Source organism: Mauremys reevesii, linkage group 13, assembly GCF_016161935.1.
Source record: "Mauremys reevesii isolate NIE-2019 linkage group 13, ASM1616193v1, whole genome shotgun sequence".
Lineage (NCBI taxonomy): Eukaryota > Metazoa > Chordata > Testudines > Geoemydidae > Mauremys > Mauremys reevesii.
In genome coordinates this window covers 12030928-12102291 of record NC_052635.1, presented here as the reverse complement: position 1 = coordinate 12102291, position 71364 = coordinate 12030928, and the positions used below count along the sequence as shown (strand labels likewise).

General features: G+C 43.6%; 6 protein-coding genes across 6 annotated transcripts; 1 reads left to right on the top strand and 5 right to left on the bottom strand.

Annotated features, from left to right (window-relative positions):
- Positions 1 to 3533: 3533 nt before the first annotated feature.
- Positions 3534 to 4490, bottom strand: LOC120380225 (olfactory receptor 14A16-like). The gene has a single exon (XM_039497748.1). The coding sequence runs from the start codon at positions 4488 to 4490 to the stop codon at positions 3534 to 3536; it is 957 nt and encodes a 318-aa protein (XP_039353682.1).
- Positions 4491 to 17732: 13242 nt separating this feature from the next.
- Positions 17733 to 18680, bottom strand: LOC120380030 (olfactory receptor 12-like). The gene has a single exon (XM_039497535.1). It carries the CDS (start codon positions 18678 to 18680, stop codon positions 17733 to 17735), a length of 948 nt encoding a protein of 315 aa, XP_039353469.1.
- Positions 18681 to 27317: 8637 nt separating this feature from the next.
- Positions 27318 to 31943, top strand: LOC120380029 (olfactory receptor 5V1-like). The gene is made up of 2 exons (XM_039497534.1): positions 27318 to 28205; positions 31863 to 31943. The coding sequence occupies exons 1-2, from the start codon at positions 27318 to 27320 to the stop codon at positions 31941 to 31943; spliced, it is 969 nt and encodes a 322-aa protein (XP_039353468.1).
- A 5470-nt stretch (positions 31944 to 37413) lies between these two features.
- LOC120380028 (olfactory receptor 12D2-like) lies at positions 37414 to 43895 on the bottom strand. The gene is given in 3 exon segments (XM_039497533.1): positions 37414 to 37910; positions 37913 to 38153; positions 43833 to 43895. Coding segments are annotated over 3 exon segments (801 nt in total).
- A 934-nt stretch (positions 43896 to 44829) lies between these two features.
- LOC120380027 (olfactory receptor 11A1-like) lies at positions 44830 to 45801 on the bottom strand. The gene has a single exon (XM_039497532.1). The coding sequence runs from the start codon at positions 45799 to 45801 to the stop codon at positions 44830 to 44832; it is 972 nt and encodes a 323-aa protein (XP_039353466.1).
- A 6588-nt stretch (positions 45802 to 52389) lies between these two features.
- LOC120380026 (vomeronasal type-2 receptor 26-like) lies at positions 52390 to 67883 on the bottom strand. The gene is made up of 7 exons (XM_039497531.1): positions 67657 to 67883; positions 63546 to 63837; positions 59610 to 60467; positions 57341 to 57568; positions 56817 to 56943; positions 54592 to 55453; positions 52390 to 52543 (listed from the first exon to the last, which is right to left on the bottom strand). The coding sequence occupies exons 1-7, from the start codon at positions 67881 to 67883 to the stop codon at positions 52390 to 52392; spliced, it is 2748 nt and encodes a 915-aa protein (XP_039353465.1).
- Between the last annotated feature and the right edge of the window lie 3481 nt (positions 67884 to 71364).

The following is a 71364-nucleotide window of genomic DNA, read 5'->3' as shown; positions in this document are numbered from 1 at the left end:
TTTTTTTGTTTGTTTTTTTACTACACCTCTCCGCATTTTCTCTATTTTTACATTCTTCCCTTTTTCTAAGGAAAAATGAAATATGGGAGGAGAAATAGTGGAAGAAATGAAAAACCCAAAGAGTAAATTTATTCAATTTTCTACTTCTTATTTTTATCCCTCCAAAACTCTGGAAAATGTCTGATAAAATTTTCACTTTATTTTCTAATTTCAATAAAAAGCCACATTAATTTGTACATCATAACAAAGATTGAGCATCTCTGTTTACAAACACACTTTTACATCAGGATTTGAAAAAATAACAGCCAGAGAGCATTGAAGTTTTACCTCTGAAGATAGAAATAGAAAAACATTGTATAAAAGAACGAACTCCAATTCTCTTTGAAAAGAAACCTTAATGAGCCAAAATTGGTATGCCGGATATTAAGCCTAACTGGAGGAGAAAATAATGAGGGGATGGACTATTTGTCATGGAGTCATCCATCTGAAGCCAGTCAGGACTCTGGGGGAGCCTCCTCTCTGAGCATACAATCTCCAGGGCAAGAAGCTTACACAGCTTCGAACTTCCTGGGTCTGACCTCAGAGCATTCACACCACACACTTTCGCAGTGAGTCCGCCCAGGCGGGTACCTGGCGAAGCCAGAGGGCCCTGCACCCCAACTCCACAGTCAGATATTACTCTCAGCCAGCTGGTAAAACAGAAGATTTATCAATTGACAGGAACACAGCATTGGACAAAACTTGTTATCAGAGAAATCAGTGACTTTCAGCCAAAGCCATCTTGGGGGGAGGGGAGCACAGAGCCAGGACTCTGGTCCTCCCCCTGCACCCCAAGCCAGCTGACACTGACTTGCTTCCAGCTGCCTGGCCCCTGACCTACCCATTGCTCCTCCTCCAGGCTTTGTCTCACTCTCTGAGCCAAGAGTCACCTAGTTGCATCCCTGAACTGGGTATCAGGTTATGAAGGGGCGGCCATAGCATCCCTGAAGGCAGCTGGAGCAGTCCCCCCAAAAAGTAACACACCCTTATTCTCACCACCTAGACATTGGTGCAATACACAGGGAAACTGAGGCATGCACAGAATTCATGCAAAACAGTAAGACTCACACACAACATAACAAGGGAAAATCCCCACTACCTCACACTATTCGACCCATCACTCCCTTTCTGGGTCTTAAAGGAAATAAATAAATTTTGTGAGGAAAGTACAGAAAGAACAAAAAGAAGAACAGATGGAGGCTTCCGGAATGAGCTTCACCATCCTGGCTGCCACTCCTACTGTCTCCTGGGACCCCAGGCCTTTGTCATCCTGACCCTGGGCAAGAGAGAAGGACCCAGATGATATAGCCATCCCTACCGGCTACAGATGAATCCCAACCACCACCTGGAACCACAGTTATTTCCATCTTTGATACCATTGAAGAGATTGACAAACAAGGTGGACAGTAAAAACAACAGCAACAATGACAGCTCCAGCCAAACTCAACTAACTTCTTCTCTTCTCTCCAAAAGGATGGTTATTACCATCTCTGATACCTCTAAGAGACTGCCAAACAGCTGGGGTTTTCCTTCTAAAAACTGCCTCCAGCTAAAGGGAAAGAGAACAGGGGGTGTGGCTAAAATGAAAGCCTGACTTAATACTTTACATTTCAAATACTGTAACTGGTTTCCCTTCCTGTCTGGATCGTTAATAAAAGATTAACAGAATTTTTAATGGTATGTTTGCCATGATGTGCAGCAGGCTGTGGTCTCTGGACACCAAGCTCCGGAACTTGTTTAACACTGTTTAGCATTGGACAGTGACTGGGTTATGTTAACACCTTCAGCCCATTTATTCCATCTAAAGGAATACATTAGAGTGTGGCTGGAGTTTTATTTTAGGTTTAAAATAATCAAAAGGCTCGAGGTCCCCAACACGTCATTACTAATTCAATACAATCCCAGCACCATCCAAATAATCCTTTCAGCAGGAACTCGGCCACCCAGAAAGCTGCAGATGCTCCTTGCCAACCCTTGGTTATTGTGGAAAGCAAACCTTCAGCTCACTCAGAAAAAAAAGAAACATCAAAGAGTTCACACATTGACCTCCCAAAGACAAGACCAAATATTTACACCTTCATGTAACAATCATTTCCCTCCCCCCAGCCCCCAAAAATAAAAGAACTAAACCAAACTGACCAACTGATCAAATAAAACAACACAAAAGGCAGCTAAGCCAGGTGCTGGAACGTGGCCCTTTATCCAGCTGTCCAGTCACCTGTCTCTTGCAAGAGCACCCAATCAATGAGAAACACGTACTTCCAAGGTAACTGCATCTAGGTAGAGTCTTTTTATTTTTTTCGCTCTGGGGCTCTAGGAAACACTCTGATTCCCTTACATTGGCTGTGGGAGGCCATTGTCCAGCTTCCTTAGAGCTCAAAACCAGTGTCTGAGTTCTCCCAAGCCCCCAGTCACTCACACACACTCCACCAGAGCTTCACCGAGCCTGTGGTCGCTTTTGGCTTCTAGCTGAACCTCTTTAAGAAGAACAGGGCAGGAGGGCAAGGAACAAGGGCATAGCAAAGGGAAACTTTATGCCATAAGCCCTCGACTGACAGATCTTTAAAACAAGACAGTTCTGAGACACCCCCTCCCCGAGTCTGAATCTGAAATCACTGATTCTGTGAGTCTAGGGTTCATCCGTGTTTCAAGTTGGAGAGATTCCCCTTCTGCCAGCTTGCTCCTGAAAGTCTTTATTACACATGGTCATGGACAGCACCATGCAGCCACAACAGGGGCATCGCACTGTTAAGTAGGCCCCAATGTCTGGGCCATGGGCTCAAACTCTGAAGTTTCATCTCCGACGTCCATGCCTGTGGGCCCCCTGTATAGAAAAATCATTTTCTCTGGGGGTGGGCAAGTAGCGGAGACACAATAAAAATCAATGGCCCCAGACTCTAGTCTTAATGGGCTCTCAATGATGGTCCTTCAATGAGGTGTCAAAGACCTCTCCCAGGCAGGGCAGCTGATTAGAATGCAGCACAATAGCTGCCATTGAGCCAGGTCAGACTTGACCTGTCACCATGACAATATTTCCACATATACTACAACCTAGTTCACAACATGACACCATCATACCACACTCTGTCACAAGCAAATAATTAACCAAAAGCCATGATATAGAAGCAGCATTTATACCCGCAAAAGGAAAAGGGTCAGAGACCTCATCAAGTCCATTGGGAACTTGATTATGGATATTCATTTTAGATGGAAGATGCTCAGATAGTGTGATGGTGGGTGGCAGTACAGAAAAGATGGATAGATAGATAGATAGATAGATAGATAGATAGATAGATAGATAGACAGATAGATAGATAGATTCTGATCTTATTTATACAGATGTAAATGGTACAGTTAATCCATTGTCTTGACTCTGCATTTTTACTGGTGTAAATGCCCCTTTATGCACAAGCAGATTTCAAATCATGATCTCAAGGAGACGATCGTGCTTTCACTTGGTTATATTTGAAAAGAAACACCAAAAGAAATCATGATCAAAGATGAAAGATGGATATTTTGGTTTTGGTGAATAACCTCCCCACTATCAGTTTCTTCAGTGCAGCTTTGATCTCCTTGTTCCTCATGCTGTAGATGATCGGATTCATCATTGGAGGCACCACAGAATAGAGAACAGCCATCATGAGATCCAGACCTGATGTTGAGCTGTAGATGGGTTTCAGGTAGGCAAAGGCTACAGTGAAAAAGAACAATGAGACCACAATGAGGTGAGGGAGGCAGGTGGATAGAGCTTTATGCCGGCCCTGCTCAGAGGGGATTTTCATTACCCTGGTGAAGATCTGAACATATGACACAACTATAAAAACAAAGAAACTTAAGCCTAAGCACACACTAAAGGCAATAGCCCCAGCTTCACTGAGGTATGAGTCAGAGCAGGCGAGCTTGAGGAGCTGGGGGATTTCACAGAAAAACTGATCCACTGTGTTGCCTCCACAGAAGGATATTGCAAATGTGTTCCCAGTGTGCAGTACAGAGTAGACAAAAATACTCCTCCAGGCACTGGCTGCCATCTGGATGCAAGGTCTCCTGTTCTTCACTCTCTCATAGTGCAAAGGTTGGCAGATGGCGACATATCGGTCGTATGCCATGATGGTGAGTAAGGCAAAACCTGTTGAAGTAAAGAATGTAAAGAAAAAGACTTGTGCGACACATCCAGAATAGGAAATTGACCTGGTGTTCATGAGGGAGTTGGCCAAAGATTTGGTGACTGGGACAGAAATGGAGCCAAAGTCTAGAATGGACAGATTCATCAGGAAGAAGTACATGGGGGTGTGAAGGTGATGGTCAAAGGCTACAGCTGTGATGAGGAGAAGATTCCCCACCAGGGCTGCCAGGTAAAGCACCAGAAACACCACAAAGTGCAAAATCTGCAGCTCCCGAACGTCAGAGAATCCCAGGAGAAGAAACTCGGTCACAGTAGTTTGGTTGGACATTTCCCTCTCCAAAAACTGTGTCCTGCCTGTGGATGGAAGGACAAGGGCAATTGTCAAAATTAGAGTCACAGAGAAAATGAATGTGTTCTCTCTCCATAATATCTCATGATGGGAATGGCAAAGGTGCACAGTTCTTGTCACTTCCTAGGACTAGGAGTTGACAATGCTCCTTACCCCTGTGAGTCAGAGCACTAATGAGATGCATTATCACATCAGTGAATACTGGATTATCGCCTCTAAAGCTGAGGGAGGCGGGCAAGTTTACACCATCTGAGGATCTGGCCAATGTGGTATGAAAGCTGGAAAAAAATACAATTCAAATCCAACATTTCTAGCCTATATGGTACCCTATTATGAGAAACAGAAGGCTCTAAATTTGGGCATGAAATATAAATACTAACATGGCTAATACTGATAGCAATGCTGAAATAGTGATTCCCACTTTCCAGAGAAATTTAACATTGACTCACCTTGCCCCTTACGTGGCAGCTTATCTGTAATGATTCTACCCCAACACCACATAAATGGCCAGGTACCTATTTACACATTGATTTGTGGCAAGAGAAGTGTAAAAATAGAATTAGGCAGGGCAGAAAAGAATTGAAAAGCAACTAATAAAAGACACAAAAACGATGCGATTTTTCTTAAGTATTTTGGAAACAGGAAGTTTGCCAAACAATGAGTGAGGTCGCTGGATAGTCAAGATGCAAAAGGAGCTCTCAGGGAAGACAAGGCCGTTGGAGAGACACTAAATGAATTATTTGCATTGGTCTTCACTGCAGAGGATGTGAGGGAGATTCCCACACAAGAGCGATTATTTTTCAGTGACAAATTTGAGGAACTGTCCCAGACTGAGGTGTCAATAGAGGAGGTTTTGGAACAAACAGGAATGAGTCTCCAGGTCCAGATTGTAGTCACCCAAGAATCTGAAGGAACTCAAATATGAAATTGCGAAAAACTACTAAATGTGGTAAACAAACCAACACTTCAATCAGCCTCTGGAACAGATGACTGCAGGGTAGCTACTGTAACATGATCCAAAGTCCCAAACTTACAGCTCTTAAGCAAAGTAAGTAGTCATGGGATAAGAGGGAAGGTTCTCTCATGGATTAGTAACTTGCTAAAAGATAGGGAACAAAGGGTAGCAATAAATATTCAGAGAGAGGTAAATAGCTGGGCTCTTCAAGAATCTGCACTTCAGACGTGTGCTATTAAACAAATTCATAAATGAGGTGGCAAAATTTGCAGACAATACAAAATTACCCAGGATTGTTAAGTCCGAAGCTGACAGAGAAGAGTCAAAAAGAGATCTCAAAAAACTGGGTGAATGGGCAACCAAATGACAGATGGAATTCAATATTGATAAATGCATAGTAATGCATATTGGAAAACATAATCCTAATTATACAGATAAAATGATGGGGTCTAATTTAGTTAGTACTACTCAAGCAAGATGTTGGAGTCATTGTGGTTCGTTCTTTGAAAACATCTGCTTGTTGTTTAGTGGCAGCGAAAAAAGCTAACAAGATGTTAGGGAACCATTAGGAAAGGGATAGACAATAAAGCTGAAAATATAATGCCAGTATATAAATCTATGGTACACCTATACCTTGAATACTATGTGCAGCTGTGTTTGACTAAAAAAAAAAAGATATATTTGAATTTGAAAAGATTTAGAGAAGAGCAACAAAAATGATTAGGGGCATGGAACACCTTCCATGTGAGGAGATATAAAGAGACCGGTACTGTTTAGGTTAGAAAAGAGATGACTAAGGGGGGATATGATAAATGTCTATAAAATCATGCATGCTGTGGAAAGAGTGAATAGGGAAGTGGCATTTACCCCTTCACAGAACAGAAGGACCAAGGGTCACCAAATGAAATTAATAGGCAGTAGGCTTAAAACAAACAAAATGAAGAATTTCTTCACACAATGCAGTCAACTTTTTGAACTCATTGTCAGGAGATTTTGTGAAGGCTGAAAGTATAACCAGGTTAAAAACAAGAAATAGATAGGTCCATCAATGGCTATTAGCCAAGATGATCAGGATGCAATCCCATGCTTTGAGTGTCCCTAAACCTCTGTTTACCAGAAGCTGGGAATGAGCAACATGGGATGGATCATTTGATAATTTCCCTGTTCTGTTCATTCCCTCTAAAGCTTCAGGCACCAGCCACTGTCATGGACAAGATACTGGGCTAGATGGAGCATTGGTCTGAGCCAGTGTGGCTGTTCTTATGTTCTTATTATTTATGGCTCCAAATCCCATTGCAGTTCCATCTCTGGGTGATGACAGACTAGCAGCATCCCTCCATTACTGTGTGTATCCTTTCCCTCTGTGACTTTACGTCTGTACAGGCAGGAGACTTGGGTTCCATTCTGGTTTCTGCCATGGACCTGCTCTGTGAGCTTGAGCCAGTCACTTCCCCTCCCTGTACCACTGATTCCCCACACCCCTTTCTCTGGCTTGTCTTCCAGGACTGGGAGCTGTGGGGTGGATGGCCAGTGTCGTACTGTTTGTATGTTCTGAGCACCTCTCGGCAGCATTGCTGCTTAGCTGGCTGCAGTGTGGGACAGAGAATACAGTGGGTATGTCCTAGGGCATAGTCAAGATGGAAAGGTTTTGGCTGGGAGCTTTGACTCTGTGTTTTTGCTTCAAGTTGTTAGTATGTTTAAAATATATTCTGGCTTTAACTTCGCTTCTCACTCAGATTAACCATCCTGCAACTACCCCTTTGTAACAGAAATAATAGAGTAGGGTTTCTCAAACAGGGGTTGCCGCTTGTGTAGGGAAAGCCCCTGGCGGGCCGGTGTGTTTATCTAACCAGTCCGCAGGTCCGGCCAATCACAGCTCCCACTGGCCGCGGATCACTGCTCCAGTCCAATGGGAGCTGCTGGAAGCAACGTGGGCTGAGGGACTTACTGGCCACTGCTTCAGCAGCCCCCATTGGTCTGGAGCAGCAATCCGCGGCCAGTGGGAGCCGCGATCAGCCGGACCTGCGGACAGGGCAGGTAAACACACCGACCCGGCCTGCCAGGGGCTTTCCCTACACAAGCGGCGATCCCTGTTTGAGAAACCCTGTAATAGAGGATGGGACAGACGGAAATGGGAGTGAAATTTTAATCTGAATAGACAATATTAATGTTCTGCATCCTAGCACAAATCTAAGTTTCCAATTAAGGACAATCAGACTGTTTGGCTTTAGTCATCTCAAAGGAAAATTGGGTTTGGAACTGAACACATGTTCATGGAAAATCTCTGCTATTCTCCATATGCATTTTGTTTTTCAAGGATAACAGAGGCTAAAACGTTTCAGTTTTCAACAGCTCTGACCTAAAATTGCCTTTTTCTCACTTCCCAGAATGACAAACAATGTTTGGGTTTTCCCAATTTTGATGAAAAGTCTATTTTTGCTGCCACAAAATATACAAATAAATAAGTCTGACCGGTGCCAGATTAAAATAACAGTAAAAGTCTTCAAGAGTTCTGACTGCCATGCATGTTTATATTCTTAAATCTGCCCTGTATATTAAGACACCATCATATTCAGTTGAAAAAGCAAACTTATGATGCAGTTTTGTGTGGAATTTCTCACAGCTAGCGAAGCATTTGATCCTCCAGGGTTCTGATTATTTTGTCATTATTGATCTGTCTGTCTCTCATGCTCCCATCACTGTTTTAGCCCACAGCCCTTTCCATGTCCTTCCACTGGAGTTGCTGGGTCTCTCTGCAGTTCCCAGCAGACAGGGATCCACTCCACAGATGAATGCTCCCTGCTGTCCTTCTGGCCGAGAAGTGATGGACTAAATAGGATGAGGAACCGAAAGCCCCTCCTATCTCTACAGCTGATCGCAGCTTGTGCAGGCTCCAGAGATGGTCACAGCCCAGTGTGTCCCTGCTCTGGGGCTAAATGTATGAATATGGTCTTCAGGGCTGTGAACCCAGCTCTGCTCTCACCTCTGGAGCAAACCACCCTGACAACGGGCCCTAGCTGAGCCCAATCCCCAAGAGGGGAACAGCACCTGCCCTGGATCTCACACAGTGGTAGCACCCCTGGAAGGACCCTTGGTTAAAAAACAAGGCAGGGCTGAGGCACAAAGGGTGTCCCAAGGGGTTGGCAGAATAAAAACATATATTTATGGTACCATCATGTGACCTGGAATAGCTCAGAGCCGAGTGGCACCAGAAACACAACTGTCCTGGAATAGCCTGTTCCTTCATTAATGCCACATCATTACCACTGACAGAGCAGAGATGTTGTTCCCTTGCATTGCATCAACAGCTCTTGGGATGCAGCCATCAGAGGAACACAGCCATCAACTCAGCCTGCCCTGTGGAGGAATTCAGAGTTGCTAAGCTTTTCTCTGGCTGATCTTCAGTTTGTCTGGGGATGAATGATCCATCTTCTCTTTCTTGCTTGCTTCTTTTGTCAGCAATTGCATTTTTTTCTTACCTCAAACAACCCTGAGAGCTCATTCTGCAGGTGGAATGTTGCATGACATTTTAAAATGTTAAATTCATACCGGTTGCTGGTATGTCAGAGATGCTAAACAAACATAAAAGTCCTGTCAAGGTGTCACCCCCACTCTGAACTTTAGGGTACAGATGTGGGGACCTGCATGAAATAACCCCTAAGCTTATTTACCAGCTTAGATCTAGTAGCTGCCACCACCAAATAGTTTAAACAGCCGTTTATGGGAGAGTCATTTGGAAACTCTGTCTTCCCCCAAAATATTTCCACAGTCTTTATCCCCCTTTTCCTGGCAGGATTGAGACTGATTCACCTCCCACCAATTCCTGGTGAGCCCAGATCCAAAAAACCCTTGGATCTTAAAACAAGGAAAAATCAATCAGGTTCTTAAAAGAAGACTTTTAATTAAAGAAAAAGGGTGAAAGGAATACCTTTGTGAGATTAGCATGCAAGCTACTCTCACAGAAACAGGTGCAAAACACAAAGGATGTCCCTCCGTGCAAAAACCTTAAAGTTACACAAAGAAACCCAATTTGATTCTCCCTCTTATGCAAAATGAAGTCGCAAAAGAAAATAAACATAATCTAATACATTCCTTCTCTAAAAATGTACTACTTTTAATAAATGTTAGATGGCTGATTGCTGGATCCTTCACTCTGGCACAAACTTTTCTGAACAGACAAAAGACTGATTTCCCTCCTCCCTCTTTGAAAACATCTTCTCCTCCCATTGGTTCCTCTGGTCAGGTGTCAGCTAGGCTATGTGAACTTCTTAACCCTTTACAGGTAAAAGAGGAATTAATCCTTAACTGTCTGTATATGACAAGCCCAGATCCCCAGATAGTGTAAAATGGCATACTGTTGTGCAGATGGACCAATTTACATGAGCTGAATATCTGAACTGTGAAACCTAGTTTGATGTTTATTCCTCCATCTGAGTTCTCATTCTTTAACACTAAAATCCTGGTTTAATATTCCAAGATTATGGATAACAGGCAGAAATCTGCGAGCTGTGTATCCAGCTGGTAAATGAACTGATTAATATGGTGGTACAGCAGTGCCAGTATGCGTCAACTTTAAAAGTTGACCGTTCTAAGAACACTATCATTGACATGCTTTTTTTAACTTCATGCTTTCACATTTGGTGGTCTTCAGCTGGGTTCAGGGTAGGCTGAGTGACCCAAATTTAGGGTCATTTGAGCTAGAGTCACACAGATAAAAGTCCCGGGGGAAAAAGCATTTTTAAAAAACGTTATTTAAGCTAAGGGGTTTGCAGAGAGAAAAAGTTTCTAGGGCATTTTTTGTGCACAGTGCTGGAGCTCAGACCATTAATGTGATACGGGTCAAAAAAGCCTCAATCTTCCCAGTTTATTCACTCAGGCTTTGGATCCCTCACTGTATTTAAGGAAAGGTACACTTTGAGCCATCCATGTGCACCAGCACAGAGAAAGGGCCACGGCTTTCCATTCCAGCCATGTTGTGTGCTTTAAAGCTTAACTCTTGTAAGTGCCCTAAAATCCAAATGGTCACTCAGATTGTTTTCAAGTTTGGTGTGCCTCATGGTGGGATAGGGCAGTGCTAGTGATTTAAATCTCGGGTCATTGCACCATGGGGTTCCTGAGCTGTAGCTCTCTACCCCACTTTCCTTTTGCTGCCCTGTACCATGCAATGGAGAGGTCCTGATGAGTGGATGAATTACAGAGATTGCTGAGAATGACAGCTGTGAATTCACCGGTCATACATTTGGGGACGGCATTTCCAACTACAAACCAACCATGTTGCACTAAAGTGGCTTCATATTGCCAGGGGAAATAACAAAAAACTTCTTCGGTGGAGTTTAGCTCTCCAAGATTTTGATTTTGAAATACAACGCATTTCAGGAGCTTCTAACCAAGTGGCTAGTTTCCCAGAATCAACTGGTTTAAATAGTTGATAGTTAAATAGTCCTTGAAATGTGAAAAATATTGTTAGTTTTTACATAATCAGTAGTATATGTAAAAGTGCATGTGTTTTATTAATCTGTTTTCTCCTAAAGTTCTAGGAAGAAATCACAGCCAGTGTGGTCCAGCACTGTCTATGATTTGGGGGGCGTGTCATAAACAGACAGTTAAGGGTTAATTCCTCTTTTACCTTTAAAGGGTTAAGAAGCTCGCATAACCTAGCTGACACCTGACCAGAAGGACCAATAAGAAGATAAGATACTTTCAAAGAGGGAGGAGGGGAAAAGTCTTTGGTCTGTGCTGAGTGGGCTTTTGCCAGACAAGGAGAAGGAACCATCACACTCCTAACAGGGTAGTGAGTAATTAGAGAAGGAATGTATTAAATTACTTTTATTTCTATTTGTAATTTCTTTTGCAAAATAGAGGGAGAATCAAACTGGGTTTCTGTGTAACTTTAAAGTTTTGCCCAGAGGGAAATCCTCTGTGTTTTGAATCTGTTGTCTGTGGGAGTATCTTGCTTTCTTATCTCACAGAGGTATTCCTTTCACCTTTTTTTCCCCTTGTTTTAAGATCTAAGGATTTTGGATCTGGGCTCACCAGGAATTGGTGGGGGGAATTTTCTTGAGTCTACCCAGGAAAAAGGGTATAGAGACTTGGGGGAGGGACATTAGTCAAATCCTGCCAGGAAAAGGGGGATAAGGCCAGGGGAAATATTTGAGGGAAAGCAGAGTTCCCAAATGGCTCTCCCTCAAATGTTTTTTTAAAACATTTGGTGGTGGCAGTGACTGTTTTACCTAAGCTGGTAAAAATAAGCTTAGGGGTTATTCTCATAATAATGATATGAGATCTACCAATCTGCTAGAACTGGAAGGGACCTTATGTCATTAAGTCCAGCCCCCCTCACTAGCAGGACCAATTTTTTGGCCCAGATTTCTAAGTGGCCTCCTCAAGGATTGAGCTCACAATGCTGGGTTTAGCAGACCAATGCTCAAACCACTGAGCTATCCCTCCCCCCTATCTGTACCCTAAAATTCAGAGTAGGGGGGATGCCTTGACAGGGCTGGACCCCCTTATAGTAGCTCATCAACCAAAGAGGTTCCATCTCACTGACTGATCTCGCAAAAGCAGGTGGTCACCTCGGTAAAGTTGGGTCGCTGTGTTTTGGTGCCTATGGATTCTGCTGCTGAACTTTAAATACCAGCATTTAAAAATTGTTAATGCATAATGATTTCCATGGATGTGCTTAGCACCCAGAGGATATGGACACCCAATTTCCATTAAAATTTTAGAAAATCTTTAGAGTTGCTTGAAAAAAGACGTTATTTCCAGGAAAATCTTTCAAAGGGAAAAACTGATATTTTTGTTTCAAACTTTTTTCACAGGGATTTTTTTTTGAAATGAGAAAAAATGTTAACGTTCATTTCATTGCTATTCAAGTCCCAATTTTTATTTATTACTGGCTGAACTAAGTGACTGCAGCTGCTAGGTCAGCTGCTGTAGGAGACCCATAAATCTCTGTCCATGCCGAAGTCAATCAAAGGGACAAAGATGCACACTGCGATAGCATGGGATGCATCTTGATCCCTGATAGACAAGTGGCTTTTGAACATGTTGGGCACTTTTAGGTGGGAAGTTTCCAAAGAGATGAAAGGAGTTAGGTGCCCAGCTCCCACTGAAATTTTGGGAGTTTTGAAATCCCAGACTAAAGCTACTAGACAGATCAAAAAGTGTAAGCTGTTCTAAAGACAAGACGCCCACGGTGAGAATCTCATTCTGTTTTTATCTGCACATCTGGACATTTCCCTGGGTTCTTTCTCAGTTTCATTCACACTTCCACCCTGCCCCTGTGACATCTCTCTCAGATTTGAGCCTCTAAAAGCCCTGCTATGGAAGAAACCTGGTCTGAGAGAGACAGGCACAGGAAGACCTCACACGACCCTGGTAGCAATGTGTCTGTGATCTGTTCTTCCTCCTAACTCACTCAGACTCCTCTGGAACCTCAGGTAACATCTGTAGACCTCTTTAGAGAAGTATTCACTCTGTGAGTGCTAAATACTATCCCCCTGACCAGATCGTTCTTTCTTTATCAGTGGGGTCTCTGAGCATCTGCCCTCCTTACAATAACAATATCTCTCCCTGCTATCACAGTGCACACCATTTGAATCAAAAGTGCATACCCTTACATGACCTGCCATGTCTGTGACCTCGGAACCGGCTGCCTCCAAAGGACGACATGGGGAAGTCAAACCTCAGAGCTCATCACTGCAGTCCTGGGCAGCGGGGAAGAATATCCGGCGCAAAGAAGAAGATAGCCTCAGAAAAAATTCAGGGCTTCTCGGTTCCATGCCAATTCTAGATGGGAAGCGGTCTCAATGATTAGAAGAGGAGGTAATTGTATTTTGGGGTCCCTCTTGGCTCATTTAATATATATTGTCTAAGAGCTCTACTGAAAGGACTGATAACATTTGGTGAGATACAATACAAAAAGATCAAAGTCCAAAGTTGGTTGGCTTTCAAACTCGGCAGCCAATACACAATCAGAGACCTGAAATGTCAATACTGAGATTCAGTAGACACCTGGGGACACCTTAGTATGTCAATGAGGTATAAACATCTCAATTAAAACATCCTTCTACCCAATTTTATCAGGCATTTCAAGTAGCAACGGTAATGGTGTCTTTTTTTAGTGCTTGAATAGAATAGAATAGAATAGAATAGAATAGAGATCTAACCTGTAGGATTCTGACTGGCCAAGTCATTATGGGTAGAGTTGGGTGAATAGTGAACTTTTTTGGTTCATTAGCTATTAAAACAAATTAAACTAATGTTTAATGTAAAATTTAAACTAAGGCCAAACTGAAAATAACATTAAAAACATTTCTTGGAGATTGAAAAGTCAAAGAAGTTTTGACCTCAAAACAGTGGTAATGTCAAAGCAAAGTTGGTTTTGTAGCAACCTGGAAATTTTTATTTAGACTTTCAGGCATTTTGCCAAAAGCAAAATAAAATATTTCCAAAACCACAGAAGGTGAAAACTATGATGGTAGTGGTAGGATGTTCCCTCATAAGCCTCATAAACCTAGTGGTCAGGGTATTCCTCAAAGATGTAAAAAACCTGTATTCATTCTCCCCCAAACCCCACCTGATGAGCAATAAAACCTATCAAAGATGTCTCAAACTTCAATGTAAACTTCTCACATTGTCTACAGTCTGTGAATTACTCATAGGACTTATTTTTGAAATAGGAATAAATATAAGCAGATGCCAACCTGTAAACACAAAACTATGCTAACTAAATTATTCTTTGAATACTATTTGTTGATCGCTGAGTACTATTAGGACTTATTATTATTTCACTTATGCAAATGTCCTAATGGGGCACCTGACACTATATTATTTAATTTAACAAAGAGAATGTTAAGAAGTGACTTGATTACAGTCTAAAATATCTGCATGGGGAACAAATATTCAATAATGGGCTCTTCAATATAGCAGAGAAAGATATAACATGATGCAATGGGTGGATGTTGAAGCTATACAAACTCAGACTGCAAAAAACGTATAGTTTTTTTTATACTGAGAGTAATTAGCCATTGGAACAATTTACCAAGGATCATGGTGGATTCTCCACTGTCAATTTTTAAAAACAAGACTGGAAATTTTTCTAAATATCTTCTTTAGGAATTATGGGAATTTTCTCTCTCCTGAGTTCTACAGAAGGTTAGAAAAGATTATCATAATTCTCCCTTCTGACCTTGGAATATATGAATGTAAGAGAAAGAAAAAAATGACTGGACAGGTTGGTTTTCAAGCTGCACAGTCACATCTTATCTCTTGTTGAACCCACAGGGATAGATTCACAAAGGGATTTAGGTGCCTAAATCTCAGCATCAGGCAACACCAGTATTCACAAAACCCTGCTCAGCTGCCGCCTAACCCAGGAGGCCCCTAAAGCACTTGGTACCTAAGTTTTTGCAGTCAATGCTCCCTAGCCGTCTATGTTTTTTTTCTCCTGAGCATGTGGGCTGCTACCTCGCTCTAGGCATCTGAATTCCTCAACCCCAGAGACATGCACAAATCAGGAGAAGATAAGAATTCCTTTGCCTAACTTCCCTGCAGGGCCTGATCCATGAAACATTCTCAGACCACACCTAACTCCGAATAAAACAGCCTACAGGGTAGCAGGAAGAGGAGGAATTCACTCATAATATAATATTTATCCCAGTGTCTGAGGTACTCACCTGGGATGTGGGAGACCCCCTAATCCAAGTCCCCTCTCCTAGCCTTCTGGTGGGGAGGAGGGTTTTAAACAGGAATCTGTTATCTCTCAAGTAAGATCCCTAGCCACTGGGCTATGGGATATTCTAATGTTGGACTACTGGTGAAGCTGTTCCACTTTGGATAACTAATTAAAGAGTCATTGGAGGAAATTGACTGGATCCCGGGTATCTGCTCCAACCACCAAGCTATAGAGTCATTCTCATGCTTGCACTCTCTCTCTCTTTCTGGCTCAGTGTCTCTTTAATAATTTGATCCAAACTGGGACAGTTTCAACAAGAGACATTGAGGGAGGCCCACATCACAATATCCCAAAGCTCAGTGGGTCAGACCCTCAGCTCAGAATGGCAGATTTACTTTCAAATCCCTGTTTCCACCTCAGATGGAGAGAGGGACTTGAACCAGGTGAGTGTCCTGACCACTGGGCTAAAAGTTATTAGGGAGCTTCCCCTCTGCAGATTCTTGCAAAAATGGTGTGGGTGCCTCACTCCAGGAATGGGTTCCCAGATGAGAATCCCAAGCAGTGGGAGATGCTTCCTTACATCCTGGATTGAGGCCCTAAACTCCCCTTCTTGGCATCTCCCATTGGTGAGGCAGCTCCCTGCTTAGCATGCTGGTTTTAGTGAACCCCATTCTGAGGTGCCTATTTCTCCCTCCACTCATTGCATAGGGAGCCCCAGTGAATCCCACTGATGTTCTAGGCACCTAAAACACAGGGACAGGGACACTTGGCATCACCCCATCTAGCTCCCTTTTTGAAACTGTCCCTCAGAAGCAGGAAACTGCATGCAACGAACTCACCAATCTCATTTCCCTTTAGACACAGGACTCCATTCGTCTGGTAACACTTCTATCTCCCAATCTGTTACTGTAGGCTGGATAGTCAGAAGTGATAGCCTATGTTTCACAAAGACTCAAACTGCATACAACATGGTGGAGGGGAAGGCTCCATCTAGGGCCCTGTACAGACAATGAACAGACTCTCATTGATTTCAGTGGGCTTTGGCTTAGGCCAAGGGGCCGGAACCTGGCTGTGAGGTGAGGAGTCATTCCTGAACTAGAGCCTCATGAAGCCCCATGCGGTGAGGAGTCATTCCTGTGCTAGGCTCCAGCCAATCCACAAGCCAGGAGCTGAGCTGGTATATAAGCCCCACAGGAGGAACAGCAGCTCAGTCTGCCCAACTTCATGGCTTGGGACTCTCCCCTGCCTGTTAGTGGTGACAGACTCCACAGGTCTTAGCCTGCTCCAGCCCTGCTCCAAGCCCGGCTCCTGTTCCAGCCTGGCTCCCAGGCCCATTCTTGCTTTGTTCCAAACTTACTCCTGACTCCAGCTCTGACTTTTGGCTCCAGTTCCTGTCCCAGCTGCCTCCCTACTGATCACTAGGCCCAACTGCCACTGCTACAACCACTAGGACTGACCCTCCACATCTAGGACACTGCCCCAATTTCTGTTGTCTCTGATAGTAAGATATGGAATTGACCTGTGTGAATAATAGTTTGTAATAACTGATACTCTTCTTACATTTGTAATCAATGACAAAATTCACAGATCTTGGGAGACAGGCCAGTCCTCGCTTATAGACAGCCTCCCAACCTGAAGTAAATACTCACCAGCAACCGCACACCATACAACATAAACAGTAACCCAGGAACCTATCCTTGCAACAAAGCCCGATGCCAGCTCTGTCCACATATCTATTCCAGTGACACCATCATAGGACCCAATCACATCAGACATGCCATCAGGGGCTCGTTCACCTGCACATCTACCAACGTGATATATGCCATCATGTGCCAGCAATGCCCCTCTGCAATGTACATTGGCCAGACCAGACAGTCTCTACGAAAAAGAATAAATGGACACAAATCTGACATCAGGAATCATAACATTCAAAAACCAGTGGGAGAACACTTCAACCTCTCTAACCACTCAGTGACAGACTTGAAGGTGGCAATTTTGCAACAAAAAAACTTCAAAAACAGACTCCAAAGAGAGACTGCTGAACTCGAATTAATATGCAAATTAGATACAATTAACTCAGGCTTAAACAGAGACTGGGAATAGTTGGGTCATTACACTAATTGAATCTATTTCCCTATGTTAAGTTCTCCTCACACCTTCTATGGGTCATCTTAATTATCACTTCAAAAGTTATTTTTCTCCTGCTGATGATAGCTCATCTCAATTGATTAGACTCTTCTTGTTGGTATGCATAATTCCACCTTTTCATGTTCTCTGTATGTATAAATATCTCCTGTCTCTGTGTTCCATTCTATGCATCCGAAGAAGTGAGCTGTAGCTCACGAAAGCTCATGCTGAAATAAATGTGTTAGTCTCTAAGGTGCCACAAGTACTCCTGTTCTTTTTGCAGAAAAAAGATAGATAGATAGATAGATAGATAGATAGATAGATACTGTGGATTGCAATGATTAATTTGTTTGCACTTGCACAAAAACTATGCCCAATAAAAAATAAATATTTGCCCAGAATTTGTCATTGCTGTGCACGATACCTTGACCCACCGTGTTTCATCTCTGTGTTCAAAGACTGTTCATTTTTTCAAACATTTCTTGCCCACAATCCTTCTTAAAGAATCTTTCACTTCCTTGTTTCTAAGGCTGTAGATGAAGGGATTCAACATGGGAACAAAAAGCGTATAAAACACAGACATCGCTTTCCTTGGGAACAGAGAAGCTAGCTTACTGGGTTGGGCGTACATCAAAGCAGTGGACCCATAAAATAAAGTCACAACCATCATATGGGAGGTGCAGGTGGAGAAGGCTCTGTGTCTGCCTTCAGCAGAGCGAATCCTGAGGATGGTGGAGATGATATAGATATAGGAGATGAGCACAATCAGGGCAGTGCTCACTATGATGAGGCCACAGAAGGTAAACATCACAAGATAATTGACATACGTGTCACTACAGGAGAGACTAATCAAGGGAGGGCCATCACAGAAGAAATTATCAATCTCATTAGACCCACAATGGTTCAATGTAAAGGTGAAACCTGTTTGCACCATTGAATTCACACAGCCGCAGATATATGACCCTGCAACCAGCTGAATGCAAACCCACTTGGACATGGTGACGGGATACAAGAGTGGGTTGCAGATGGCAGAGCATCTATCATACGCCATCACTGCAAGCAGAAATGCTTCGGTGGTGAGGCAGACAGTGATGAAGAAGAATTGGGTGGCACATCCATTGTAGGAAATGGCTTTACTCCCTGCTAGGAAGCTCACCCTGGCTCTGGGGACAACAGAGGAAGAGCAGCAGAAGTCTAAGAAGGACAGATTCTTGAGGAAGAAGTACATGGGGGTATGAAGGTGAGAGTCAGCTCTAATGATGAGGACCAGGATGGTGTTTCCCAGCATGGTTATGATGTAAATCACCAGGAACATCACAAAGGGGACAATCTGGAACCACAGACCTCTTCCAAACCCCAGCAGGATGAATTCTTTCACTCCTGTGTGGTTTACTTTTCTTACTGGCTCCATGGCTGACATTTCCTTTCGAAAAAAGAACAAGGTAAAAATTAAAAAGGTCAAATACAGAAGATACATTGAAGCTTTTCCTAAATGTTCTTCAACTCAATTGGGGTTATTCACTTAGATGCTTTGGAAATTCCCAGTAGGTTCCGAAATATCTTTAAAAATCTGGCCTCTGTTTTTTTGTTTTTTTGTTTGTTTGTTTTAGAAAAAATTACTATGAAGTCTAGATTAATCAACTTTCTCCTACAATTGTGATTCTTGACTCTTCTTGGCTGATTAAGATGTTGGCAAAATCCTCCATGAGTAACACCACTGATTTATAAAAGGGTTGTAGAGATAGGACTATCTATCTATGATGTAATTAATTATCATTTCTGCTCCTGACAGATTGCAATGGTTCTAGCTGAGAGCTTTGACCTCTGTACAAAATACCCTTACTCAGGAACATCCAATGGGAGTTTTGCATGAGTATTGCTGAGGAAAGTCTGAGTATGAATGTAAGGACTCAGTATTTGCTTTTGACTACAAGTTACTTCTACTTTAGCTGGCTTGTGTGTGAAGTGTCTGATTCTGCCACCCTTAGTCACATTCAGTAGTACCTTCTTTCCCGTGTAACCTTCTTGATAACAATGGATTGTTCATTTCAACTGTTTGATAATTAACCTTACAAGTACGTGTATTCATGGCTAATCACCCTAGATTTGAATCTTTTCCATCAGAGGGAGGGCTGTTGGGCTCTGGTCACTGGAAGCTAGGTCAACAACCTATAGATATCCAGAAAATTCTTCCAAGATGCTTCTAGAGCCCTACAGAGGGATAGCTCAGTGGTTTGAGCGTTGGCTTGCTAAACCTAGGGTTGTGAGTTCAATCCTTGAGGGGGTCACTTAGGGAGCTGGGGCAAAATCAGTACTTAGCCCTGGTTACAAAGGCAGGGGGCTGGACTTAATGGCCTTTTAAGGTTCTTTTCCAGCTCTATGAGATAGGTATATCTCCATATATTACAAAGCATTTCCCAATTTTTCTAATGTCTGGGTGAGGTGTAGAGTAGGTGTGAAAACAACAGATGAAACAATTCACACCCTACTTTTAGAAAGTCTATACCCTGAAATTTTCAATATTTTGACTAAAGCCTGGCAAGCAAAACCAATTGAACCATTTGGTATCTGACCCAGTGGTGAGCTGGAGCCAGTTCCCACAGGTTCCCAAGAACTGGTTGCTAAAATTAGACATCCGTGGAGAACCGGTGGTTAAAGGGCCAGGGAGTGGGCAAAGAACTCCGGTCCGCGGGCCAGACCATCCTGTTGCTCCCAGGATTCCCAGCTGGGGATGCTGAGGCTCCCCCGGCCCTTCCCCTGCTTCCCCCCAGCTGCAGCGTGGCCAGCCACCAGCATCAGCTGGGCAGCTCAGCTGAGCTCCAGAGTCATCCTGCTGCCGCGTTTGGAGAGACCCAGTAAGGTGTGTTGGTGGGGTGGGTCCTGCTGCCACCGCCAGGGCTGGCCAGAGGGGAGGGGAGGGGGCAAGTGGGGCAATTGGCCCAGGCCTTGCAGGGGCCCCTGGCCTCAGGAGGATCTCTTCCCCGGGCCCTCCCCCGCTTCCCCCACCACGAAGATCCGCAGCATGGCCAGCAGCTGGGCAGCCCAGCTGAGCTCTGTGCTGCCGGCAAGGTAAGGGTGCTGCAACAGGATTCTGCACTTGTCCTTGTTGAACCTCATCAGATTTCTTTTCGCCCAATCCTCCAATTTGTCTAGGTCACTCTGGACCCTATTCCTACCCTCCAGCACATCTACCTCTCCCCTCAGCTTAGTGTCATCCTTGAACTTGCTGAGGGTGCAAGTCATCCCATCATCCAGATCATTAATAAAGATGTTGAGCAAAACCAGCCCCAGGACATACCCCTGTGGCACTCCGCTTGATACCAGCTGCCAACTAGATATTTAGCCGTTGATCACTACCTGTTGAGCCTGACAATCTAGCCAGCTTTCTATCCACCTTATAGTTCCTTCATCCAATCCATACATTTTTAATTTGCTAGGTTTGCCTTCAGCTGGTGGTGGGGTCATATATCAGCGGCTGCGTGCATGCCATCGTGCAAACAGGCTTCTCCTTTACACTGAACTATTGTGGCCCTAATGAGATGGATCATTTCTTCGGTAACAGCCCTCCACTGATTAGTCTCTCCTGCAGTGACACGTACGTCAATTATCTTGTGTTGTTTACCTTCTGCGGCCTCATCGTAGTGACCACTGCCATGATTGTGCTCATCTCCTATGTCTATGTCATCTCCACCATCCTCAGGATTCACTCTTCCACTGGCAGGTGCAGAGCCTTCTCCATCTGCACCTCCCACATGATGGTTGTGACTTTATTTTATGGGCCCATGCTTTGATGTATGCCCAGTCCACTAGTCTGTCTTCTCTGTACCGAAGAAAAGTGGTGTCCTTGTTTTACACCTTTGTCACCCCCATGTTGAATCCCTTCATCTACAGCCTTAGGAACAAGGATGTAAAAGAAGCTTTGAGAAGGACTATGGGCCACAAACTCTTGACAAAATGAGCCTTACATTTCAACATAGAGACAGAACATAACATGTCAGGGCTGTTCTTAATTTGCACAAAAAACAGGAGCAACAACAAAAACTAGAGAATTACGACAAGATATTTCTTTGTTTTTATTTTTTATTTTTTTTATCCAGCTATAAAACTAGGAGTTTTTGAGATATCTGGTTGGACATCTAGTTGAATAGGTCGTTTGTCTGTCCATCTCGCTCTTTCTCTACCTATTACTATCACCATTCTCTCTCTCTAATTGGTACTCTAATCATACCTGTTCATATCAGTAGCTTGGGAGATTATTTAGTCATAGAGACTTACAAAACTCTAAAATATCTTTATCATTTATGGAGACTGTTATCCTTTAGGACATGAGACACCCACTGACTTCCTGGACTAGGATGCAATTTTCCTCATGGTTTAGCCTATAATTGCCCTTTCTCTGAAGCAGCTGATTTTGGCCACATTTTGTTCTAATTCATAATGAACAAAAATTTGGAAATGCCAAAATTTCTCATTGAATGGTAATTAATATTAAGTCCCCTAACATCCTAACATTTAACACCCGCCCTCAACCTCTGCTGCCTCCTAGTATCCATTATACAGTATTGCCGCCCCTTCACCACCCCACACTCTGCTGCCCCTAGTGCCCATTACACAGTATAGCCGCCCCTTCACCATCCCACTCTCTGCTGCCCCTAGTGCCCATTATACAGTATAGCCTCCCCTTCCCCACCCCCACCCTCTGCTGCCCCTAGTGCCCATTATACAGTATAGCCGCCCCGTCCCCACCCCCACTCTCTGCTGCCCCCTAGTGCCCATTATACAGTGTAGCTGGGTTTGTCTGAATTTATTGTCTGTGAAAGGTGCTAGATTGACAGCCTTGGAGAATGAATCCCTCTCTTCACCACGGAACATATACACCATGAGCAGGGGCTATGTAAAATTCTTTATGCTACTCTACCAATATATGCTGACTGTGACCAATAAGGATGACCTAGAGAAGGGAAAGAAAAGCTCACTCTTCATACCCCATTCAATCCATTGCTGCTCTGCTGAGTATTCCAGCAAGGGAGACAATTTGTGCCATTTGTTGCTGGTGGCATTTTATGTTGTGAGGGGAGTTAGATTGTGACTGGAGCTAGTTGGGAAAAAAATGTTTTGGGTTTTTTTAAAAATCCATTTTTTTTGTTTAAATGGTCCAATTTTGAGGAAATTATTTTAAAACTGAAAGCTTTCCACCAGCTCTAGCTGTGACCCTATTCCTTTCCCACAGGCTACAAAACACAGTGTCTGGTTTTGTATGAATGAAATATCCTCTTTTTAGTCATCACAGTTAAACCCTCAATCACCTCTTCCATTGGGGATGTTACAATCACAACTGGTTGGAAGATACCAATTATTTTACAGGATTTTTTTAAAATGTGTTTTGAAATATATTTTTTCAATTTCCCCAAATTGTAGTTCAATTTTTCCCTAAACCAAAGCCGTTTGTGAGGAATTTTGAAAGAAATAAAATGTTATCCAAATTTCCTGGGCCAAATCTTCGGCATTTTTCAATGGCGAAAGAAAAGTGAAAGCTGTTTCCTCCTCCCCTGAGTTTTTCAGTATACAGATATCATTTTTGGCAACAAATAAGAATCAGTTTTATGAAAATCAACAATTTGTACTGGAAAGTAAAACAAAAACTGAAGTTGTTTTTTTTAACTGAAAACCAAAAAAAGTTACAAAAAATGGATTATCATTTGGTCAATGTAAATTCAGACGATTTTTATAAAAGCATAGAATTATAGAAGATTAGGGTTGGAAGAGACCTCAGGAGGTCGTCTAGTTGAACCCCCTGCTAAAAGCATGAACAAGCCCATCTAAATCATCCCAGTTATGACTTTGTCCAGCTGGGCCTTAAAAAACTCTATGGATGGAGATTCCACCACCTCCACCACATTTTTGTTTTGGCTAAAAAGCTATTTTCTATCACACAGACACATACAAACTTGTAGAGACAAAAATGTCATCCAGCGCCAGTTACATCAGTGAGAAATGAATCACTCGACTTTATCAAGGATTTTAAATGATGGCACCCGGAACTGTATGTCGAGACTCAGATTTTAAAGAAAAGAAGGGGATATGGGCAGCCAAATCTCATTAATTTTCTTGTGAACTGGGCACCCAAATGCCTTAAACTGTGTTGAAAATCTGAACCACATCCTTCATTTGAGTCTCTGAGATCTCACAAGTTAAGCAGGGTTTGTCTGCTTGGTTTTTTGGATGGGAAACCAGCAAGAATACTTCAGTGAGCAGGCTAGGTAGCTCAGGTTTTGTGTGTGTGTGTGTGTGTGTGTGTGTGTGTGTGTGTGTGTGTGTGTGTGTGTGTGAGAGAGAGAGAGAGAGAGAGAGAGAGAGAGAGATCTCCTTGGCCTTAGTGCTGGCTCTGATGCTCCAGCACAGCAGTAGGGGGCACCGTGTTGCAAGGTGGGGGCTCATTAGAGGTACCTCCCCTCAGCACCTGAACTGAGCCCAGTGGCTTGGCATGATTCTAAGGGAAAGTTCTATGGCCTTTTGCAGAGTTACGGCTTCCCAGGATTACATCCCCCATCCTGTAAGCATTCTTTTCTCTGAGATCTATACCTTTCCATTTAGCCCCATTAAAGCACAAACGTTCTTCATTGGTTTATTGGAAGATATTTGCATCTGCTTTGAAAACTAACAAGCTGAGAATAATTGTCTATGTCTGGGATTTTCAGTGGAGCCCAAGGGAGTTGAGTAGCCAAATGCCACTGAAATTCTCTGATCCTGATTTTTACTCATCTCTGTGCTGCAGCCTGTTGGGAATGAGACCTTGGGAGTGAGGTGTCTGGGTATTCTATATGATAGATCTGCTGATGAGTCACTTCACCCACACTCTGCTTTGAGCAAAGATGGGCTTGGTATGTGTTTGGGGGTTGGGTTTTTCCATCCTTTAGCAGATGTGCAAGGCGCACCCTGTGTCACTTCTTATAAGCAATGTGGGGACGAGAAGCAAGTGGAAACAGTACTTATGACCAAGGTAAATGCTTCTGTATGAGCACTGAAGATGTTATCTTATTACAGCAGAGCAGAGAGTTAGATAGGGTCTTAAAGGGCCAGCGTCCAGAGTTTCCAAAGGTATTTCAGCACCTAAAGATGCAGCTACTTACCCAATGGGCATTTCAAAAGCAATTGTTTTCAAGAAGGGAGATTGACCCAGTGCTTATGGCATGGTTGGAGTTATGAGTGACCTGTCTTCAATTCTCTGTTCTGCTGCAGATTTCCTGTGTGATTGTGGCTAAGCCAGGTACATAATGGTTTAATTTACATTGAAACCAAAAGGATTTAGGCACCTGCTTCCATGCCCTTGAAAATCGTACTACGTGTCTAGCTGAATTTTTAGGTGCCTAAATACCTTTGGAAAATTGGCCTTTGTTTCTACAGATGTAAATATGGAATTCCTCCAGGCCTCACAAGGATCAATACATTTTAGATTGTGGGGTTTTCCAGTGCTAGGGTTATGGGGCTCAGGTAAGTACCTCCATGTTCTGATTTCAGTAGCTCTGAAGAGACCCTCCAGATTCACACCGGGGTCACTGAGATCAAAATCTTGTTTTCCAGGGTCTGAGATAATGGCCCGACTTCTGCAGTCTTTTCTCAGGCAAAAATCTCACTGGCATCAGAAGGAGTTTTGCCTAAATATTAGTGAAAACTGGCCCTGCACTTCTTACTTATGTGCGTAGCTACACTGAAGAGAATCCCATATTTCTTGTGGCGTAAGAGCTGGTTTATCACAGACTTTCTACCAGTATAACTATTTTAGTTATGACCATGTTTTTTTTAATCAATAGAGGTATACAGTACCAACTCCTTGTGTAGGCATAGTTATAACTTATTCCTAGAACTGGTTTGAAACAATATGCTGTTTTGCCAAGAAATATCAGTCTCCACGAAACTTTCATCTGGAAGTTTTTTGGGTACAGGGTACAAAGAAAGAGAGATTCAGTAGCTGTGTGCTTAGGGTAGGAGCTGGGGGTGTGGAAAAATGATATTCAATCTGTCCTCTGCCTGAATTGGAATCCTTGGCTGGAAAAAAATTCTGCTGTGATTCATGCAGAATAGGGACTCAAAGCTGGGTTTCTCCCATCCAGACTACTTATTAACCCCAGGTGATACCCACCACTCTCTCAACACAGTTCTGTTTTCATGAAAATGTTCCGAAGGTTTTGTTTTCATAGCATTATAGAAATGAGGCAGGAGTAAATATACTTAGACCATCCGTGACGGGTGTTCATCTGCAAATTTGACACCATCAGCTCAGGATTAAAGAAAGACTGTGAATGGCATGCCAACTACAGAACCAGTTTCTCTTCCCTTGGTTTTCACACCTCAACTGCTAGAACAGGGCCTCATCCTCCCTGATCGAACTAACCTCATTATCTCTAGCTTGCTTCTTGCTTGCATATATATACCTGCCCCTGGAAATTTCCACTACTTGCATCCGAAGAGGTGGGTATTCACCCACAAAAGCTCATGCTCCAAAACGTCTGTTAGTCTATAAGGTGCCACAGGATTCTTTGCTGCAGTTTCATACTAGTGATTAGCAATTGATAATCAATAATATAATCTGTTCATCTTATATAACACTTTACATTTTATCTCCCCCTTTAGCACACTGCAGATGAGAATCAGCATCACAATCCAAGTTCTTACTACAAACTGCTACAACCCTTATTCATGCAGATTATCCTCTAGGGCTTGATTTTGTAGGTGAATCATGAAAAAAAAAATCTGAGACAGTTTTGACAAAAATGAAAATTTTTCTTTTCTGCTGGAATTTGTCACTGGACACGTTTTGGTTTGCCAAAAACAAAACAAAACAAAAAAAATAGTTTTAGTTTTTTCAACTTTATGACAAAAACAATTTCTGCAAAAAAAAATCCATTTAATTGAAAAGCCATTTTCCATTGAAAAATACATGGTTGATGGGAAAAAAAATCAGTCATGCCCAGTTGTACTATGTAGGGAGTATAATTCTTTCTTGTGTGGACACAGTTATAGCAAAATAAAGATGCAATATATCATTGCAGCTATGGGCTGTTATAAAGAGGACAGTGATCAGTTGTTCACATCCACTAAAGCGAGGACAAGAAGGAATCTTTTTCTAACTCTAAGGGTAGTTAAGTTCTGTAACAAGTTGTCTAGGGAGGTTGTGGCATCCCCATCATTGGAGGTTTTAAGAACAGATTAGACAAACGCCCGTCATGGATGGTCTAAGTATATTTACTCCTGCCTCCTTCTGTGTTGTGTGAAGGGGAAAATAACACTTCTCTCTCTCTCTCTCTAGATAAAGGCTAGAAGGGATCAATAGATTATGTAATTTGACTTTCTGTGTATCACAGGCCCTTACATCCCACCCAGTTATGCCCCTGCATTGAGCTGTGTGGATAAAGAATATCTTCCAGAAAGGCATCCAGTCTGGATCTGAAGTCATCCAGAGATGGAGACTCCACTACTTCCTTTAGTAGTTTGTTACAATGGCTACTCAACCACCCCCATCTTCCTTTTACAGGGATCTTAAAGCTCTGAACTCACATTGAAATAAAGTAGTACTTACACATCCCACTTCCTTAGATTCTTTTGAAGAGATGAGTCTTTTTAGACAAAAGGACATGTATGTCCAGCCCAGGACACCTGTCAATATTATTGCATAGAAACAGGTATCGCAATGTGAAATTATATTATAGAATCTTGCTATTTACTTATAAAATCCTATAATATTCTATAACAGTAGGGAGAAATGTCGGTGCATTGATTTTTATAGCCAGCTCAAGGATATGTTTTGTAGAAATTCTACACTCCAATGAGGGACAACAGTTTATTTAATACAAAGGATTCTGATTTTAGTTCTACAGGAAAAGGAACCATGCAGTGAACTAAGGTATGCGTATGTGGATCCCACTGTGTTTATTGGAAATATCTGGATGGAAATTACACCCCTGGAATTTCCAAAAAGGGACTTCCATTGGCAGAAATCAATCACGCACTCAAGCCGATTGGCCAGCCTTGTAGGATCACGATTATCAGGATGGCAGATGCAAGGAACCAAACAGATGTGTCTGAGTTTATTCTGCTGGGTTTTTCTGACCACCCTCAGGTGCAGCTGATACTATTTGTCGCCTTTGCATCTGCCTATGCCGCGGCCCTGCTTGGGAACGTCTCCATCATCACAGTCATCTGTTCGCAGCCTGGACTCCACACCCCCATGTACTTCTTCCTAGTCAACCTCTCCCTGCTGGACATTGGCTGCGTGACCTCAACCGTGCCTCAGATGCTGAAGAACTTGCTGGCCCAAAAGAAGGCCATCTCCTTCCAAGGCTGTCTGGCACAGATGTATTTCTTCTCCGCCTTCCTGGCAACGGAGCTGTTGCTGCTGACTGGCATGGCTTTCGACCGCTATGTGGCCATTTGCCACCCCTTGCGCTACTCCCTTGTCATGAGCTGGAAGACCTGCTGCCGCCTGGCAGTAGGCATATGGGCATCGGGCTTCCTAATCTCTCTGCCACATACTCTCTCCTTGCTCCATTTGTCCTTCTGTGGGCCCAACATTATCAACCACTTCTTCTGTGAGCTACCATCACTGCTTCAGCTGTCTTGCAGCAACACAAGCTACAACCAAACCTTGGCCCTGGTGACTGGTGTGTTCCTGGGCATAGGCTGCTTCCTCCTCACCCTCCTCTCCTATGTCTACATCGTCTCTTCTGTCCTGAAAATCCGGTCTGCTGCAGGGAAGCGCAAGGCCTTCTCTACCTGCTCTTCTCATGTGATGGTGGTGACGCTTTTTTATAGCACCGTGATCTACACCTACGTCCAGCCCCCCTCCGCTTATCTGGACAGAGACAAAGCTGTGGCTGCTCTGTACACTATGGTCACTCCCCTTGTCAATCCCCTCATCTACAGCTTGCGGAACAAAGAGGTGAAGGAGGCCTTTAAAAAACTTATGGGTGGAAACAAAGGCTGAGATTTTCCACTCCATCAAGGGCAGCATTTCCAAGCATGTCCCTTCTCCTTTAGAAACAGTAATAGAGGGCAGGGAATGCATGGCCCGTTGGGTGGGGTACTGGGTTGGCTCATTGCAGAAGAGGGTTCAGTTCTTGACACCACCACAGCCTTCATGTGTGACGTTGGGTGAGTCAATCAGGGTGATGTTTCCAAAGTCATTTAAGCACCTAATGGGATTTTCAGAAGTGATTTGATTCCAAAGGGATTTAGTGTCCAGATTTTAAAAGATTATATTAATTCCATGCATATGACCACCACAAGCACTTTCTCCCAAGAGTCACTTACATAGATATAAGAGATCAAATTCAAAATATGTAAGTAACAGAGTACATTCACCACTAGGCCACTTCCTTGTGGCTGGGTCTGGGGATTAGCTCTCACCCGGACTGGCATTCCTTCCCGGTGGATGCTTACACCTTGGCCTCTCTCTCGCTCTCTCTCTCTCTCTCTGGGAGTTCCCTCTTCATAACATGGACCTCTGTCATGATGGTCAGGTCACTGTTTAGTTTTCCCCTTCCAGGATGTCAAAGATGCACTGGACAAGCTGTCCGTATGCCATGTCAGGCAGTCTTCCAGTCCACGCCTATGTCTGGAACCACTTTCCTAATTGATGGTAGGGAAATCTGGGCCCACCACTACTCTGGGACGCAGCCCAGGGACCCTATGACCTGCAACCACAGTCTGCTCAATCTCAGATCCTGTTGCTGTTAGCCTGGGATTGATCCTACTTCACCTCTCTATCTCCTGGCCCACCTCTGGGTTCACCAGTCTGAGCTTCCTCCACTCACAGTGGCTACTTCACCCCTCTCAGCTTCTCACCAAACTACGTAGTCCAGGACAGGATCCTGGGGGCTCACTCTCCCCCTAGAACTCCTCCTTGTCCCTAGCCAACTTCCTTTCTCTATGGGGAATGGCTGCAGAGCTCCTCCTACAGCCCCCTCTTGCTCTCAGCTTCATGGATTTGTACATTCCTAGCCTGGCCCTAACCAGCTGGGTTTCAACATCAATTAAACTTTATGTGGCCATGACTCTCCTCCAAGTACAGCCTATAAGTTCAATTGGACATTTTCAACCTGCTCAGATCTTGTCTGGGGTGGATCCCCCATCACAATGCAGGAGCACAAAAATCAATCATCATTAAGGCTATGTTTTACTCATAGGTATTTTTAGTAAAAGTAATGGACAGGTCATGGGCAGTAAACAAAAATTCATGGCCAGTCCTGTCCATGACTTTTACTATATACCCCTAAATAAAACCTGGGCCAGGGGTTGGGGGTACTGGAGAGAGGATAATGGGGGTGCTCCTGGGAAGCGGCGACCTCCCTACTTGGCTCCTGGGAAGTGGCGACCTCCAGCTCCTAGGTTCACGTGCTGCCTCTGCTCCACCCCAAGCCCCAGGTCTGCAGCTCCCATTGGCTGGGAAACACAGGCAGAGGCAGCACATGGAGCTACGAGCTGAATTCCTGTTGCCCTTCCAGGGAGCCCCCCCCCCCCAGATACCCCACACATCCCCCACACACACCAAGCCCCAGCCCTGAGCCCCTCCCCTACCCAAATTCCTGCTGCTTGGGGCTGGGAGGGCCCAAGATTGCCTCAGCAGCAGCTGATGTGACTGGCCCAGGGGCTGCCCGAGCTGCTCAGGGGACTCCGGGGTCAACCACACAGGCCACTGCAGAAGTCATGGAGGTCACAAAAGGTCACAGAATCCGTGACCTCCATGACAAACATGGAGCCTTAATCATCATTAATATCAATAAGTGTGTACAATTGCATTGTGCTGACAAACCCAACAATGATACTACATTGGGGCTTCCCCAAATAAGACATCTTGTCTGTTCTGGGTCTGTGTTATCAATTGGGAGCTCTTGTGGGGCAGGGGCTGACTTCATGGCTCTGATTTCACACCCATGAAGTCCGTAAGTCTTTGCCATTGAGCTCAGCAGGATTAAACGCCATGTCTGTGTTTCAGGGAAGAGGGAACATGTAGTCAGTGCTAAGGAAATAAGAAAATGCAATCAGTACATAAATCATAATGCCACAAACCTAATGATATTAATGACTTTGCATGATATTATGTTAATATAGATTTAATAGTAATACAACTAATAATACTTACCAGGTTGCCAGAATTTTTGTCTAGCTAATATTATTTTTTATCTTTTCTTTTCTTTCAATTGATAATGTTTAATAATTGATTGGGAAAGAGATGGAAATTTCCTGCAATATCCTTGAAAACAACTTGAATTAAGTTTAAGTATCTCTGGAGTCCATTGTATTAAATGTAAAGGTGATGTATTATTGTGAGCCTGGGTGATCTAAGGACTATATTGAATGATGTGAGAGGAAAGCATAGTCCTTTTGGACAATACGGGTGAAGTGAATTTCCTGGGAAATACTTCAGCAGAGGTGAATACAAATTCCTCCTCAACCCAGTTATGCCAACACCAACCTCCTGCAGCTATGACCTGAGGAAAGGACCATTGTCTAGTTCTTACATGTTCCATGAATTTAAAGATCAAAGGCCTCCGGTGTAGGCTCAGATCCCACTTCTTATACCATCTATGTCATAGCATAAAATACACCTCTTTTTCCCTGCCATGATTCTACAAGGGCTCCCAGCTCCTCAGCTGTCCCCTCTTAGAGGCACAGGCCTGCATTTCTGTCCCTCCTGACCAGTGTTTCTCCAGAATAAATACATATATTCAAGGATTATGAGGAACACAGATGCTTCAGTAATGGGCTTTAACTGATCACCATGTTTGGGGTTTGGAAGCAATTTTCACCAGGTCAGATTACCAGAAACCCTGGGAATTTTTTGCCTTCCTCTGTAGCATGCATCACTTGCTGGTCTGAACCAGACATCTAGCTCACATTGTATTTCAATAAAATGTGGGGACTTAATTGCCTTTCCTTTGACAGCCCCAGACTGTGGGAGAATAAACCCTGTGTTTGATTCACTCAGATTTGGGGAATCAGATATTTTGCTATTGATCAAAGTGCTGGGGAAGGGTCTGACCTATTTTGTGATGAGCAGTTAAAGAACCATGAAGCCTGCAATCTTGTCTTAGGTCTGACTCTTAGGGTGAGATTTTTGTATGCTGTCTAGTGCAATAACAATTAAATTAATGAGACTTGCTCTCAGAAGATCTAGGCATCAGTGAAAAATCTGAGCCTGGCTTGGTTTGCTAAGAGCTCAGGCTCTATGACACCAGGATGATGGGTGGGATATATAAGATATTCAGCTTAGTCACACAAGCTCTTAGGCCTGAAACAGGTTGCCATGACCTGTGGTCCAAAAGATAACCCTGTAATTATGAAGTGTAAGATTACAGTGAAAGAAGTTAAATCATAGATTCATAGAAGATTAGGGTTGGAAGAGACCTCAGGAGGTCTTCTAATCCAACCCCCTGCTCAAAGCAGGACCAACACCAACTAAATCATCCCAGCCAGGGATTTGTCAAGCCTGACCTTAAAAAACTCTGAGAAGAGAGATTCCACCACCTCCCTAGGTAACCAATTCCAGTGCTTCACCAGCTTAGCTCCATCCTTTTTGGAACCTCCTTTTAGGTAGTTGAAAGCAGCTATCAAATCCTCCCTCACTCTTCTCTTCTGCAGACGAAATAACCCCATTTCCCTCAGCCTCTCCTCGTAAGTCATGTGCTCCAGCCCCCTCATCATTTTCGTTGCACTCCAGTGGACTCTCTCCAATTTGTCCATATCCCTTCTGAAGTGAGGGGACCAAAACTGGACACAGTACTCCAGGTGTGGTCTCACCAGTGCTGAATAGAGGGGAATAATCACATCCCTCGATCTGCTGACAATGCTCCTACTAATACAGCCCAATATGCCATTGGCCTTCTTGGCAACAAGGGCACACTGCTGACTCATATCCAGCTTCTTGTCCATTATAATCCCCAGGTCCTTTTCTGCAGAACTGCTGCTTAGCCAGTCAATCCCTAGCCTGTAGCGGTGCATGGGATTCTTCCTTCCGAAGTTCAGGACTCTGCACTTGTCCTTGTTGAACCTCATCAGATTTGCTGATGTTCTGGAAATTATGCAGATATTGACTGAAAAATATGCTGCAATGTGCCAGTTAATACCACAAGATGCCTCTTAGTTACATTTTGTGGGATTCTGTAATAACCTCAAGTTGCTGTGGGAACTCATTGATGTAGATGTTAGTGAGAAGAAGAGGAACGAAGGGGAATAGCCATTGAGAACAAGGGAACCTTTAAATTAGTGAGGTATGAAAGTATAAGGAAGGACAAGGAAAAAGAGATTGGAACCCTTATGCATTGTGTGAGCCTTCGCAGGAGTAAGCATAACACAGGATCAAAAGGTATTGCCCAGCCTGTGTATTGGGGAGAAATGAAAGACGCCAGCATAACAATCACAGTGATGGTGATGACAATGAAGATGATGATGGGGAAGATAATGACTGACACTCCAGGGTCTCCCAGAAGGAGAGATGAAAAGTGAGTGATTCTGGTCCTAGGGCTAACTACTTTGGACTATCTATCTATCTTCTGTTGTACTTTGGTGTTTGTGGGATTGTTTATCTGCTTAATGGATTTGCTAATAAAGGGACTTCTGGCAAACTGCAGTTTTTTCTTGTGGTGTACTTAGAGTCTCTCATTCTAATTATACTGATAACAATATTCCTGATACTGTAGCCCTCAGGAGACTGAAACTTTCTTGACCGCTGTGCTCTAAGAGATTAATCTATAATCAATATTAATTAATCAATTAATCAATCATCTGTCATCAATCATCAATAAGGCTACAGAGTGTAATTCAAGAAGAATGTGTATCAAAAACATGTTCAGACTATGTAACTAGGCAGGGTTGATGAACAAGGTTTGCCCAAACAAAGAAACGTTGGGTTACCTGTCTGCCTAGGCCCGGGATGCAGCAAGAGTAGGATAAATCAGATGGAATGGACATTCATCTGCATCTGAAGTCAACAGGAAAAGCAAATTAAGAAGAGGATGAGAAAAGCAAAATAGCAGCAGCACTTTGGAGAGCAAACAAGAAGAATAGGTGTCAATGGTTGACTGGACTATAAGGAGGAAAAAGGACATTTTTGGTCCCACACTGAAGGACAAAAAGCACCGTACTTTTTGCATCCATGAGAGCTGAATCCTGGCCCTGGAGGCTGATGATGCTGAGGTGTTGCTTTAGGAGAGCTACTTAATTTTAGGCAGATTTTTAACCTGCTCAAGTCATGTTTAGTCACTTAGAAGCGTGTTATACTTCTGTTGAATTTGTAATCATAGCTGCTTCCACTCTCCTTATTCAGCATCCCTTCAATCTCTACCTTAGGTAATAAACTTCCATTTGTAATGGTAAGCAAAGTGTGAATGCATAGCTGAGCCAAACAACCTTTGGAGGCGCCAGACTTGGTAATTACTGTGTGTCCAGTGACAGGGGCTGAATGCTGCGGGGAGCATGCCAAAGACTCAGCGGTTGGTGTGTACAAAGCACTACTCTGCACAGAGAGGGTGAGATCTCAGAGGCTGTTGGTTTCAAGGAGCTGAACCAAAGTAGTCATAGACAAGATTGCTTCATGTTCAGGGCAGGCAGTGATAAGGTACCTCACAACCTAGAGTCCCCCTGGAAAGTGTTACCCCCTCCCCTCACACAAAGTACAGCTGGGGGCAAAACTTTTTTGGAAGGATGTCCCATTATACTCAATGTCTCAGTGGTTAGGACCACAGCCCTGCCTGACTTGGGGCAGGGGCTGGAACCCATGTCTCCTGTCTACCAGCAGAGTGCCCTAACCAAAGCCTCTTGGCTAAAATTGGGTGGGATAGGGTCTCTTTCTAGTTTTGGTTTTGTTTATCTGAGGAAAGGCTGACCTGGTGTAGCCTAGCCAACTTGGATTTCACAAATACCCACAATAATTCAATTTTAGTCCTGTTTTGACCATGGAACACCCACCTGTGGACAATAACACATCAGGTAAATATGAAAATTGGGACAGCTGTAGATGCCAGTACTTGGAGTTGCTCCAGTTTGGAATAAAGATACCACAATGTAGTAAAGCTGCTCAGACTAAAAACAAACCTTCAAGTTTATTAAAGGGACAATTTGAGGGTTAATAAAGATTCCTCATAAATATACACACAATCTTTTCATTATAGCAATACAGCAAGTACTATGCTAACAAAACAATAATAGTATGTAATCTTCAGATTTCTTCAGTACCAAAAGGTACACAAGACACAAGGCCTATGTATTTAAAACATACACCACAGATTTCGCATTAACATCCCCACACTGTCCTGAGCTGAACAAGCAGCAAGCACCCAATTCTTTGAATAGGCTGGTATCATTCTCCTTGGGGTATCTTCTTGCTGCAATCAGTAGAAGAAGGCCTGTGAGATTCAGCCCTCAGGGCAGAGATCTTCACCTCCCCTATGGTCTGTCTGTCTCCCTCTGGGTCCAGCTGAGCTAATTGAAGAGTTTGGCACCTTTGTTCTTTATTCTTGGGAGTGAAATTCACCCCCAACCCTGCACCGTTGACTCTGGTGCCTGCTCAGGGACTCTCATATCTGATTACTTCTTTGATGGTCACAGAGAAGTCTCTCCTGATCACTGCAGGTCAACAGTACTGCTCTCACCTTTGCTTGAGTGTGAAGACCCTCACCCAGCTCCAGTGCAGCCCCTTAGATCATCTGCACCTGGTTACTTGACCATGGCACCATCTGCCTCTGGCTCAGTTCCTCCCCCTTCCATGGACCAACGCCAGATCCCCACCATCACATGTTACAGGCACTCAGGAAGATGTCCATGCTTTCCCCAGTACAGTGCTCCTGGTATAGGTCTTGTTCGAGGTCTCTGGGGACCCCTTCCAGCACTGCATGACCCAACTGATCATCTTACTCTGAAGTTGGCTCTCAGGTTTCCCGATACCAAGAGGTTAGAGCTAACTCATAGAATCATAGAATTGTAGGACTGGAAAGGACCTCAAAAGGTCATCTAGTCCAGTCCCCTGCACTCATGCCAGTACTATACAAGGCACTGGTGAGACCCCATCTGGAATACTATGTGCAGTTCTGGTCTCCCATGTTTAAGAAGGATGAATTCAAACTGGAACAAGTACAGAGAAGCACTACTAGGATGATCTGAGGAATGGAAAACCTGTCTTAGGAAAGGAGACTCAAAGAGCTTGGCTTGTTTAGCCTAACCAAAAGAAGGCTGAGGGGAGACATGATTGCTCGCTATAAATATATCAGAGGGATAAATACCAGGGAGGGAGAGGAATTATTTAAGCTTAGTACAAATGTGGACACAAGAACAAATGGATATAAACTGGACACTAGGAAGTTTAGACTTGAAATTAGACAAAGGTTTCTAATGATTAGAGGGGTGAAGTTCTAAAATAGCCTTCCAAGGGGAGTAGTGGCTATTTTAGACATATCTGGCTTCAAGACTAAGCTTGATACATTTATGGAGGGGATGGTATGATGGGATAGCCTAATTTTGGCAATTAATTGATTTTTTATTATTAGCAGGCAAATATGCCCAATGGCCTGTGATGGGATATTAGATGGGGTGGGATCTGAGTTACTACAGAGAATTCTTTCCTGGTTGTTGTTTGGTGAGTCTTGCCCACATGCTCAGGGTTTAACTGATCGCAATATTTGGGGTCAGGAAGGAATTTTCCTCCCGGGATGATTGGCAGAGGCCCTGGAGGTTTTTCACCTTCTTCTGCAGCGTGAGGCATGGGTCACTTGCTGGAGGATTCTCTGCACCTTGAGATCTTTAAACCATGATTTGAGGACTTCAGTAACTTAGACATAGGTTAGAGGTTTGTTACAGGAGTGGGTGGGTGAGATTCTGTGGCCTGCATTGTGCAGGAGGTTAGACTAGATGACCATAATGGTCCCTTCTGACCTTAAGTCTATGAGTCTATGACTAAGAATTATCTAGACCATCCCTGACAGGTGTTTCTATAATCTGCTCTTAAAAACCTCCAATGAAAGAGATTCTACAACCTCCCTAGGCAATTTATTCCAGTTTTTCTTAATGTCCAGCGTAAACCACCCTTGCAGCAATTTAAGCCCCTTGCTTCTTTTCCTGTACTCAGTGGTTACAGAGAACTATTCATCACCTTCCACTTTATAATAACCTTTTACATATTTGAAAATTGTTAACATGTTGCCCCTCAGTCTTCTCTTGTCTAGATTAAACTAACCTAATTTTTTCAATCTTTCCTGGCAGATCATGGTTTTCTTAGACCTTTTAGTCAGTGTTGTTGCTCTCCTATTAACTTTATCCAATATCATGGAGGGTTGGAATGCCTCCATGCCTTTATTTATCTAGCCCAAAGCCTTCTGAGTGAGAAGTCCTCAGTTGTAGAACGAGCTCCCCACATCTCTCTTCCTTTTAGATCCATAATAGCCCTTTTTGGTTGACCCTCATGGCACATTGCAAGGAACCTCTATTTGTATGGGCTGAAGTAGAGGGACATGGGTGGGGGACTGCAAGGGATTGATACAGATTAGATCTTTGTGGGAGCTAGATGCTTTGTAGGGTTGAGTTCTGCAGTCTGTTGGGTGGTAGATTTATTATTTAGCTATGCATGGAGACTGAAATTTTCAAAGGGACTTATGGGTTCCCAATTCTTATCAAGGTCCCATGGGATTTAAGTGCCTAACTCCATCTGACACCTTTGAAAATCTCAGACTCAGACCATTGTTAGAAATGAATAATGGCTGGGCTTCTTAATAGGGATGCATGAAAGTTTTCCATCAAAACTTTCTGATGAAAAATGGATATTTCAACATAATTTTTTCACACAAAACTATTTTTGTCTTTTTTTTTAAATTTCATTGGCAACCAAAACCCTGAAACTAAAAAATCCTGGTTCTAGAGGGCAGATTTCTGAGTTTTGGCAATATCCACATCTTCCATGAAAAACCAACATCTCACGCAAATGTTGGCAACTGATTTTTTGTTTGTTTGTTTGTTTCTTTCTTTCTTTCTTTTGGTCAAACAAAAGGATTCCTCACCAGTTCTCCACTGATTGTTTATTTCCACCCATTTTTCTTATTCCCTGCAATCAAATATCCTCTGTCCAAAACACAACTATCCCTTACTATAAATCACTATTCAGTTTATTCATGTCCTTCAGGGAACAGTTTCCTTCCTAATATTTTCTTCAGGGCAGATTTCACCTCCCAGTTCCTCAGGGTGCAGACCAGGGGGTTCAGGACTGAGGTGATGATGCTATACATGAGGATGACTATCATGTTCTGCTCTGGGGTATCCTCCAGAGATGGAAGTACTAAGTTAAAGATACCAGGCATGTAAAATAAAGTCACCACCGTGAGGTGGGAGGTGTTGGTGGAGAAGGCCTTCCTCCTGCTCTCCCATGACTGTACCTTCAGGAAGAGGAAGGAGACAATGTAGAGGTAGGAGAGGAGCGTGAGGATAAAGGGGATGACTATGATGCCCCCGGTGATGATGTTGAAAAGGCTCAGGTTGAGGCGGATGCTGCCACAGGCCAGGCTCAGCAGGGGCTCGATGTCACAGAAGAAGTGGTGGATGCAGAAGTGCAGCCGGTAGTTCTTAACTGTGTGCATCAGCGCATTCAGGAAGCCACTGGACCAGGGGCCGCTGCCATGAGCAGTCACACCCGTGGGCTCATGACCCCTGTGTAGCACAGTGGGGTGCAGATGGCCACATAGCAGTCATAGGTCATGATGGCCAGAAGCACGGCTCCAGTGCTGCTCAGGAAGTGGAATAAATGGAGCTGCTCCAGGCAGCTGGTGAAGGAGATAGCCTGGTGCCCTGAGAGGAAGCCAGCCAAAATCTTGGGCATGGTGACCATGGAGAAGAAGATGTGCTTGGAATCCTAGAACATTTACAGGAAGCTGCAATGAATAAACCTAATAACAATCCAGTTGGGTATTTCCCATCACGTCTACTATGATTTGTAATACTGTAGCAATTAGTGGTGCCAATTGAGATTACAGCCCCATTTACACTGTATAGACACATGTTGAGAGATAGCTCTGCCCGAGTCCAGTCCTCTCCAACCTAAGAAAACAGGAGAGACAACGGGTGTGTGGGGAAGAAAAGAGAGGAAACAATATACCCAAGATCACACAACAGTTGAGTGGCTGAGCTGGGGTAAAATCCAGGTCCTTTGAGTCCTAATTTGGCAGCTTGTCTTAAACTGAAATGCTATATGCTATATCTCACATACAAGTTATGCAGGAATCATTTGATGGGATTCTTTGGCATATGTTATACATATGCTTGGAAGCATTAGTTTTTTTGTCAGTAAATGTTGGTGAACAGCTATTTCAATGTGCATACACAAACTGATGGAAAAATATTTCCACTGACAATAGATTTTTAGACACAGTAGAAGTTAGGAAAATGCTGCTTGAAAACTTATTAGAGTCCCACGTTAATGTGTATAAAAAGTGTTGTAATGAATGCTGCATAATCAGCTTTTTTCAGTAAATGTCGATTTCACCATACAACACACAAACCAATTAAAATTTTTTTCGATTGTTAATAGTAAGAAAAATGCTGCTTGAGAACTTATTAGAGTTTGATTTAAAGCTAGTTCTGTTGTATATTTTGATGTGTGATGTTGAAAAATTTGTGTTTTAAGGGTTATAAAGCTTAAACTGGCCACTGTCGCTACATAATTATTGTCTGACCCCCATAAATTTCACACAACTGTGAAAATTTAAATTGATAAAAATGTTTACAGATAAACATTGATATTATCCATCAAATATATATTTAAAAATTGAAATCTGCCGAGCCTAGTTATACAGGATATCAGACTAGATGATAATAATTGTCCCTTCTGGCCTTGAAATTCACAAATCTATGCAACCTACCACCTTCTTAACTGTGCTGTGCTTTGAAACTCCTAGTTTAGAAGCCTACCTTAATTTTCAGGGTAATACCCAAGTTTCCCACGCACTTGCCTTTGTGGAATCAGAAGCTTTACAAAAGGAATCTGAGGCAGTTTGAAAATCTTATCCTTGGTGACTCTCGCATGCTGCTCCCTCACAGCTCAGCCATAGGCCGCTCTGGCCTTCCTTGTAATTGAAACAATAACAATCACTGGAGTCAAAGGGTGCTGAAGAGAAAAAGCAGGAACATCTGTTCAGAATACAAAAGAGAGGCAGGATCCTATTGACTTGAACTTCTGGATGTCTGTACTGAATCTGTGCAGCAGGTCCAGCTTCTAGGCGGGAAGGGGAGGGCATGGGGCTTCGCGCGCTGCCCCCACCCCAAGCACCGGCTGTGCAGGAACCTGCCAATGGGAATTGGAGGGGCAGTGCCTGCAGGTGAGAGTCACGTGGAGCCGCTTGCGTGCCTCCACCTAGGAGTCAGACCTGCTGCTGGCTGCTTCTGTGTCGCAGCGCTGTCCCCGGTGCACCGGCTCTGCCACTGACTGGGAGCTGCCAGAGGTAATTCCACACCCCAAACCCATGCCCCAATCCCCTGCCCTGATCCCCCCTCCAAACCCAGAACCCCTTTCTGCACCCCAAACCCCTCATCCCTGGCCCCATCCCAGAGCCTGCATCTCCAGCCCAGAGCCCTGATCCCTTCCTGTACCCCAACCCCCTGTTCCAGCCCAGAGCGCCCCTCCCACATCCTGATCCCTCATCCCCAGCTCCTTTGGGTTGTGGGCATCAACAATTTTCTTCAAATGGGTCCCCAGAAAGTCTGTTTGAAAATCACTGCACTAGAGCTACCACCTCTCTGGAAGTTGGGTTAACTAAGCTGACAGAAGAACTCTCTCCCATCGGCTTAGAGAGTCTTCATTAAAGTGCTACAGAGATGCAGCCTCAAACAAAGTGTTTCTGTCCTTTACACTGTCTTGATGCCTTGATCAATCCCCTCATCAACAGCCTGAGAAAAAAAGAGGTCGAGGAAGCCCTGGGGAGAGCTCTGCAGAAATGTCGGGCATTCGGAGATATTGATTTATATGGTAATAAATCGATTTGCTGGTCAGAAAGGAGCAATCTAAGCTCTTGTCAGTCAAAACATCCTGCGTTAAAGGAAGAAGATACTGAGGACTTTTTAGTGTTGCATCTTCCTTTGAGTTGCATTTATTTAGATGAATAAAAGCAGTGCCTGAGCTGGTGTAAATTGCTACAGCTGAATTGACTTTTATTCCCCATGTTATTTCATTGTCTCTAACACTGGCTGCCAGGGGTTCTCCTCTTGCAATGAGAACTAGGAAAAGTGGAGAAATTGGGTAGCCTTGGTGTAAATGAGTGAGATTTTTTAACGGCATGTTTATTGGTTTTATATAAAATATAAGTGCACAATGAAACAAAATTTATATAAACACATGCACAAGCCCCTTTTCCCCAGACCAGGTGGAGCAGCGTGCACCCTCCCTCCCCTTGAGGTGGCAAAATACCAGGTTTTGGTCAGAACCTGCTATGAGCATTGTACTAGTCACTCCTTTCTGGGGGGCCTGGGAAGGAATTTTTCCCTCGCCACCAGATAAGCCTAAATGGAGTGGGGATTTTTCTCCTTCCCCACAGCGGGTTCAGGGAGGGCTTTGTTATGGTGAGTAGGGACAGGAGTCAGAATGTCGCTGCTCATTATGTAAGTGTGCGGCAGACATCCGGTGCAGGTACTCCATTGGGAAAGGAGGTGACCAGATAGTAAGTATGAAAAACCAGATAGTAAGTATGGGGTGGGCGGGTAATTGGCACCTATATAAGATGAAGCCCTGAATATCGGGACTGTCCCTATAAAATCTGAACATCTGATCACCCTACCTGCACTGTGCGCTTTTACCTGCCAGGTAGTCCCACACATCTAGTAATAAAGTTGTGGCCTGATTGAACCCATATAAAGTGTCACCTGTCCTTAAGGCTAGAGATAAGATTTTGTAGGTGTTGGTCTCTGTCTGACGGGTTGGAGCAGATGCGGTTGTACCTCAGTGCTTGGCTGTAGACAGTGGATTGTGCGGTGTGCCTGGGATTAAACAAAGACTGTGACTGGCTAGCCAACTACAAAAGCAGTTTCTCCTCCCCTGGTTTTCACAACTCAGCTGCTAGAAGAGGGCCTCATCCTCCCTGATTGAACTAACCTCGTTATCTCTAGCCTGCTTCTTGCTTGCATATATATACCTGCCCCTGGAAATTTCCACTACATGCATCCGACGAAGTGGGTATTCATCCATGAAAGCTCATGCTCCAAAATGTCTGTTAGTCTATAAGGTGCCACAGGATTCTTTGCTGCTTTTACAGGTTCTGAGGAGTATGTGCTTAGGAGTTTCTACATGTTGGTGATGGCTCATCTGTAGCTTGATCACTTCTTCTCTAAACGGACAAGTCTAGTATCAATTGATCTGTTGTATTAGCGATAGTTGAGTGAAATTGGTAACAGTGATGCATTATTCATCCAAATATATTACTTATTTATCCCTTTCTTTGTGCGACTTTATAATATATAGTTTTTATAAAGTATTTTAGGGTGCATTATTTTAGGTCTGATAATGTGTTAAATACGGCTGGTTGAAGATTGTCCATCAAAACTGCTTTTCATGGAAAATGCCACATTTTCATCAGAAACCATTTCAGCCAAAAATTCGGGAAACAATGCTCTAGTGGGAGAAGGGGTGTGGCCTTGAGTGACATAGTTATAACGATAAAGGTCTCTAGCATAGACCACCCCTAAGTAGATCACTAGAAACAGCAGGAAGAAAAGAATTTGCCATTCAGGGAGCTTCTCAAATCCCATCAGGATGAATTGTGTGATAGACATTTGGTTGTCCCCTTCTCTTTTCTCCATGAGTTGCATGAAGGTTTCCATTTCCACCGTTCTCTGTGTGATGTACCTGGTGATTGAGAAAAAGCAATACTCACTTAGGGAGTTTGCTGTACTATTAAACTCAGTTGATTTCCATCCATTTCATTCCATAAAAATTGAGATTGCAAGCTCTTTTCTCAGCTAAGGAACTGCTTCACTCCCAGGTGTTGCAGAGGGTATTGGGATAGAGGTTCCCTACCAGCCTAGCCAAGAGCAGCAACACCATTAATATATCTTTCTTCTACCCCTGCCCCCACATTTATTCATTTATAGATTCATAGATTTAACAGCCAGAAAGGACTATTTGATCGTGTAGAGGAGTGTCTTTCACATTAAGGGCTGTGTCTCAGGAAGAGACTGAGATTTTGCTCTGAGACTGTTAACACTAATCTTTAATCCTCATCATGAAGCAGCAACCTCTCCTTCGACGGTGACCAGGTCTGGCCTCACAGTCAGTCTTGTCCTCTCAGTACCTCTGTAGAAACCTATATGTTGCTGTTGGGGTTGGTCTCTCTCTTTTGCTGCTAGTCATGATTGTTTGCATCACACAAATTCTTTTCTGACTCCTGCTCTGGATCCTTGCAGGGTTTATCAGGGAAAGCAACCGCCCCCTGGCCCTGCAAGTTGCTGGGATCTCCCGTGGGCTCTGCTGCCAGTGAGCACTGAGAGTTACCTTCCCAAGGGAATTAATACAGTGGTGTTTGTTAAAACAGTGTCACACCAAAGCTGATGCCACTGGCATTCGAATTCCAAAAGAAACCTCCCTTTCCCCCCATATGCTGTATGTGTGCCAAGAGCCCAAGAGAATGGGAAATATGTTTCCATGCCTTTAATAATGATATCTAGCTCTACCAGATCATTCTCCATGTGTTGATCTCAAAGCACATTACACAGGAGCACTGATGGCATTATCTCTGTTTGACTGATGAGGAACCTGAGGTAGAAAGAAGGGAAATGAGTCCCAAATGGTCATGAAGCAAGCATTCACTTATCTGGGAATAGCCTCCAGGCATCCTCAGTCAAAGTGTATTACCCTGGCTGCTGGACCACACAAACTGAGAGACTTTGTCTATTACATTTCAAAGATTTGAAAGGTTAGGCAAATATCTGTCAGGGATGGTCTAGGTAATACTTAATCCTGCCATGAATGCAGGGGATTTCACTAGATGACCTCTCAAGGTCCTTTCCAGTCCTATGATTCTCTGATTTCAGTATCTATCTGATTACTGCCCATCACTATTATATTTAGGAAACTTCAACATAAAATCAACAGGGGAATGGCAAAGCCCCTTGTAGATTTAATGAAGTCTCTGGTTCTTCTCCCTTTTGGAGGTAAAAAAAAATCTGCTCTGGGGTAGGATTTTTTTTTTTTTTTAGATTTTATTCATTTCATTTTTTTAGGGTGGGGTTGGACTTCTGAGATAGAAGCGGGAGTCATTTTACATTGTTAAATAATATCCAGGACAACACCAGCAGAACTCACCAAAAGCACAAGGACTATTACTATTTGACCATGGTGATTCCTTAAGGACTGACATAGAGGTGGGGCCCCATTGCTCTGGGTGATCCACAAACCCATATAGGGGGAGGATGTTCCTGCCCCATAAAATTTACAGCTGAAACAGACAAAAGGGGAGTTGGGAAAAAAGAGGCCAGTGGCTTTTCCAAGACCCCATCTGAGGCCAGAATAAATAACAGAAGGCAGGTGATCTGATTTCAAGTGCAATACCTTACTCACTGGAGCCTTGTGTAAGATATGTGGTATCACATAATGTCTCTGTAGCTCAAGCATTATGGCGCTGGCTTGTAAACCCAGGGTATCAGAGCAGTTTGGGGTATTTTCCAAAGACGAATGGAGAATCCAAGAAACACAAACCACAGGATATCACAAATGGAATAGGATTCTGGCAATGTAAAAAGACTTGGGGATATTATTTAGAAATAAAATATGAGAAATAAAAGAACAAAATATTTAAAAATCCCAAATATTGTAATTTAATATATAACCATCTTTTGACAGGGCTGGTTGGGCGCTGGTTAGCTGGTTTGATTTTCTGCAGGAAAAGTGCATTTCTGAAGCGATTACACAGAACCCATTTAAAACCCGTATTCTGTCAGGCTGAGGGGTTTAGTTTTTGTGAAAATATCCTGATTTTTAAAAAAAAAGAGAGTTTTGAAATTTTCCATAGGTGAAAAAAAAAATCATCCACACTTAGGAAATGTAGGAACCAAATCCCACTGATTTTTAATGATAGTTGGAGGCCTAGCTTCTCTACCCCATCTTTGAACATTTCTTCTATTCAGACTAGGGTTGTATACTTTCCCCACTCTTCCTGTTTCTCATAGTATAGAAGAACCCCTGCCAGGTAAGAGAGACTGAAATAATTCTGGGAACAGTAAAGAATGTTTTCATTTCCCATCATGCACTTAGCTGTGCTTTTCATTTTGGCCAAGGTGACTGGAGTTCAGGATGGAATTTTTGAAAACATATTTGGGGAAGATCATTGTCTGGTTCCAATCTGAACTGAAATAAATGAATCTACCGAAATGTATACTAGCTGAGGATCTGCCATTATTTATCTAAATAAATACACTGAATGGGAGATACAACTCTAAAAATATCCTCAGTATCTTCTTCCTATACCACAGGATGCTTTAACTGATAAGAACTTTGACTATGTAGATGGGTCCTTTCTGACGAGTGTACTGATTTATTACCATTTCTATCAATTTCTCTGACTTCCTGGGAATACCCTACATTTCTGCAGCACTCTCTTCAGGGCCTCCTTGACCTCTTTGTTTCTCAGGCTGTAGATGAGAGGATTAATCAGGGGTGTCAAGACCGTGTAGAAGACAGAAAACACTTTGTTTGGGGCTTTCAGGGCACCGGTGCTTGGTAACATGTAGACAGTTATTAGTGTCCCGTAGAAAAGTGTAACCACAATAAGGTGGGAGGAGCAGGTGGAAAATGCCTTTTGCTTCCCGGCGGTGGAAGGGATCCTCAGGATGGTGGAGATGATACAAACATAAGATATCAGGGTCAACAGAAATGGGGGGACAGTGTCTATGGAGGAGAATATGAGAGTCACCAGGCTAACCAGACTGGTGTTACTGCAGGAGAGTTTAATCACTGGGGTGAGATCACAAAAAAAATGATCAATTTCATTAGGGCCACAGAAGGCTAATTGTGACATAAAAGATATTAATGTGCTAAGAATTATGAATGAACTTAGCCAAGATCCGGCTACTAGCTGCATACAGAGCCTGCTATTCATATGGATTGCATAGTGCAGGGGGTTACATATTGCTAAGTATCGATCGTACGACATCACAGCTAGTAGAGAGCACTCAGCGGTCACTAGGAAACCAAACCAATAAAATTGCACAATGCAGCCGGTTACAGAAATGGTTCTGTCCCCAGTCAAGAGGCTGGCCAGCATCCTGGGCAGAATGGCTGAGGTGCAACAGATCTCCAAGCAGGACAAATTCCCCAGGAAGAAATACATAGGGGTGTGCAGGTGTGGATCAGCCACAACTAGCGCTACAATAAGCATGTTTGCAGTCATGGTGACAATGTAGATCACCAGAAAAAGGAGGAAGAAAATAATTTGCAGTTCAGGGAGGTTCCCAAATCCCAGCAGGATGAATTCTGTGATAGATGTTTGATTTTCTGCTTTTCCTTCCTCCATGAAGTACATGTAGGTTTCCACCTTCACAATTCCCTGTGTGATGTAGCTGGTGATTGAGAAAAAGGAATAATCATATAGTTAAAGGGAGTGGATTGCCATCCATTCGATTCCCTAAAAATTGACATTGCAAACTTTGATTAGAGTTTGTATCCTTTCTCCAGCGAGGAACTGCTTCACACGCAGACATTGCATAGTGTATTGGGAAAGAGATTCCCTACAACCTCACCCAAAAAGCAGCAACACAGTTAATTTATGATGTAGCCACACCTGTTCCCATTTTTTTTGAATTGGAGATTCATCTATTTAAAAGGAAAAAGTGACCAAAAGGTTGTTACAAGGAGTTAGCAGGGAAATTGTTCCCCTTAAACTTTGAGGTTAGGACAAGAAGTAATGGGCTTAAATTGCAGCAATGATAGTTTAGGTTGGATATTTGGAAAAACTTCCTAACTGTGAGGGTGGTTAAACACTGGAATAAATTGCCTAGAGAAGTTTTGGAATCTCCGTCATTGGAGATGCTTAAGAGCAGGATAGACATACACCTGTCAGGGATGGTCTAGATAATACTTAGTCCTGCCTCAATTGGAGGAGAATAGGTTAGATGACCTCTTGAGGGCCCTTCCAGTCCCATGATTCTATGATTCTATGGTTATCTTATCTGATCTATTCTGCAACACACACCAAAGAAGTTCCCTAGTTACTCCTGCACTGAGCTCAATTAACTGTATTGGGCTAAAACAAATTATCCAGAGAAGCATCCAAAGCCAGTTTTTTAAAGATATTTAGGCTCCTAGTGGGATTTTCAGAATCATCTGGGTAATTAAAATTAATTGATTTAGACGGTTTTTAGGTAGCTGGATGCTTTTGAAAATCACACTAGGCACCTAAATACCTTTAAAACATCTGGCCCAGGATGACTAGCTCAAGGCTATACCGGAAGGCTGTGTGACAGCAGAGAATAGAAACCAAGAGGAATGTAGAGCGGGATTGTTTAAAATGCTCAATATAGAGGTATATAGTTCTGTAGGAAATAGCTAAGTAGAGTGATGTATAGTTAGATCTCCTTTATGTTTCACCCGTTTCCCTGGCAGAACATCATGATGAGCCCTTATTCAGTCAAATAAGGGAGGACACTGCTAAAGAGGAGTGTCTTTCAGATTAGGGTCTGAATCTGAGGAAGAGATTGAGGGTTTGCCCTGAGACTGTCGACACTGACCTTTAATCCTCATCTCGAAGCAGCCCATTGGCGGTGACAGGGTCTGGCCTCACAGTCAGTCTTGTCCTCTCAGTTCCTCCAGAGACACCTACAAGCTGCTGTTGGGATGGGTGTCTCCTGCAGCTCATCATGATTGTTTGCATTGCACAAACCCTTATCTGCCTCCTTCTCCGGATTCTTGCAAGGTTTATCAGGGAAAGCAGCCTCCCCCAGCCCATTCTGCTGCTGGGATCTCCCATGAGCTCTGCTGCCAATGAGTACTGAGAATTACCTTCACAAGGGAATTAATGCTGTGATGTTTGTTAAAACAATGTCACACCAAAACTGATGCCACAGACATTTGAATCTCAAAGAAAATCTCCCTTTCTCCACATGTGTTGTGTGTGTGTCAAAAGCCCAAGAGAATGGGCAGTAAGTTTCCATGCCTTTAATAATGATAACTGGCTCTCCAGGCCAATTTACAGCCATAGATCTCAAAGCACATGACACAGCATGACAAGGGTCTTTATCCCCATTTTACAGATGAGGAAACTGAGGTACAGAGAAGGGACGTGACTACCAAAAGATCATGAAAAAGGTGTTGGCATAGCTGGGAATAGCATCGAGGCTTTCTGAGTCAAAACACAGCACCCTGACAGCTGGATCACGCAGACTGAGACACTTTGTCTATTAACTTTAAAAGATTTCAGTAGATATCATGGGGATTTATATTAAATCTCTGTAGTATTGGAGCAGTTGCAACATAAAACCAACAGGAATAGCAAAATCCCTTACAGATTTAATGGAATCTCTGGCTCTTCTCCCTTTTGGAGGTAGAAAAACCCTTCTATGCTGGGGTAAGGATATTGTTTTTGACGTTTTAGATCTGATTCATTGCTTTTTGGGTTGTGGTTTCGATTGGGGGACTTGGGATAGAAGAGGGAATCATTTTATATTGTTAAATAATAACCAGCAGGAATGGCAGAAAGCAGAAAGTCTGTTATTATCTGATGATGTTGACTCCTTAAAGTTGCAAATTCTCTAGGAATTATTTTGGGAAATGTTGATGTCCTGTGCTATACAGAAGGTCAGAGGAGATTATAACAACTGTCCCTTTTGGCCTTGGAATTTACAACCTATTATTAAGACAATAATTGGCAGAGCTGCTAGGAGGAGCTAGATCTCAAATCACATATGCTTGCCTCTGCCTCTGCTCAGAACATACGAAACTCTTCTATAGCTGCAGTTTACATGCCAATAAAACTGCTGCTGTCAGAGGACAGAAGTAATTCCTGTCTCTTTCTCTAGTAGCGTACTTCATAGTACCCATCACGGCAGTGTCAATGTCATTTTAATGTCTGATACTGGGTGCATCCAAATTATGGACTCTACTTGCATGCCAAGGGGAGGGGATGGATGATCTGATAGGGTCTTCCTTCCCAATCCACATTGTTGTCATCCTATTTTCATATCTCAGGCTCCCTCAAGCCCTCCTATCAAGCATCATCTCTCAAGGTAAGAGACGAATGATACCCCAATAGAAGAAACATCATCTCAGCCCTCTCCTCTCAATGCTCCTCAAAGAGATGGCTGAACAAATGTGTACTCTAGAAGTTGATCTACCATTGGGCTAGTTGAGATTAGGAGTGGAGGACATTCCACAGCCCCCAGGTTCTTGTGGAGAACCCCTTCCTCCGACCTCCATCCTGCTATAGTCAAGGATATCCAGCATGCAAATTTCTGTTGGTCATATCTATTGCAGCAGGTCACTGGGAAAGAGGTGGTCTCTCAGATAGGCATATCTCAGGCCACATAGTGCTGAAGAGGTCAAAAGCAGACCTTGCAATGCAACCAGGTGCTGTGCAACGCAACAGGGTACACTGATTTTTGGCTTGGCAGTCACCTTCTGCATCAGTTCCAGCTTCCAACAGGCTTTAAGATGTGTCTCTATGTGGAGAGCATTGCAATAGTCTGGTCTAGCATTTGAAGAGACACAAGGTGCCAAAATACCACTGAATTTCAATGCTGTTTCAGAAAAAAAAATCCAGTAGGGACTAGCAGAGGGTGATAGAGGAACATTTTCAACCAGCCCTAGTTCAGTGATCTTTGGATCAGGCCTCAGTTGCCAGGAAGCCTAGCCCTCTTGGGTCCCTTGGAAAATCCCAGGAACAGTGACTTGCCAAAAGTCACACAGGAAGTCTGTGGCAGAGGAAGGAAATGAAGAGAGGTCCTAGTCTCCCACAAGCTTCTTTGGAAATGTCAGCCCTATTCCCCAAATAACAAGGGCACGGATTCCTGGATTTTAAGGATAGAAAGACTCTTGATATCATCTCGCCTTGTATAACACTCATCCAGAGAGATTCACTTTGTTATCCTTTTGTTGAGCCCAGTAGCTTGTGTTTGTGCTAGAAACACATTCAGTCTGGATTTGAACACACCAAGAGATGGAGAATCCATCATTTCCCTTGACAGTTTGGTCCAATAGTTAATTAATCTCACGGTTAAAAAAATGTGCCTTATTTTAACGTCTTGCATTGATGTCCATCCATTGGTTATTATTGAAGTGCTCTTAAAGGATCATTGTTTGGGTTTCATACCACTGACGGAGACGACTGGAGCATTTATGACTGAAAGTATTCTACAAGAGCTTGAAACAATGTCAATATATGTTGAAAACATACGTGGCCAAGACTATGATAATGGGAGTAATATGAAACGTAAAGACAATGGCGTGCAAAGGAGAATGATGGAAAACAATCCTAGGGCCTTTTTCGTTCCTTGTAGTGCCCATTCTCTGAATTTACATAAGAACCGCCATACTGGTCAGACCAAAAGTCCATCTAGCCCAATATCCTGTCTACCGACAGTGGCCAATGCCAGGTGCCCCAGAGGGAGTGAACCTAACAGGCAATGATCAAGTGATCTCTCTCCTGCCATCCATCTCCATCCTCTGACAAACAGAGTTTAGGGACACCATTCCTTACCCATCCTGGCTAATAGCCATTTATGGACTTAACCACCATGAATTTATCCAGTTCTCTTTTAAACGCTGTTATAGTCCTAGCCTTCACAACCTCCTCAGGCAAGGAGTTCCACAAGTTGACTGTGCGCTGCGTGAAGAGGAACTTCCTTTTATTTGTTTTAAACCTGCTGCCTATTAATTTGGTTGCCAACGATGCTGCTGGATGCTGTTTGGAGACAAGCAATTTCTTTGACCTGGTGCGATGTGTTTATCTGTTTTTCTCAGGCTCAACATGCCGTTGGAAGATTCTGACTTGCCATGTGAATTCTCTAACTGTGAAACAACTTAGCCAGACAAGATGGGAGAGTCGCACTGATGCTTTGAAGCCTCTTCACTATGAACTTAGAAACATTTATGATGCATTAATTGAAATTTCTGATAATACTACCTTTATTGGATCATTTGGCAATACGAGACGTTCAGATGCAGAAGCTCTTGCAAATGGCCTTTCCAAGTTTAAATTTGTGACTTCACTCATTTTGTGGTATAATATCCTTTTCGAGATTAACCTCACTAGTAAGCAGCTTCAGGAAAAGAACTTGAACATACATTCTGCTATTCAAAAACTGCAGCAAACTAAAAATATTCTGGAGAAATTCTACACTGGTAGATTCTCTTGAGCTTGCTGAAGAAATAGACTTTCTGACAGAATTTGAACCAGAACCGCTCGCCGTCAGCAAAAGAAACAGCAGTTTTTGTATGAAGAATGAGAAACACCCATTCAGAACCCAAAACAAAGGTTCAAAGTGAATTTCTACTTTGCATTCCTTGATACTGCTATTCATTCAGTTGACGAAAGATTTCAACAGATGCAGCAGCTAGAGTCAATATTTAACTTTCTATATGAGATCCACAGCTTGCAAAAGAAAACAGCAAAACAGACAAGAGATTTTTTTATAAAACTGGAGTTGGCATTAACTCATGAAAATTCAAAAGACATTGATGCTATAGATTTGTGTAGTGAGCTTCAGGCTTTTTCAAGATGACTTAAGAAACATTCCACTCCTGAAGAAGTACTGAAGTTTGTTTGTGAAAATAAACTCACAGACAGTTTTCCAAACATTTTTATAGCTCTATGAATTCTTTTAACTTTGCCAGTCCGTAGCTATTAGGGAATATAGCTTCTCAAAGTTAAAATTGATAAAAACATATCTGTGTTCAACAATGGTGCAAGAGAGACTTGTTGGACAATGTCAATAGAGAATGAAATAGCTGGAAAACTTGATCTAAAGGAACTAGTGACTGAATTTTCAAAACTTAAAGCAAGAAACGTCATGTTTTAAGAGCACAGAGTGTTTTTTATTTGGAGTTTCAGAGTAGCAGCCGTGTTAGTCTGTATCCGCAAAAAGAACAGGAGTACTTGTGTTAAAGTTCATTGAAGAGTTTTCTTATTTCTTTTTGTATTGGATGTAGTGATAATGGCAGGTAAAGCAGGATAGCGTAATGGATGATTTTGGATTTGTAATAATAAAAATTATAATTAACATTTTTAATGAATTTTTATTTGAAATTGGACTGAAATATCATCTAGTTGTTGTGTACAAATCTATTCTGAAAATTTCGTGTCTCTATTTCATCTGATCTCAGAAACATTGGATGGACAGATGGACAAACTGAATAATAAAGCCTCTGTTTAAAAAAAAAAGCTTAAAAATATTAAAAGGAAAAAAGGGGCAAAATGTTTCTCAATTTACCAAAAACCTCAGCCTAGATCCGCCTTTGGGGTTTGGGGCCTAGGGCCAGGGCCGGCTCTGACTTCTTTGCTGCCCTAAGCAAAAAAAAAAAAAAAAACACAAAAAACCAAGGGCGCAGGGCGGTTGGAGGCAAAGCCAAAAAAACCTCCAAAAACGACAGGGCCCGGGGTGGCCGGACCCGGCGCTCAGCTGATCGAAAGGAAGTCAGGTTCAGATCCCTCAATCTAGAATGGCGGATATGGGCACCGTGAGGTGTACAGTGCGGTAATGCAACCAATCACGGAGAAGCCGGCAGGAGCCCCAAGAAGAGTTCTCTTTTCTTTATGAAGGGCAGGGCAACCTGGAATGGGTTCGCCCCGACAGAGGGGCCTGAGCCTTGGGAAGCATTGTAGTTCCAGCAGCATCTGGTGAGCTCTCGCTGGCCCTCGACAGATAGTGTAAACCTCACGTTGCCTGTACCCATATCCACAGCAGATGTCCAAGGGGAACAGCGTCTGGCATGTCAGAACAGTGTAGGGAAGGGAAGTTGGCAGGCTGGATTGGGATAAGGATTAGCTCTGAGGGCTGTGTCAGTTAGGTTGGGATGTGTAGTGGGGCTGAGTACAAGCCATGGCTGGATGACCTGTTCTCCTGGACGTGAGCTGGGCACTTCCTGAGGGTGGCCTAAACTGCCGTGGGCATTGCTCACCTCAGGCCTTCTGTGGCACTGGAGGGGAAGCTGGGGGTGGCTTCTGTCCTGGCTGGCACCTAGCCACTGATTTAGAAATGTAATTAACATAAAGGGCTGTGTTTGGTGCTGATGCAATGTGATTTCTCCCTTGGAGGCCCAAGCAGGTAGACTGGGAGGGCAATCACCCCCTTCCAGGGGCCCAAGCAAGGTGAATGGGGCCTGTATTCCAACCCCATGTGTCTCCTTTACCCCATGCCCAATGCCAGGGCCTCCATTCTAACCCCATATGTCTCCATTATACCCCTCCACCCGAGGGGCCTTTTCTGTAAAAAGAATCTGAAGACCACATCTAATTTTTGAGGTCAAGCAATATAAATATGGCACAATAGGTAATGTACTGTATTAAAGGCTTGTTGTGTTGAATAAAAAATAATTTTACATGCTCTTTTGTGTGTTTAATTAAATTCCAGTTACCATCCTAATGAAAATTATGAGAAAAAAGTTGATTAGCTAGTAAATAAGCAATATATCATTCACCATTTTCTAACACACTAAAATGGGTAATTAATTAATAAGAATCTGAAAATCTGAAAAACTATATAACTGCTTAAATAAATGTATGTGGTCATAGCATATTCTCCTAGGTAGCAAAAAAATGTACTAAATCTAGTGTTAAGGCTCTGTTTAGCTGTAAATCAAGTGTATTGGATTTGAAAGCAGGGGACTACACCTCCCATCAGCCCCCTGTCCACTGCATATCCCCTTCTCCCTGGCTACGCAGGGGCTATGATTCCCATCACCCCCCTGTACATCTCCTGTCCCTGGCCAGGTAAGAGCAGGGCCGCCCAGAGGGGGGGGCAAGTGGGGCAATTTGCCCCAGGCCCCGGGCCCTGCAGGGGCCCCCATGAGAGTTTTTCGGGGCCCTTGGAGCGGGGTCCTTCACTCACTCTGGGGGCCCCAGAAAACTCTCACAGGGCCTGGGCCCCCACAGCTTCTTCTGCTCCGGGTCTTCGGCAGCAATTTGGTGGCAGGGGGCTCCCGCTGTGGGTCTTCGGGGCAGTTCAGCAGCGGGTCCCGGAGCGGAAGGACCCCTTGCTGCCGAATTACTGCCGAAGCAGGGTCCCCCTGCCGCTGAAGACCCAGGCCCCCTGAATCCTCTGGGTGGCCCTGGGTAAGAGGAAAAGTCCTGAAGCAGGTGGTGTCTGGGCTCTGTTTGGTAGTGAGAGCTACGTGGCACCAGGAAGCCCCAGGAACTGTGGATAGAGCTGTGAGTAGAACAGTCTGTGACTGCTGCACATCACAGCTGAGTGAAGATCTGTGTGGGATTTATGGGACAGCAGTAATGGCTGGGCAGGGATCCAATGCAGAAGGGCTCCAATGAGAGACAGAAACTGATCCTGGCTTAGAAACCTGCAAACCTTTCTTTGCTTGAACGGAAACTGGACTGGAGAAGACACCCCAGGAATTAACCCTGAAGAGCCTTGGCTCTGGATTGGCCTGCCAGGGACCCAAACAAGAATGGCTATTCCTCCCTTTGAAATGTAATTGTCTGAGCCTCTGTGCTTAGGGGATCTGCAACCTTCCCCTCTCCTGCCAACCCTGGTAAAACACCATTTCCCTTAGCCCACTATCTGAGGGGTTATCGGGACCCACCAGGGTTAGTGCCTACAAGGCCTAGCTGCTGAAGCACTTACAGTGCTTTTCTCCGAGACACAGTACACCGTGCACGCTACTGGCACCGTAAGGGTTTCTGGAACAGAGTTACCCCAGTAATTACACAAGATTGGAATTCATTTTGAAGATCTGCTCTACTTCAGGTTATTTTGGGGGAAATTCTATGGCCTGTGTTCTGCAGGAGGTCAGACTAGATGATCACAATGGTCCCCTTTGATCTTGGAATCTATGAGGTGTGTCACTGAGAACCCAGAGCAGAACATGTCACTAAGAAACACCTACAAAATAAGGATTAAATTTGTTACAGTCCAATTTATTTTAGCATTTGGGGGCTGGCTGGGAATCTGTAATAAACAGGGCCAAATTCACTCACACACACACACACACACACACACACACACACACACACACACACACACACACACACACACACACACCACGACAAAATTAGTGAGTTAACTGGCGAACTTTCATCAAATGGGAAGAAGTTCATAATTCTAGTGTCCCAGATTTGGATTTCCTAGCTAGCTGCTCCCTGGTGTTCAGGTCAGGCCTCATCACAATGATGTAGCACTTGGGGATGAAGATGCAGCCCAGGAGCCCAGCGCTAGAAGCCAAGATAGAGAAGATCTCCACAGCCACCATGTATTTCCCCTTGGTGCTCAGGTAAGTGGGGATGAAGGAGACCCACACGCTGCAAAACACCAACATGCTGAAGGTGATGAACTTGGCCTCATTGAAAGTACCAGGCAGCTTCCTGGCTAGGAAAGCAACCGTGAAGCTGACAATGGCCAGGAAGCCCATGTAGCCCAGGACACAGTAGAAGGCGGTGTTTGACCCCTCATTACATTGCACTAAGATGTGTCCAGCCTCCGATTTCATGTCCAGGTCTGGGAACGGGGGAGCAGTTCCCAGCCAGACAGCGCAGATCCCAACTTGGATAAGGGAACAGGAAACAACAATGGAGCCGGACAGTCTTCTCCCCAGCCACTTCCTCATGCTGGCTCCTGGTTTCGTGGCCTTGAAGGCCAGAACCACAGTGATGGTTTTTGCCATCACAGAAGAAACAGAGACAGAGAAGATGACACCAAAAGCCGTTTGTCGGAGAAGGCAGGTCACCCGGCCAGGCTGGCCAATGAATACCAAGCTGCAGAGGAAGCAGAGCAGGAGGGAGAAGAGAAGAACATAACTGAGCTCCCGGTTATTGGCCCTCACTATGGGCGTGTCCCGGTGCTTAATAAACATTCCTAGCACCAGCGCTGTGAGAAGAGAAAATAAAAGAGCAAAAGAAGCCAAAACAAATCCCAAAGGTTCTTCATAGGAAAGGAAATCCATAAACTTGGGGATGCATTTATCTTGGTCCTTGTTTGGATACTGATCTTCTGGGCACCTATCACAATGATCTGCATCTGAAAGAAACAAAATGAAACAAAACAAAATGTAACTCAACTTAATGCAATTACATTAGGGATACATTTCACCCAGTCAGCTCTTACAGCAAAGATGAAACACAGGCACTGAAGAAAATTATTTATGTCTGATATTACATAAATACATTCAAACTGCAACATGCATACATTTAGGGTGCAATTATATGATATCAGAAATCCAGTCTGTTTTGACTGCAAGATATCACAGGTTGCACCATGTTGTTTCTGTCTGTTGAGCGGATGAGCAGAACTCCTAGAATCAGGTTGATGTTTTAAATATTCAGGATTATCTATTTTAAATTCTCTTTTAGCGGTGATTCTAAAATATTTGCTTAACATTTGTTATTTCTATGAACACTCCTGCCAGTAAATTTATATTTGGGGAAACAAATACTGAAGTGGGCTGAACAGAGTCACAGCAAAATATATTCACAGGTAGAGCTACACAGATATTTTCCATCTAAACCATTTTTTCAGTAGAAAATCTGATTTCTGAAAAATTGAAATAAAAATAGTAATTTTAACTAAATTTTCAATTTAACATCATAAATTTTCTGGTTCCAGACTTCATCTCCCATGATACACCATGGCCTTGTGACTCCTATGGTGACTGAGTCAGAGGGAATGCTACAGTGCATCATGGGAAATATAGTCCAGCCAAGGTTTCTGGCCCCTGGGATAGAATGGGGATATAAATTATCTAAACTACAGCTCCTATGAGGCACCAGGAGGATGGAGAGTAATATAGATTCAAAGCAAAATGAAACATTTCATTTCAGGTCATTTTGACTTTTTTAAAATGGATATTTTCATTCTGTTTTGATATTTCAAATTCATTGTCCAAATTTTGGATGAAAACAAATGTCACAATACTGGAATTTTCCACAGGAGAGAAATTAAAATGTTTCAATCAGCTCTGGTCACAGCTAATTCTGTGCACAATTCCCCCAGCTCTGCCCTTTTACGGGGGGAGGAGGGGGTAATTCTGTTATGTTCACATCATACACACAGTGAAGTTAGATACCAAGCTAAAATACTTTTTCAGGAACGTTGCGATGTCATACAACCTTATTTCTTAAATTCTGAAACTTTAACAACACAAGAACCAAAAACAGGGAGAGACAGAGCAGGCTGCTCCTTAAAGCAGAGAGAAACAACCCACTGCAGAGCAGCTCCTAGAAGACTGACTCAGATCACACACGTTCTTACCATGCCCAGAGCCCCCTAGCTTGCAAGAGCAGGACCAGGACTGGCTCTCCCATAACACACACAAACTTAAAATGATAGCTTGAAATTCCAACACAGTCCTCAATACTCTGCAAATTCCTTGGGAGACACCTACCTGTCTGGTTGGAAATTGTCCCTTCTGGGCATGGAGCACAGTTATAGCAACAAAGTGGCTCCCACTCCTGAACTGTCCTAACATATCCAGGACGGCAGCTGTCAGTGCACCTGGACCGTGGCACTGTCTTAACAAAAATAATAGGAGTAGGTTAACAACAGTAGAACATTATTGTGGCTTCTTTTGTCTCTTCTCTGGAAGGAAGTGTGAAAACCAGGGAAAAATGTGTTTTATTAAAAACCCAATTTCTCATAATAATGTTTTTCCAGTATTTTTTTTACCAGCTTTAATTCTCAATATATGTCCAACAATTTTGAGTGTGATCAGGGAACACTGACCCTATATTGAAGATGGAGGCAAGGGTTGCCTTATATTCTTGATGCTTTAAATTCCTCCTGTACAGGGTGTGTGTCTCTGTTACAGGCACTCAGTGTTATGCAATGGGACTCCCCCTGTCAGGCAGGAGAGATCTCCAAGGGCCAGGACTGTAACACTCCCCCGTCACAGCTGCAATGATTCCCCACCTGATTGAACCTGCTGTTCCAAACAATGGCTGCTTCGTTAATGGTGAACTCTTGGCCGACAGGAGCCCGTGGCTCCACGTGACCCACTTTGACTTTGATGAAGGAATCGTTGGGGAAAACGATCCAGTTTAAAATGTCGTATCCAGCTGATGATTCACCATTCTCATCGAAATACACTTCGTCCCCGGCACTGTTGTTAAATCGGACATTTTTCAAAAAAGGATGGAGCTAGATTGAAACAGAAATTGGCAGGCGTTACAAAATGCAAGAAATGGCTGCCAATGTCCTGAATCCATCAAAATGCAACTTACAAACTCCTGCCTTTGGAAGCTTATGTTTTCTGTTTTCTCTGGGAGAGGGTGACTTTGTAAATTAAGAGATTTCTGGAGCTAACATACTCTGAAAATTGAGAAAGTCCACATTTTTTAAAAGTAATCTGTCAGGGTTCCATCCCCACGCTGAAATCTGGGGTAAAGATATGGGGACCTGCATGAAAGACCCCCTAAGCTTATTCCTACCAGCTTAGGTTAAAAACTTTCCCAAGGCACAAATTCTTCCTTGTTCTTGGACAGTATTGCTGCCACCACCAAGTGAGTTAGACAAAGATTCAGGAAAAGGACCAATTGGAGTTCCTGTTTCCCCAAAATATCTGGCCAAGCCCCTTCACCCCCCTTCCTGGGGAGGGTTGAGAATAATATATCAACCAAATAGGTAAACAAGATGAGCACAGACCAGCCCCTTGGGTATTTAGGACACTAAAAACCAATCAGGTTCTTAAAAGAAGAACTTTATTATAAAGAAAAAAGGGGGTGGGAGGAAGCACCTCTGTAAAATCAGGATGGAAGGTAATTTTACAGGGTAATAAGATTTAAAACACAGAGGATTCCCCTCTAGGCAAAACTTTAAAGTTACAAAAAACCAGAATAAACCTCCCACTTAGCACAGGGAAAATTCACAAGCTAAAACAATAGATAATCTAATGCAATTCCTTGCTTACTTACAATTTTTGTAATCTTAGATGCTCATTTCATGTAGGGGTTTAGGGCCCCCCCCCCCTCAGATTTGAAAGAATCTTCTTCACTTATTGGTCCTTTTGTTCAGGTGCCAACCAGGTTATTTGAGCTTCTTAACCCCTTACCGGTAAAGGAGAGATTTTATGCAGCCCTTAGCTGTATGTTTATGACAGGATCACTGTGCCTTTTGAGTTCTCCGGTGAACTGAAAATCTCCTTGCTTTTAAGAGTCCAAGTACATTATGGTACCTTAGAGACTAACAAATTTATTTGGGCATAAACTTTCATGGACTAGAACCCACTTCATCAGATGCATAAACGCCATGCATCTGATGTAGTGGGTTCTAGCCCATGAAAGCTTGTGCCCAAATAAATGTGTTAGTCTCTAAGGTGCCACAAGGACTTCTCATTGACTTTGCTGATACAGACTAACACGGCTACCACTCTGAAACCAAGTATATTATGTGGATCTGGTCAGGAAATACAAATTTTTTTCCCGTGGACAATTTAGATTGTTTGTTAAAAATCTCCAAGTTGTAAATTTTTTCGCCAAAAATCACTTAAAACTGAACGTATTCCATTCAAAACTGCCAAAAATTGATTTGATTTTTTTCCTGGGGTTTTGGTTGACATTTTTCAATTATGGAATTTTTGATTTTCCAACAAAATAAGGGAATTTTTTGACAAAATGTGGCACTTTGCACAAAAAATGTTATTTGGTCAAAACCAACAATTTTAGGCTGAAAAGAATTGCAAATGAAAAATTTTGATGATCCTATTATTATATACGGAGGGCCAGATTTTTAAAAGTATTTAGGTGCCTAGTGGGATTTTCAAAATCATTTAGGTGCCTTACATGGAGTGGCACATCAGTGCTGATAAAAGGCACCTATTTACTTTTGAAAAATCCTGTAGGCACCTAAACAGCTAGAAAAATCTAGCCCAAAAAACTGAATTGAGAAGCAATGCACAGAGCGCATTCAGAATGATTTCTTAAGAGTTTGGGAAGCTCCCGGCACACAGTGAGCAGTGAGCACTTCTGCAAATAAATCATCATAAATATTTTGTTTAAAAATATAAGTTATTCAGCCTCATTCAACTCTCACTTTCAATAGTTTATGATGAAATTATTAATTATTATTATTATACATGTGAGAAAAAGTCATACTGAAAATTTTGACACACATTAAATAGAAAATCTTGGTGCAACATTAATGCTGAAGCTCTTATTGGAGCTTCCATGAGTACAGACATTACCTCCCATGACTGGATGTTCTGAAGCTCCAGCAGATGTCCCTTCCCCATGGCTTCCTTTTTGGATTTGGATGAGTACAGGGCATGTAGAGCATGTGCCACAGCGTAGACACCATTGTAGATACTGTAGCTCTGGCCTGACATTTTAATTTCAAAATCAGAACCCGGCAGGCTTTCCAGTTCCTCCTTCCCTGAGCAATTTCTCCCACCCTTTATTGTCAAGCCAGCATAGGGAATTGAACAATTAAATACAGTGTGCCAAAATCGCTGAATGAAAATATCTCCTTGGGGTTGGTAAGGGTTGAGGGTGCGGAGGAAATCTCGGAATCCTGGCACCTCTTTTGTATGTACTGCGAAGGACAAGGCACCGTGGAAGGGCTTTAAAGTCCACCTATTCAAAGCGATATACGATGTGAAATCCCACTGAGCTGTCGTGATCCAAACCTTCCCTATCGGTATCAGTGCTGTTTGATAGCTTGCATGTAAAAACAGTTTCAAACCTAATAGGGAGTCTGTGTCACCATAGACAACAATCACCTCAGCCTTTGTCTGGGTGATACTGGAATATAGCTTAAAATGTTGCTCTCTAAATGCGTGGTCCATCGAAGAGGAAGGCACATGAGGGGCCCGTTCAGTGAAGGCAATACAGATGCTGTTCTTAGTAAGCATTGGCTTCAAAGTCTGCACAAACTTTTCTCCACTGTCATCATCCGAGGCGATGAGGCCAATCCAGTTCCATTTGAAATGCTGCATTAACTGAACCAGTCCTAGTGACTGAGGTATCTCATTTGGGACCATCCGATAGAAAGAAGGGAACTGAAATTTATCACTCAGCATGGCATGGAATGAGCCATAGCTGATCTAAAAGAGAAAATATGTTGATTTGTAGATTTGGGCAAAATCTAGAATTGTTAGAAAATGTTTTCTTCTCTCAGTAGAAAAAAAAGTTCTATGCAAATAGCAGGGTTTTTTTTGACTATCTAAAACTCAACTTTTTTAGTAACCAAAACCTGAAAATTTCAGCCAAAACCAAAGACAAACAATTCAGCCAGAAAACCCATATATTTTATTTCCAGGTTTCTGTGTTCCTAATGAAAACTTGAATATTTTCAAGGAAAGTAGACACTTTCTTTGAAAGTTTTCTTTTAACTCAACCCCAGTTTTCTGTACAAAACCACCAAACTAAGCAAACAAACATTTCAACAAAAAATGTCCAGCTAGCTCTTCTGAAAATTTCAAATTTCAGATCTGAATTTGCTTCATATCTGCCTGAGCTTCTTCTGCATTCGCTTCCCATGAATATTCTAGGAGAGAATATCACTGGATGCAATGTTCCCCAAAACAATAAATTGGGGCACATTCAGAAAAGGTGACTTTTTAACCTGTAAATGTGATTGTTTGCACCAGAAACTTGTTTCTCAGAGTAACACTCATGCAATCACTGAACCTATGGGTCCAAAACCAAGTAATGTATCTCAGATTTTAATACTGTAGCCCATAGAGCTAACTTAAAGGTATTTTATGTAGCATTAATGCAAGAAACCTACAGGCCTATATCCTGTAAGATATTAGTTTAAGTAGTCAACGTACGGCTTTGAAGCCTATGAGCTTTAGCACAAGTAAGTTGCCCCAGAAAAAAGGATCTAGATGATGACTGGCAGTAGCCACTGAGGCAAATTGGGCATAGGAGGAGGCAGTTCCCAGAGTGTGGGGGCACTGCTGAGGGGTAGCACCTCAAGGAAAGGGGCAGTGGGGTCCACAAGGAACATGGAGCAGGTGAGACACCAGCTATCAGGGGGTACTCTGAGGCTGAGGAGCTAATTCCTGTGACAGCCAGCATGAGGCACCATGACAGCAAGTGCTCCATCTGTTTGGATATGAAGATAGCGTATCTCTTAGACCTGGAAGGGACCTTGAAAGGTCATCAAGGCCAGCCCCCTGCCTTCACTAGCAGGACCAAGTGCTGATTTTTGCCCCAGTCGGTCCTATCAAGGATTGAACTCATAGCTTTGGATTTAGCATGCCAATGCTCAAACCACTGAGCTATCCCAGAGGCAGGGTTGAACCCTGGGGGAACACCAGCTGTCTTCCACCAGTCAGTTTCCATGAGAAAGGAGTGAGTATGTGTAAGGTAATGTGCAGGACACCATCTTAATTCCGCATTATGGCTACCTTCTTGTTTGGTTGGGAATATTTTGGTTTTCACTAATTATGCTAATAAAAGTACTTAAAGCTTTGCTTTGCCTTCAGTGTGAGTGTTGTCATTGTACAGGGGTCCCCAGTCAAACACTGAACTTAATTATGTAGTGAATGATTCTGGGACTAGAACCTATTCAACCTCAGAAATTTAATCAGTGACTAATTGGAAATTCTCAATAGTCATAGAATCATAGACTATCAGGAGTTGAAGGGACCTCAGGAAGTCATCTAGTCCAACCCCTTGCTCAAAGCAGGACCAATCCCCAACTAAATCATCCCAGCCAGGGCCTTAAAAATCTCTAAGAAAGGAGATTCCACCACCTCCCTAGGTAACCCATTCCAGTGATTCACCATCCTCCTAGTGAAAAAGTTTTTCCTAATATCCAACCTAACCCTCCCCCACTGCAACCTGAGACCATTACTCCTTCTTCTGTCATCTGCTACTACTGAGAACAGTCTAGATCCATCCTCTTTGGACCCCAAGAAGCTATCAAATCCCCCTTCACTTTTCTCTTCTGCGGACTAAACAATCCCAGGTCTCTCAGCCTCTCCTCATAAGTCATGTGCTCCAGCCCCCTAATAATTTTTGTTGCCCTCTGCTGGACTCTTTCCAATTTTTTCCACAATACCATCAATGCCATCAATAACTACTCAGCGAACCAGGCAACAATACTGAGTAACTACCCACATTCTGATAACAACCTTAAGTCTGACTCACAAGATTCACATATGATTTTTTTCAACATCAGGGCCAGTTTCACCCTTGGCTAGAGATGCAGCCACATAAAGAAAGCTGTAGCAATGGGACCTGATGTGAGTCCTGGAGCTGCCTTGAAAGGGGAGTTCACAGAAGCTAAATAGCAAGCGGACATTATGGAGAATGCGAGATTGTTTTTAATACTCTCATGAACAATATGCATGAATCAGTTTACCCACCCACACTATATTGCTGCCCACTCAGGGTCAATTTCCCCCCTGACAGAGGCACTTGGAGATGTGATATATGCCCTTCTGGTTGTAATCAGCACAGAAGAATGGAGTACCCTTGAGAGACACAGAAGACCGAATGATCAAACATTAATTTTAAATCACTGAAAGCCAAGGCATTCTGAGTATAGGGACACATCATGGCTGGATCTGGAGACAAATGAACCAAATGTGAAGAGATTGGTTGTTAAGATTTTCTTCTGCCCAGGGCAGGGGGCCACAGGATCAGAGAGAACCAGATATTAAAATGGACTCAAGTAAAGTATGGAAAGTTGGGGCAATTGCTTCTGCCAATATAAATTCAAGCAAGCTTGGTTTTTCCATGCTGATTTAAGGACTCTCAAAGGTTGTGTTCCAGTGGACTTCTAAATGCTGGCTTTTTACAAAAAGGCTGTCCTGGGTCCCTGCACATAGCACTGTTTGCATTGCTTCCTGAAGGGGTAGATATCTCTAACAGGAGTCTGAACTCATTTGGACTCACTGGAAACCCACAGAGAGAAACAGGTCCTGGAGCCCGGTGGTCCAGCCTTGGAGTTGTAGAACTGTGGGGCTTACCTTTGCACAAAGCTATGCCTAGGCTTGTGTAGAAACTGGGGCACTGAACTCCCTCTAAATCCATGACAGATGTGTCTTCCTGTTCCCCAACTCTGTCTCTGATGCCATTCCTCTGAGGTTAATAAAGTTACACCAATGGGAACTTTGCCCCTGTCTCACTGAGCTGTGAAACCCTTCTATACCTCCCCCACTCCTTACCTGTGGGATCTTGTAGATGCCTAAGATGGTTGCCATCTGGATGGACGTTTCAGACCCGAGCCCCCCGATGACAGCTGACAACTTGTCCTGGGTGTCACAGTTGTAATTCGGGATCATTAGGTACCTGGAGGATAGCAGGGTAAAAGAGCTCTCGTAGGTCTTCCTGGGGCTGAAAAAGCTCTCATAGATGCGGAAGCCCAGCGTGATGTTGGGTAACAGCTTAGGATCCTGGTTGATCTTGTTAACGGCAAACACCAAGGCCAAGACATGCTGGTAGTTCTTCGGCACCAGCCTGCAATGAGATTTAAATGGTGCAGAACGTGCCTGCTAGGTGACAGGAATGATACAGAATTTTACACTCCAGGTGTTTCTGAGCAAGGACAGCTATTTCCAGTCTCAAGTCTGAGTCATACTTGTGCCCAATGCACTGCCACAATGTTAGAACATAAGAACGGCCAGATTGGGTCAGACAAATGGTTCATCTAGCCCAGTATCCTGTCTGCCAACAGTGGCCAATGCCAGGTTCCTCAGATGGAATGGACAGACCAGGTAATCATCAAGTGATCCACCCCCTGTCACCCATTCCCAGCTTCTGGCAAAGGCTGCCAACTTTTGAGGTGTTATTGTGAGCCCTACAATATTGAGAATTTTCCTTAAAAGTCCCAGCTGCAGAAATCAAGTGATTAAGTGACATGCACGGGTTTCTTTCTTTCTTTCTTTCTTTCTTTCTTTCTTTCTTTCTTGAATTAAAGGCTAGATTTTTAAAGGCGTTTTGGGATTTTCAAAAGCACCCAGGTAACCAAATCCCATCGATGGAGACGGGAGCCTAGGTGCTTTTCAAACTCCCATGAGACACCTAAACACCTTTAAAAATTTGGCCCAAAGTGTATAGCCCTCATAGATGCAGAGAAAAGCATTAAACCCCGTCCCAAGGGAAAACAAAAGGCTCAGAAACCAGAGGACAAATAAAATTTAATCTAATGATTTTCCAGCAAATTTCAGGATTTTTTTGAGGCCTGACTCATGATATTTGAAGGTGTGGGATTGGCAGTAATTCTCCCATTCCCTTAAGGGGAGCGTTGCATGGGTGAATACAGCCATGGCACCAACAATTCACCAATACAATATCGTATCCAGCCTGATCCTGGGAGCATTGCTGTGACCTCTAAAGGGAGCATCTTTTCTTACAAGTGATTTGGGTCTGTCCCCTGCTGGAGCATTGGCACCCTGACCTTGTCTGCCTACAGAAAACCCACTCAGGCCTGGGTACATACAAGATTTAGTCCTCCAGTGGCTTAGAAGGATTGGAAAGAGACACTAACCAATCAAGAGCCAGCAGGTATGTTAGGAACCTTTGCTTGCTTCATGCAGGGGTGGAGCTGGGCCAGGAAAGGAGTTCCAGAGGCCTAACCCAAGTACTGTGCCAAGCTGTTGCTTTCTGAATTTGCTTACAAATTTAAAGGCGCACCCAGCTCAGTTTCGAATATAACTATTAAAGGACTGACACAGATCGCACTGCCTAAATCATCTTGCTCTGTGCGGGCTGCCAGAAGGGTTTTAGCAGACTCACTACCATCTCCCACCTAGACTGATCCCTCCCTGGTCACACTGCAAAGATATTTTCAGGGAGGCGCATCACAGAGCTAGCTTTCAGACCCCATCTAGAACTGCCTGGCATTTCATAGACTCATAGATGCGAAGGCCAAGAGGGATCATTATGATCAGCCGGTCTGATCTCCTGAATAGCACAGAAATTCACCCAGTGATTCCTGCATCAAACCCATTTTTTTGGGTTGAGATAGAGCACCGCTTTTAGAAAGATGCAGCCAATCTTTATTTAAAGCTGGAGAATCAGCTGCATCCCTTGGCAGATTGTTCCAGTGGTGAATTACCCTCACTGTAAAATATACGCTCCTTATCTCTAGTTTGAATTTGTCTATAGTTTCTGGCCATTGGATTTTGTTACACTTTATTCTGGTGAATTAAAGAGCCCAATACTATCAGGAATCTCCTCTTATATTCATAGGTATTGATTAAGTCACCTCTTTACAGAATTTAAAGAGACTGAGCTATATGGGAGGTTTTCAGGCTTCAGATCCTACTTGTAGCTCTTTTTGGAACCCTTTCCCATTTTACAACATCCTTTCATGAAAGTGGAGAGCTGAACTGGACAATAACAGACTCAGTAATGATGTATAATAACACACACACACACACTTCTACTTAATATACCCATGCTTATGCATCCAAGGATTGTATTTGTTCTCTTAGCCACTGCGTTGCTCTGGGAGTTCATGTTCAGTTCATTATCCATTAGGTCCCCTAATTCCCTCTCTCTAATCACTGATTTCCAAAATAGAGCCTGTATCCTATAGATGTGGCCTATGATATTTGTTTCTAGATCCATGACTTTGCATTTAGCTGATCAAGTGAGGCCAGATTAACATAGGGGGGAAGGATAGACCAGTGGTTTGAGCATTGGCCTGCTTAAACCCAGAGCTTTGAGTTCAACCTTTGAGAGGGCTGTTGGGGATTGGTCCTGCATTGAGCTGGGGGTTGGACTAGATGATCTCCTGAGGTCCCTTCCAACCCTGACAATCTACCATGCAACCCATATCTCTCTGTAGACCTGGCCCACCCTTATCACTACATACCAATCCACCAATTGCTGTGTCACCTGCAACCTTTACCAGCAATGATCTTTTAATTTTCTTTCAGTTCATTGATAAAGATATTTGTGTGCGGGACCCTACAAGAAATGCCCCCATTTGATTCTGATTCTCTATTTACAATTCTTTTTTGAGATCTGTCAATTAGCCAGTTTTTAATCCATTTTATACGGGCTACATTGATTTTGTAAAATGCATTTTAAAACCAAAATGTTTCATCAAATGCATATAGATAAGTCTGAGTATATTATCACAATTCTTAAATTCATAGCTCTGTAGAAATCATAAACCCAATAGAGACTCTGGCTTTAAGACTTATTACAACAATATGTAACCCATTAACTCTACTTTGCTCTATGGTTGCAGAGGTGTTAATTGCCCACTGCACTTTGAATGCTTTCTTGCAACATGTGTTTGTTCCACCTTGTATTTAGCTGTGACATTGATTACCATTCCCAGACCTGAAGAAGAGCTCCGTGGAGCTGAAAAGCTCCAGAAGTCAAGCCTATAAAATATATTTCCTCCCTCACTTTGTCTCTCTTATATGATCTCAATACAGTTACCGTTGTCAACTAAATGTATAAGCTCTTAAAAACCTATATTAAGTTTGTCTGGCAAAACCTAGTTTCCATAAAACCATGCTGACTGGAACCATTTATGGGCCATCTTTTAATCTGTCGTTGGTATCCTCCCGTTTCAGCCTTTCCATCATTTTGGCCAGCATCAGGCTAACAAACTGGGTTTGCCTCTTAAATTCAATGCACAGTCAACCTGTGGAAGTCATTGCCAGGGGATGTTGTGAAAGCCAAGATTGTAACAGGGTTTAAAAAAGAAATAGACAAGTTCATGGAGGATAGGTTCAACAATGGCTATTAGCCAAGATGGTCAGGGATGCAACCCCATACTTTGGGTGTCCCTAGCCTCTGTTTGCCAGAACCTGGGAGTGGACGAGAGAGGATGGATCACTCAATGATTGCCCTGTTCTGTTCATTCCCTCTGAAGCACCTGGCATTGGCCACTTTCATAAGGCAGGATACTGGGCTAGATGGACCATTGGTCTGACCCAGTAGAGCCGTTCTTATGTACTTAACTATTGGTACATTTGGGTTTTTTGTTTGTTTTGTTTTTTCTCATTTTCCCCATTCCTCTGGGCATTCCCCAGCGTAACCAGATTCAATAAAAAATCAAACCAAACATCAATCCCTCAAGAATTTCTTAACCAATTCTTTTACAACTATTTGATAAAAGTAACATAGTTCTGCAGAGTTAAGAATATTTAACTTCAGCAGTCTCTAAAACCCTGTCTCGTTTCTGCCTGTAAAAAGACAATCTGCTCCCAACTACACCAGTTTAGATCTGTAATATGACCTCACTTATTTCCTAATACTCAATGCATGAGATCTCACCCCTTTTGCCACATTGAACAATAAAGCAATACTTACATGAAGTACTTAATGTACCAAGGATGGGGAGGCTGCTGGAAGGACTCCAGGTCAAGCATAGAAATAACCTGAGAGAGGATCCCACCTATAATGTGGTCTCCCTGCCTATAATAGTCCGAGTGAGTTGGAAAGAGTTTCTTCATTAAGCACATGGGCATTCGGATCTTGCCGATGGCCCAAGGCAGCAGCAGCAGCAGCAGCAGCAGCAGAAAGATGCGAAAAATCATTGTGAGACTCACAAAAATGTCAGGCCAAGTTAAAGCTAAAATGCTGAGTTCTCTGCACTCTCCCCTGTTACAGTGTTAGCTGTGACATCAGCCTTATTAGAAACAAACACACACTGTAAGCACCGTACCTATCTAAATCTGCAGGCCCACAGATTCCAGCCTCAGCTTTAAATCTAAGGGGAAACATTAAAGCATCAACATGAGGCTATGACAGTGACAGAGCCCTGCCTGACCCTAGCCCAGACCTGAACACTGAGTGGCCCAGGGGTGTATTTGTAGTGGTCTTCAGCGATGGGTGCAAGGCATTCCCAGCTCTTGCATTAGACTCTGGTGTTTGTGTTATTGATTTTCTGTGTGGCCTCTGGACTCCACCAGGCCTGGGCAAGGAGGGGAATCGATCATAGTAATTTGCTAATTACAGGGTGGATAATCACCTCCCCAAAGGTCTGTGTCTCAGCACACAGTGACTCAGCTGGAGAAAACATGCTGGGGAGACCTCAGGGGCACTGCTCTCCGGCCCTCAGAGGGGGAGAGGTGCAACTAGGCTGACCCATAGTGAGGAACTGCTCACAGGAGATCCAGGGCCAATTGACTCCTTTTGACAGGAGCCTTTTGTGTCTATTCAGAGAGGTCAGATTGGATCAGTGCTCTGGCCACCTCGGTCTCCCCACATATCACTGTGCTGTACCTCAGAGCTTCCTAGCAGGGAGAGAGCCCACAGCCCCCTTTTCCAACAGCCAAGGCCTGGCTACTGGGGCTAACACGGGGTTTCCATCAGCTTGTGGGGCCTGTGGCACAAGGACAGGGAGCTCTGATCCCACGAGCAGGACACACACAAATTTAGCTGGTCTGTTACAATATCAGACATTAGGCTTTCAAAGAGACACCCTCAGGGCAAACTGGGTCCCAAATTTAGTTTTGTTTTGGTTTTTTGTTTGTTTTTTCCCTGAAGCAACCTCAATAGAAATAGCTCTAGGATTTTTACTTCTCAGTGGTGGGGCCACAGGGCCACATTTTCAACATATTTAGGTACCTAACAGAGCAAATATGTGCTTAGTGAGATTTTCAGAAGTGCCCAAGTGAAATCAATGAGAGTTAGGCTCTAGCCTGCTTTGGTGGTTTTGAAAATCCCACTAAGCATCTAAACACTTTTAAAAATCTGGCCTATGCCTTTCTTTGGGCACCTAAATACCACTGCAAATCTGGCCTGCGGTTTATTTCTTAAGGAATTGGCTTCCCTTGTGGTTCGGGCAACCTGAAGATTGAAACATCCTGCTGATGGGTCCAGACTAGAAAGTAAAGCAGACCAGGAACAGAGATGAAGCTGGCACATCTGTTTCCAACAGAGACATTTTTATGGGTGGGTGACATGGGCATGTGCCAGGATGCCGTGGCCAGGCGGGTGACGTCAGGGGTGGCTCTAGCAATTTCGCCGCCCCAAGCACGGCGGCACGCCGCGGGGGGCGCCGCGGCTCGGGTGGACCTCCTGCAGACGTGCCTGCGGAGGGTCCGCTGGTCCCACGGCTCCGGTGGAGCATCCGCAGGCATGCCTGCGGGAGGTCCACCGGAGCCGCCTGCCGCCCTCCTGGCGACAGGCAGAGCGCCCCCCGCGGCATGCCGCCTCAAGCACGCGCTTGGCACGCTGGGGTCTGGAGACGGCCTTGGGTGCCGTGGTCAACCTTCCCTCCACACACACAGAGCCAGCCCAAGGCCCCTTTAAACCCCAATCACTGGGGCTGGAGCTGGGTTGGTGCAGGGCTGAGGGCTGGGGCTCCTACTGTGAGCTGGGCTCCAGCTGCTAGTCCCGGCTGGGCTCGGGAGGGAAAGGACTTTCTCTTCCCTTGCATGGCCATTCCCAGAGCAGGGTGGGACCCTCCTCCAGGAACCTCCTCCAGCCACAGGAAGCTCTGCATTCCCCCCATGCTTCCTGTCCCCATCACTCCCCAGTCATGGAGGGATGGGAGTTACCCCCTTGCCCTCGTCTCTACAACCACCATGCATCCGAACTCAAAGAAAGGACACCAAAAGTTCTCCCAGGACACCATTTTCCCTAAGGCCAGCCCTGATTTCCAGTAGACCTGTTCCAAAATAAAAAACAAAAGCAAAAACAACAGTTTGCAAAATTTGAACAACTTCAAAATTGTGTATTTGTTGCTCAGAGTTCAAAAATATATTTCACAAAAATATTTTTGCAAAAAAAAAGGCTCCTTGAAATTGTCTTTTTTATTTCTCTTTTTGATTTCTCCTCCTCCCTTTCCCCTTTTTTGCAATAAAATGAATGATGTAAAGACTTTTTTCAAAGCCATTGGAGCAGAAAAACTGGACCCTCAGTTACTTACCACCCAGCTGTGGGATCTAACCACCAGGCGACAAAACCTCTCACGCTTTTTCCCCCAACCCCCAATGATTTTTTAAATGACCCATCCAAAGTGGAACAGTTTCAACAGGAGAGACTGAGGGACACCCCACCACCACCATCTCCAGATCAGAATATCCCATAGGCCAGTGGTTCTCAACCAGGGGTCTGGGGCCCCCTAGGGGCTGTAAGCAGGTTTCAGACGATTGTCCAAGCATGGTCAGTGTCAGACTCGCTGTGGTCCAGGGCAGAAAGCCGAAGACCCTCCACACTGGGCTGAAGTCCAGGACTCTGAGCCCTGTCCCTTGAGGCTGAAGCCTAAGCCTGAGCAGTGCAGCTTCACGGGGGCCCCTTTGGCATGAGACCTCTGGCAATTGCCCTGCTTGCTACTCCCTAACGCTGGCCCTGGCTTTTATATTCAGAAAACCAGGTGGGCCGTGGAGTTTTATAGCATGTTGGTGGGGCCTCAGAAAAAAAGAAGTTTGAGAACCATTGCCATAGGTCGGTCGTGAGGATACTCAAATGACAAGTAGAAGGTCACTATTCAAATCCTTTCTCCCTGTCAGATGAAGGAGATGCTTGGACCGGGCCACATCCCAGGTAACCACTGGAATAACAGTTATGAAGGAGCCCCTCTCCAACTGCTCTGTTTATGAGTTTGTGTTTGGGTCCGGATCTGGGAGGTGACCTCTGAGCATGAAGATAGGGACACCTGTTTTCCACCAGTCTGTGCATCGCTCTAGACCTCCAGGTGCCTAGAGTGGGGCAGCAGTCAGTGCAAATGTGCACAGCCAGAAACATTGGCGTGTAGGGAACAGCTAGGTGCAAAAATCTAGGCAACAAGCAAATTTAGGCAACAACAGGGTTCAGCAGCAGCCGAGTGGGCTTCCTGTGAATCCCAGTGGGGCCTGCTCCAATCATTCCACTGTCATTAAATGATGATTAAGCAGCATCATTAATTAAATCAAAAATATAATCCCCAGTGGAAACGAGATTGCTCTAATTGGAATTGGGCAGGGCAGAGGAACTTTTTGAAAAGTTACAAAAAAGAATTTAAAGGTTTAGCTGTTCCTGAGGTAGGACCAAGTAAACCTACATCATTCCTGGCTGGCATTTGTCCAAAAC

Coding starts and splice junctions, on each gene's coding strand:
- LOC120380225 (XM_039497748.1), bottom strand. CDS start 4,490: ATGTCCAACCAAACTACTGTGACCGAGTTTCTTCTCCTGGGATTCTCT.
- LOC120380026 (XM_039497531.1), bottom strand. CDS start 67,883: ATGATTTTTCGCATCTTTCTGCTGCTGCTGCTGCTGCTGCTGCTGCCT. Junction 63,838..67,656: donor TGGTACATTAAGTACTTCAT/GTAAGTATTGCT, acceptor ATCTCATTGCAG/GCTGGTGCCGAAGAACTACC. Junction 60,468..63,545: donor GCATCTACAAGATCCCACAG/GTAAGGAGTGGG, acceptor TTTCTCTTTTAG/ATCAGCTATGGCTCATTCCA.
- LOC120380027 (XM_039497532.1), bottom strand. CDS start 45,801: ATGTACTTCATGGAGGAAGGAAAAGCAGAAAATCAAACATCTATCACA.
- LOC120380029 (XM_039497534.1), top strand. CDS start 27,318: ATGGCAGATGCAAGGAACCAAACAGATGTGTCTGAGTTTATTCTGCTG. Junction 28,206..31,862: donor ACAGCTTGCGGAACAAAGAG/GTGAAGGAGGCC, acceptor CCTTTTAGGTAG/TTGAAAGCAGCTATCAAATC.
- LOC120380030 (XM_039497535.1), bottom strand. CDS start 18,680: ATGGAGCCAGTAAGAAAAGTAAACCACACAGGAGTGAAAGAATTCATC.